The 72,089-nt window shown below is 37.4% G+C and overlaps 1 protein-coding gene across 1 annotated transcript; it reads right to left on the minus strand.

The window, feature by feature from the left end:
- Nucleotides 1–29,954: 29,954 nt before the first annotated feature.
- Nucleotides 29,955–31,464, minus strand: LOC145048136 (mini zinc finger protein 3-like). Its single transcript, XM_078996556.1, has 2 exons — nt 30,947–31,464; nt 29,955–30,150 (listed from the first exon to the last, which is right to left on the minus strand). The coding sequence occupies exons 1-2, from the start codon at nt 31,188–31,190 to the stop codon at nt 30,146–30,148; spliced, it is 249 nt and encodes an 82-aa protein (XP_078852682.1). The 5' UTR covers nt 31,191–31,464; the 3' UTR covers nt 29,955–30,145.
- Between the last annotated feature and the right edge of the window lie 40,625 nt (nt 31,465–72,089).

Raw genomic sequence — 72,089 nt, forward strand, 5'->3', positions numbered from 1 at the left:
GAGACCATCGGAGCTCACACACCCCCACTCGACAGCCTAGACTATGCTCTATTTCTCTTTCTCTCTATATCTTTCGGAATTGCAAATTAAAGGGGAGGGATCTAGTCATATTGGAGAGTAACACTTGATTTAAATGGCCAACATGGAACATGTAAAGGAATGGGACTAGCTCCCTTCAATGGCATCGATAATTTCAGGACCACAAGAGGGAAAGCGACAAGCTGCCACTGATGAATAATGAAGAGTGAAACATGGTTTTGAAGTTGCTATGTTTGGTCCCTGGGGTTCGTGAAGCTTGACGATTAAAAACCCTAAATTTGATTGTCTTACAAGTTCATTTCCGAAAATTACTATTTGGCCCTTGGACTAACACATTCAAATTATTATTATTAACCTTCATAATGAGCTTAATCAATAATTCACTTAAAACTCTCATTTAAATCAATCTAATTCGTCCACTTCACCCGTAAATGCGTTTTATTTGATAACTCAACTATCTCACCCCATAAATTATCCTTGAATGAAATCATTATCCGGATTATTTTATTACCTTAATTTGTAATAGCTAGTTGGAAACGGGATGAAACAACTCTCCCCCACTTATAAGAATTTCATCCCCGAAATTCAAACCATGATTAACTGATTAGCTTAATGTCTCGCCACTAAACGAGGTTCATAATACAACCACTAATGATCCCAACAAGATCTTACTGTCCAGATGATCCTATCTAGATGATCACAGAGTCTCCCAAACCTCATAAATGTACTAACACTCAACCATGCTTGTAAAACTAACGATCCATGACCTTAGAGTCTCAATCAAATGACTATCGGGTTTCACCGAACTGACGAATGGAATAGGCATTTATACGCTTGCTACCACTCAAAGGATACAACCAATCGGAAACCGCACCAATGAATTCGAACTAGGTGTTCTCAAGCTATCTCACTCCAACCATATACACCTCCTCATGACCATATTTGATGAGCTACTACCATATACATCCCAAAGGGAACACATAACCATCTCTAGATCTACTAAAATCGTTCTTCCTCACAACCTCACCCAAATGGTAAGGTGACAGTAGGTTGAATGGAATGATGATCCTTTACCATTTTTAGAAACATCTTTGAGAACGACATAAACTAGATCCCACCAATACGTAAGTCACTCGAGAAAACTTCCAAGGTGATCAAGAAATGTTGCCAAAACTCTAGTCAGATCATTCCCACTACAAATTATACGGACACAACCTGCTAGAATTAGACCCTACGTAGATCAAGGTCACACCTGGAAACTAAATGATGTTGTCCCATCATTCTCACTTCCATCAACCAAGGATAACGGCCAATGTTGAGCCTCTAATGAACTAAAATTCCACACCACCAATGAGGGTGGACATACTCATAGACCAAAGAGAACACAAAACATATAGAACTTGATGACAGGTTGACGTATCTATTGAACTTCAACTGACACAACTCGAAGCTTTATGAAGAACCTCTACTTTTGACGGTGAACGAAATAGCTGACGATCGAGGATGCATTGACTACTAACCCAATGACCCAATATTCTATTGAAAAAAACCCACATATAGCTAAACACACCAAACTCTGAAGCTGATTTATCGATCAATAACCGCCCACCCTAGAACTGGGACAACAATCTATGCAATGAGTTAAGGAATCCCTCAACACTTAATAATCATCCAGAGTATCCCAAAAGCTTCTTGACCTATTCGGTGATGTTCCGATAGGAACCACTAGCTACAACAAGCTCCTTCTCCAACATCTTTTTGTCGCGAAGACGAATCTTTCATTCCCGAGCGCATACACTATGACAACTTGCTATGCACCTCCTTTCTTACCAAGTCCTAATATAAAGTTTCACGTACCATAACTGCAATCCCTATTCCCTTAGACCCATGGTCTCTACCATGTCCCACCCGTATTGTCAAACTCACATGGGCCTCGCTCACGGACCTTACCCAAAATAGGGCTTCACAGGCCTAGATCCACCTTAGGCCCCAATGGTCCTCCATCAAAAATTGGGAAATTTCCCCTTTACACTCATGACAATCGCTAATGTCCATCTACTTCAGTCTGGTGAATGCTACAATCCCATCGCAGTCTTACGCAACTTCAAATCGACCATGTTTAACATCCATAGACTTACCACACCTTAACCATCACAACCCCACGCACCTGAGTGGAACCCACTTCTAACCACGTGTTTGGCTCATACTTCAATTCTGGAACCCTCGTCAGATAAGAAGACAGTGAGGTTTCAACAACTCCCTTGATCTGGATCTATCCACAAACTTGCTATGCATAACAAGAAGATGTCGACCAACTGTTGGGATTTCCCTGACCTCCGACTTACAAAACCTCAATATAAATGGCCATTTGGATCGTCTCTAGTCCTAACCACGATGCGAAGCTTGCCGTAGTTCCACTCTCGATCCATCTACCAGATATTCTGATTGATTCTCCCCCACTTGGATTTGACGAAGCTCTCATGCCCCATAAGTCTGATAGGTTCCCAATCCATCGAACCTCATATAACATGAACTGTCTATGATCTGTGCTTCCCAAAACTAGTGTTCCGTTACTACCTAATCTCAATAGTTGCTCAACTCCTGGAATCCAGAAGAATACTCTTGACGCCTTAACTATTATGATGATACAAATCACCTCCCATGATACCCTACCGATTCCTTGAGTTCTTATGTTGACGACTAAGAATCATAACCCTTGCCATGCACCGACAAATATCCACCCTAATTTCTGTCCTCAAGGAATCACTGAACTTTAACTGACTTCCGCCCATGCGAAGGTACAATTCCCTTGACATGTTTCATGATCAAACAGTTCGCACGATTGACACCACCATCTTTCTGCTACCCTTCATTTCCTAGCAATGTTAGTGCCTTCAACTCCAAAGTTCTTCCATAGGAAAATGTCGTTCGTACCTGAACAGATGATGGAGCCACTAAACCCTGGCTTCACTGGAGAACTACCCCACTAATTCCTGACCGAAGTTCCTTCAAGCAATACTCTTGAATGGATCCAAACAAAGACCGGGAACGATAACGGTACATGTGGAACCCACTCCACAAGATACGTCCATCTGTAGGTTCATCAAAGGACTTCTCGACATGCAGAATGGCATATAACAATCCTTGATAACCCAGGCAATAGTACAGAACCGACCCGAGATCTAACTTGTTCAAAATCAATCAAAATTACCAAGTGATACAATTTCCCGATACCCACCTTGAAGTGGCAGAAGATAACATACCCGCAAACATCTGAAGGAATCCAGATCACCTCCTTCTGAGATACCTCGACCGTCCTGAGGACATTTTGCAAAAATCCCTTCCGATCCCGATGATAGGAACTTACAATATGATCCTCCTTCCTGGAGGATTCTAAGGATCCATAAGCTTTGGGCTCCATATGAGCCCCTAACTGTGTGCGACGATTTCAGCCCAAAAGGCCCTGAGATGACTATCGAGAGCTCTAAGACCCCTTCCTAGGCTGAACAAAAGACCACTGAGGTCCATTCCAAAACTTTGCGAGTAATCTTCGATGAGATGAACTCCCGCCATCACACATCGATCGGCCCAGGTCCTGCTCCTAAGCCAGAACCTGAATCTGAATCACATTCCTGAGTTCTCAACACCATATAGAAATGACATCCAAGAGATTCGAATATACCCAAGAATCCTCATCTAACAGGCTTCCTAGATTCTCCAAGACTCTTCCCGATTCGAGTATGGATCCTATGCTTTCAATAGTACGAGTCCAATACTACCTTCCACACCTATCCATACATTCCTCCAGATTCATCCCGAATACTCTAAGTCACCCTCTCAAACTAATACTCTAAATGCTCGTTAACAATGCAACCAGATCCACTAAAGCATTTCCTAGGTTCCCAACCCCGCCCTACCCTTAGCTGCTGAAAGATTCTCACTAATATCGACCATTTATCTCATGAATATAGTCGCATACAACAGAGATAAGATAATCTTTTGAGAAAAAGACTCAACCCTAGAACGGTTGGACTTACACGAGAGCTGTGTAATAGGGTTAAATCCCTCACGCTTAGATTATTTAACCTGTACTACATGTAAATTAACATATTTACTAAATAGTTGATCGATATCACTAGGAATCCCGCAAAGTACAACGCAAGCAGCATTCAGGCATCGGAAAATCTAACCAACATACACTAATCAAGCAATTCTATCCACACATACAATTCGCAATCAGGTAACTCATGTCACTTATCTCTTCTTAGGCTTACCCTAGGGTGATCTCTGATCCACTCTACGTCGTCAACTGCATCGGTACTAGCATGTAGTTCAATAAGCACATACAGTTGGCATACAAGGTATCCTTCCTAGATCCTTAGCCCTAATATAGCAAGCAGTTCACATATTCACACTTCATATCATTGTATAACATGTATGAGTAAATTGGGGAAAACTTACTTGAGCCCGGCCGCTTGCACACATCACACTCCTTGTTGTTTATAAAAACCCTTAATTTTAATTTATGAAAAAATATTTTTTCTTTTAAAAATATCTCAAACCCGAGAGTGTGTCCGAATCCCTCAGACCAGGGCTCTGATACCAACTTGTAACATCCCAACAATTTATAACCAAAAATTTCATTTTTAATTAAGTAATTTAGAGAGAAGTTAGTCTGAAAACATCAATAGTGTCATCAAAATCATAATCAAACCCAAGTGTTGAAAACCACATGTCATAGGAAAATAATATTAGAATACAATCCCCAAGAATCTCATAATGCAGAAAAATCATAGTGTGATGCACTGTGATCATGCCAACTCCTTTCCTTTTGAAGAAGAAGTACCTAAAACCAAAACTAAAAACCGTAAACATGAAGCTTAGTGAGTTCCCCCATTATACCACATACCATATGATAAACATATTATCTGGCATATCTAGGTGCCCGACGTACCCTGCTGAGCATACCAGGGTGCTAAACATACCCATGTCAGGCATACCGGGGTGCCCGACCTACCCCTATCAGACATACCTGGGTGTCCGACGTACCCATGTCAGGCATATCTGGGTGCCCGACGTACCCTCAATATTTGCCAATGTAACTTAAATTCCGAGTCCAATACTAGATAGCCTCATTTTTCAATCCAATAGATTTATCAGCCCAAAATGATTTGCTGGCCCACTAGAGATTAAACTTTACATCCAAACATAACAGAGTTAAAGGAGTTGGTACCTTCATCGCTTCCAGCTTTGATGCCAAACAGTCACCCTCCTCCTTGATCGATTCCACACTCCCACTCTAGTGATTGCATCACTTCCAGCGAAGCTCCCATCTCCGGTACATAATAATCGTTTTTCTGAAGCACTCAGCAGCCTCCCTCATCATCTTCGGAGAGAACCAGGGCTATCTAATCTTTCTCTTATTTCTGGTTCCATCCTATTTGATTTTTCGGCTTTACAAGCTCTCCCATCTACTGCCGAAGAACCTTGTCTACACTCGTCGTAAGGGACCACGAACATCAGCAGAGCTCTAGAGACCATTGGATCTCACACACCCACACTCGATAACCCACACTATGCTCTATTTCTCTTTGTCTCTTTATCTTTCGAAATTACAGATTGAAGGGGAGGGCTGTAGTCATAGATTTAAATGTCCAACATGGAATGTGTAAAGGAATGGGACCAGCTCCCTTAAATGGCATCGATAATTGCAGGACCACAATAGGGAAAGCGACAAGATACCATCGATGAATCTGGAAGAGTGAAACACGGTTTTGAAGTTGATAGGTTTGCCTCCTGGGGTTCGTGAAGCTTGAGGACTAAAAACCCTAAATCTGATTGTCATACAAATTCATTTCCGAAAATTACTATTTGACCCTTGGACTAACACATTCCAGTAATTATTATTATTATTATTATTATTATTATTATTATTATTATTATTATTATTATTATTATTATTATTATTAACCTTCGCAATGAGCTTAATCAATAATTCACTTAAAACTCTCATTTAAATCAATCTAATTCGTCCACTCCATTCGTGAATGCGTTTTATTGAATAACTCGACTATCTCAACCCATAAATTATCCTTGAATGAAATCATTATCCAGATTATTTTATAACCTTAATTTGCAATAGCTAGCTGGAAACGGGGCGTCACACTTGAATTCTTGAAAAGTCATGACTAACTAACTGTTACCAAAAGCGTAACCATGGTCTATACAAAATCTCGTGTGACACTCAAACTTCAACAACAGCTCAGGTATACAACCATCTGCCAAAACATCCAAGAAACTTATAACCCCCCGCATCACTAATCACCTGACATTCCAACAAGCATTCCCTTACCCCTATGTCAATACAAACAACTATGGGCTATCAGCAACCGTAGGATTATCAGCAGTCCCAAGGACTCTCTATAGTCCTAAAGTTACTAACAACTCAAAAAATACTCATAACAACCATCAGCCACCAAGACTTAACTAGTCTAGCATGCACACCACCATGATAATGGCAGTATAGGGATGGGTCTCACATGAAACCTCGTAATGAAATGAACATGAGTCCATTAGAAAGAATCCCAGTTATGAGCTACCAAAATAGTAGCATGACATCCCTAGTAAGTTAAAACCATACAGCTTCCTGACTTAACCTGCTGGCCACTAAGATGATGGGTTATGAGCATAACTACATCCTATGTTTTTATGCAACCCTAATTGCGTTGGAACTAAGTTTTTCACTAGTTGAACACACAGTTGAATACCAAAGTAATAAACACTAGATCTAGCATACAATTTTGAAAATCATATAACAAAAGGGTTTTGATGATTACCTTGCTTGTTATGTAGCAATAACAAGAACTCCTTGTAGATCCTTGACTATTGAAAGCTTAGTGCCCAAAATGTTGCTCCTCTAATGGTTCATATACACCATTAGCAACAAGATAAGAGGAGAGAGGAGGAATTCCCTAAGAATTTCGGCTAGGTTTCTCTAGACACAAGCATTAGCCAAAAGTCATAGGTAGTAGGGTTCTTTATATAACCATGGAACATGAGCCAATTCTAGAACACTTGAAGAGGATGTTAGCTTCGTATGTTTATGAGGTTGCGGGTATGGATCAGGAGATTACGAAGGTGATGAAGAAGAAGGTGACTGTTAAGTCGACACCGAAACCAGGAGATGTGAATAAGATGAAAATTGGCCAAATTGATTCAAAACATGTTACTGTGATGTTCACTAAGGGAGAAGGGCATAAATTTTTGTTCGCTCTTGTGGATAAACATATCTTCTCAACGGACTGCTTAGAGCACATTATCAACATAATTCATCGGTGCAAGCAAAACTCCGAGGCAGATAAGAAGAAATTCACCGACATGCTTCGGTGGTATATCACTTTTCGTCATCATCTTTTGGCCATTGTACCGAAGCTGTTTAAAACGATCAAGAAGTCTTCTATTGCTCAACCGATGTAGCCTTTCGGTCCCATTGACGCAAAGGGGAAGATTTTAGAGTCTATTTGTGTTGCGTCATGGGCTTTTTGTTTTGTATTTGGATTGGGCATGTCCATCCGTGATTACCTTGTAGGGTTATACTAAATATATATGCATGCATGTATGCATTATATTGTTACGTCTTTTGTTATGCTTAAGTTTTTGTAACCCTAAACGCCTCTACAGTCGAAGTTCTTAGTCGAGCTCTTCTGAGGTGTTGAAGTATTAATCATATGACATATTCAAGTCATATTCGTGTTTATATTTTCATTCTTAATTTTTTGCATGCATAGAATCAATCGATCCTGAAAGAACTCTATTCTAACACCTTACTCTCCCACTCCCGATACCCTCTCTAATCCCTATTCTAACCCCCCTGGAGCCCCAGTATCATCCCGAGACCCGAAGCGAGTCCCGAAACCCAAAGATACCGAGAAGAAAAGAGTTTTTGAGCCAAAGTTATGCCTACGAGAAGCCCGGTGTGTGAAGATCTTCCAGATCTACCGAAGAATAATACTTCTACAAGTCGTAGTGCTGTCTGGTCATCTTCTGATCAAGTGAGTGTATATTCCTTTTCTTTTAACACATAGATATACAATATCTACAAGTGAATACGTTCTATGTGTATATAGATATATATTATTTGTTACTTGGAATGAATGTGTATATTTGGAACGAGTATTAAATGAATATCTTATCAGTTTTTAAGTTGCATATGTATATTTTTATCTACAAAATGTTGGGTAGAACTTGGGTAGATAGTTGATGTGTGATAAACTGAGGAGAGGCCTCGATGTTGCTGTTGTTGACCTAGTCATCTAGTGGAGTATGGATGACGACCACTGACTCTTTCTAGATAGCCATGTGGAACGCTAGCAGGTTCATAACCTGTAGGTGTTGTGAACGATGTGTTCACCGGTGTATTCTATTGTAACACCTGTGTTTCCAAGCTTGCCATTTTTAGCAATGTAATGGTCTAGGTTAACCTTTGTAACCCGTTTTGAAATAATAAGATTGTATTATTTGAGTATTATGTGTTTTGTGCTTAATTGCTTAATTATGTGATTTAATTAATTAAGAATAAAAATAAGCATCAAAATTTAAGTGTAAAATAAACTTGATATCTTTAGATAATGTTGTAGTAGTTGAAATAAGGTTTCCGAAGATATAAAGAATGCCGAAATCCGAATTATAACGAGGAAGTTATCACCTGTCGAAGTTTCGCGACAGAACCGGCACCGCTGATTAACGTAAAAAGTGAAATTTACATTAGAGCGATATTTAGCTTTAGTGATCTAAACGAGAATCGAAGATCTCGTTGTTAGTATCAAAGCGATAAAAAGTTAGGTGAGAACAGACGTCAAACGAAGAAGTTATGAATTTATAACGAAATTTTCTGTCCCGGCCTATTAAAAATAAATAATAAAAAATAAAGTCAAAATTAGCCGACAGAGTCTAAACAAAAGTTGTAGAGCGTAGTCTCACCTTCACGTGAATATAAAGAACGTCGAAAACGGAGCTCGTATGCAAAAGTTACGCAAGTTTGAAGTTGGCTTAATAGCGTACACCCCGCGTAATTTGGAGTACGCCCAGCGTACCCGTGAACCGCCTCAGCTACGCATGCAATGACGTCAATCGAACACATACGCATGCAATGACGTTGCGTACGCCCCGCGTACGTGAATTACGCCCCGCGTAACTCGGGCTTCCAGCCTCTATAAAAAGGATCCGAAGGCAGCCGAAGGTTTTGTTCATTTCTTCTCTTCTCTCTCCCGTTTTGCATCGTTTTGTGTGCCAGAAATACCCCGAAGCCCCGGTAATATTCCCGAGTCCCGAAGCGAGTCCCGAGATCCCGAGAAGTGCAGTTTCCGAGCCGAAGCGAGTCCCGAGATCCCGAGAAGTGAAGTTTCCGAGCCGAAGCTCTGCCTGCGAGAAGTTCGATTTTCGTAGAGATCTTCCAGATCTGCGGAGGATTACTACTTCTGCAAGCCGTAATGCTCTTCGATCATCTTCTGATCAAGTGAGTGTATACTACCTTTCATAAACGCAATAATAATACAAGTATGGTTCGAGGGTATTAAGTTTATTGTCGTTTATACGTGTGAATGCGTTGTTACTTTCTCCTAACGTATAACTATGAAGTATTTTATACGAGATACGTGTTATGTGTATATTTTGTTGTTATGTGTGTGAATGTATATTCACTTTCTTCTATCTTACAGATCTGATTATTTCTATACGAAATACGTGTTATGTGTGTGTGCCTCATCTGTTATATGGAAAATGTATTGATCAAGCATGCTATACAAGTTTTGAAAATATGTATAAAAATGTATGCTTTTATCTACTAATATGTTGGGTAGAACATGGGTAGATAGTTGGTGTGTAATAAACAGATGAGAGGCCTCGTTGTTGTTTTGATCCAGTCATCTAGCGGAATTTAGATGACGACCACGGACTTTTCTAGATAGTCCAGTGGAACGCTAGCAGGCTCATAACCTGTAGGTGTTAATGAACTTGGGTGTTCATTCGCTGTATTCCATCCCCCTCATGGTTGCCTTATTTGACTTATATTGCTGAGGAAACCCCGTAGCATGTGTTGTCACCCCGATGAAAATATTCTTAGATTAGGTCCCTTGTGTTAGTTATTTTAGGGACATAAAGTGAGAATAACGGGAATGGGTAACTGGGTTATTGTTGGTTGATAATAATTAATTTAATTATTTATTGTGGGTTGAAAACCCTATATGCTCACCAGGCTCCCAAGCCTGACCCACTCAGTTTTATTTGTATTACAGGAAGTGGCACAAGGGCGTAAGATGGATGAACCATCAAGTTGTTTTGTTTACAAGTCTGCATATGTTTATATTTGTTATATGACTTGTAATGTATTCATTTATGCTTGTTGGTCTATATCGAAACATGACACCCCGAGTTTTGATTATATAATGAAAAATACATTTCTTTTATGAAATGCTTTGGTAAACATTGTTTTATCATGTTTTGTTTTTGGGAACAAATTCCGCAATTCTTTCAAATCAAATGGATTTACTCTGAAATCATTTTAAAAGCATAAATGAAAATCGGTCTTTTCTGGCCGAGATTTTGGGGATGTCACAGTTGGTATCAGAGCATTATTTTAAGCGAACTAGGAATTTTTAGGATTTCTAGACTTAAGCTTAGAATGCTAAGTGGAATTTTGAGATGTGTGTCTGTTATGTTTTAGACACGAGCACTAGTTTATTTTAGGAATGTTGCCTAAAATGCTTTATGTGCTAAATGTTGTATGTTGCCATATATGATATTATTTGTTCGAATCTATGGTCTGTTTCCGACCGGATCTAGAAACTTTATGTGTGTAGGATTCTAAGCGTACGTCTACGACATTAGAACTACCATGTAAATGTTTCGGAGTGATAAGGATGATTTGAATATCTATCGTGAATGAGGATCTAATTTCACCTTATGCGGTGTGTAGATCAAAAATGGTGAGAACAAGAAGTGGAGTTGGAAATGCTGATGAAAACATGAATCAACCACCAGTGATTGAACAAAAACCTGTTGTAGCAGCAGCACCTGAGCCAATAACCATGGCTGGTGCGCAATTAATGATTCAGACGATGTTGGATCGTCAGATGGATGAAACTAGACGGTTGCTTCAACAAAATCGTGAAGAACTGTCGATTCGTGTGGAAGAGCCTGAACTGAATGAAGGGCACTCGGAAGGTGGAAACTTTAGTGGGTCTGTTGGTCAAGCCAACCCACCGATAGTTAGGCAAGACAACCGTGATGGAAGGAATGATGGAATGGGATGCAAGTACAAGGACTTTTTGACTTGCAAACCATCGACCTTCAATGGAAAGGAGGATCCGATTGGGGTTATGGATTGGATCTCCGAAATGGAGCTAGCCTTCATGACGTGTGGCTGCAGAAGTAAGTTGCAAACTATATATGCCGTGCGTCAAGTCCGAGGTGGAGCCGTTCGTTGGTGGAACACTCTAGGAAAAACTTTGAGCCCAAATGAGCCACTGCAATTGTCATGGGCAGAATTCTTGGTGCAGTTCAAGCGCAAGTTCTGTTCGGCTCAAAATCTATTGGAGCTAGGGAACAAGTTTCTGACTCTAACGAAAGGCAGTATGTCAGTTGATGAATACACCAATAACTTCACCGATAAGATGGAGTTTGCCTTGCGTATCGTTCCAGACGAGCTGACGAAGGTGGACCGGTATGCGAAGGGACTCCCATGGGAGTATGAGGTGCCAGTACGTCAGGCACATACTTTAGAGGCAGCTATCTGGGCTGCCAAGTCTGTTGAGAACATGATAAAGGGGAGAACCACCAACAAGGTTGAGGTTGGTGAGAAGAGGAAGTTTGAGGGAACATCTGGTTCCGGTAAGAAAAGCAAATTTTCGAAATCTGATTCGAAAAGGTTTGGTGGGGGTAAAGGAGGGGAAGCGAAGTGGTGTGAAAAGTGTAAGAAAAAGCACTTCGGGAAATGTAGCGAGGATGTAACTTGCTATAAGTGTGGAAAGGTTGGACATTTTGCGAATGAATGTCCGAACAACAAAAGGATGTGTTTTGGTTGTAATGAAGAGGGGCATATTTTGAAAGACTGTCCGAAGAAGAAGGAGGCAGCTAAGCCCAACATTCCACCAAAGCCGAAGGCGAGAGCATTCCAGATGACACTGGAAGCTGCTAAGGATGAAGCTGATGTCGCTTCAGGTACCTTTCTCGTTAACAATTTGCCTGCCCAAATTTTATTTGATTCTGGAGCCAACTACTCCTTTATATCGCATGAATTTGGTAGAAAACTAGCTTTGCCTATTAATAGACTAGATAATGCTTTATTAGTCGAAGTTGCTAGTGGCAAGTTTGTACCTGTTAGCCATCGTATGAAAAACATCTTAATTGACTTGAATGGGAATAAGTTCTGCGAGGAATTATTGCCAATCGAACTTAACGGTTTCGACATCGTGTTGGGAATGGATTGGCTCAGCGCCAATGATGCCGAAATTTTATGCAAGAAGAAGATTGTTAAAGTAAACCTGCCTGGAAAAGATTCGTTTATGGTGTATGGGGACAAACGCAGAGTAAATTCTGGAATCATTTCCCTAATGAAAGCCAGAAAGTGTTTGACCAAGGGATGTACATCATATTTAGCATTCGTGATTGATGCTAAGAAGGAAAAGAAGGTGATGCAGAGTATTCCTATGGTGTGTGATTATCCGGAAGTATTTCCCGAAGATCTTCCTGGATTACCACCTGATAGACAAGTAGAGTTCAGAATAGACTTGTTACCAGGAACAATGCCAATAGCAAAAGCACCTTATCGATTAGCACCGATGGAGATGAAGGAGCTGATGATGCAACTTCAGGAGTTATTGGACAAAGGTTTCATTAGACGTAGTTCATCACCTTGGGGAGCTCCGGTGTTATTCATGAAGAAGAAAGATGGAAGTATGAGAATGTGCATTGATTACAGAGAGCTGAACGAGGCAACAATAAAGAATAGATATCCGTTGCCAAGGATTGATGACCTATTTGATCAATTGCAAGGTTCGAGCTATTTCTCGAAGATCGATCTAAGGTCAGGATATTATCAGCTAAAAGTAAGAGAGTAAGATATCGAGAAGACTGCATTCAGAACTAGATATGGACACTACGAGTTCTTGGTTATGTCGTTTGGACTAACCAATGCTCCGGCAGCATTCATGGATTTAATGAATAGGGTTTGTAATCCGTTCCTTGATAAATCCGTGATAGTGTTCATAGACGACATTCTGATTTACTCAAAAATCCAGGAGGAGCATGGCAGACACTTGCAAGAAGTGTTAGAAGTTTTGAAGAAGGAGAAGCTGTATGCTAAGTTCTCTAAATGTGATTTTTGGATTCGTGAAGTCCAATTCTTGGGTCACGTGGTCAACCAAGAAGGGATAATGGTTGATCCAGCGAAGATTGAAGCTGTGATGAAGTGGGAACAACCGAAAAGTCCCACGGAGATTCGAAGCTTTTTAGGATTAGCCGGATATTACCGAAGGTTTATCCGAGGCTTTTCTTCGATTGCTACTCCATTGACAGCTTTGACCCACAAAGGAGCTGCTTATGCTTGGAGTGAGAAGCATAAAGAAGCATTCGAGAAGCTAAAGAAGAAACTATGCGAGGCACCGATACTTTCTCTACCCGATGGAGTTGAAGACTTCGCTGTTTATAGCGATGCGTCTGGGGTTGGATTGGGTTGTGTTTTAACCCAAAGAGAAAAGGTGATAGCATATGCGTCTCGACAACTGAAAGAGCATGAAAAGAACTACCTGACTCATGATTTGGAGTTGGCAGCGGTAGTTTTCGCTCTGAAAATATGGAGGCATTACCTCTATGGCACTAAGTTTAAACTTTTCACTGATCATAAGAGTCTCCAATATCTCTTTAATCAGAAGGAACTGAATATGAGGCAACGACGCTGTCTAGAATTACTCAAGGACTACGACTGCGAGATACTTTACCATCCCGGTAAGGCTAATGTTGTTGCTGATGCTCTCAGTCGGAAAGTCAGTCTTGAAAGGAAAAGGCTAAGAGCGTTGAGAATTGAAGTTGTCTCGACCATTGTGGAAAGTATAAAGAAAGCTCAAGAGGAAGCTTCTGAAAAGAATGACCTAAAGGAGGAACGTTTGGGCAAAACGTTGGTGTTCGGTGTAAATAGTCATGGACTGAAGGTGTTCCAAGATCGCATTTGGATACGTAAGACAGGAGGAATCAGAGATCTTCTGATGGAAGAAGCTCACAAGACCATGTACTCGATTCATCCCGGTAGCACTAAAATGTATAGGGACCTGAAACCCTACTACTGGTGGCCGACGATGAAGCTTGATGTTTCAAAGTATGTGGCCGAGTGTGTGACTTGTGCGAGAGTCAAGACACAACATCAGAAACCGTATGGGAGTTTAGAACCTTTACCTGTGCCTATGGGTAAGTGGGAAGACATTGCTATGGATTTTGTCACTAAACTACCCAGAACAAAGAATGGTCACGACATGATTTGGGTGGTCGTTGATCGATTCACTAAGAGTGCGCATTTCATAGCAGCCAGGGAGAAATGGTCTATGGAAAAGCTTACGAATTCTTATGTGAAGGAAATTGTGAGACTTCACGGTGTTCCGCTAACAATTGTGTCGGATCGTGATAGTCGTTTCACCTCAAGGTTTTGGAAATGTATACAAGAGGAAATGGGTACCAAGTTATGTTTAAGTACAGCTTACCATCCGCAGACTAATGGTCAGAGTGAAAGAACGATACTAACACTTGAAGATATGCTGAGAGCATGTACCTTGGAGTTCCTAGGTAATTGGGATGAACATTTACCTTTGGTAGAATTTTCCTATAACAATAGTTTTCACTTGAGCATTAAGATGGAACCTTACCAAGCTTTGTATGGACAAAAGTGTCGTACGCCGTCTTGTTGGCTTGAGGCTGGGGAAAAGCAGTTTATGGGACCGGAGATGGTTCATCAAACTGCTGAAAAGTTGAAAATAATTAGGGAAAGAATGTTAGCGGCTCAGGATCGTCAAAAGAGCTATGCTGACAAGAAGCGAAGACCGATGACTTTTGAAGTTGGGGATTCGGTTTTGCTTAAAGTCTCGTCGTGAAAGGGACTTATAAGATTTGGTAAAAGGGGAAAGTTGAGTCCAAGGTTTATTGGACCATTTAAAGTTCTTCAGAGGATTGGGAACCAAGCTTACAAGCTCGAATTACCCGAAGAACTTAATGGAATTCACAACACTTTCCATGTGTGTTATTTGAGGAAGTTCACGGGAGAAGTTCCCGATATAATTCCAATTTCCGAATTGAGAATTGATGAGAACAAAAGGTTGATTGAAGAACCAGAGGCAATTGTTGACTGAAAGACTAAGAAGTTGCGACGCAAGATGGTCGAGTTAGTGCTTGTCCGATGGAAACACACGAATGGGCCGAATCTCACCTGGGAGATGGAGAGTGACATGAGTAGTCGCTATCCGCATTTGTTTGTTGATGTGTGATTCCGGGGACGGAATCATTCTAAGGTGGAGAGAATTGTAACGCCTGTATTTCCAGGCTTGCCATTTTTAGCAATGTAATGGTCTAGGTTAACCTTTGTAACCCGTTTTGAAATAATAAGATTGTATTATTTGAGTATTATGTGTTTTGTGCTTAATTGCTTAATTATGTGATTTAATTAATTAAGAATAAAAATAAGCATCAAAATTTAAGTGTAAAATAAACTTGATATCTTTAGATAATGTTGTAGTAGTTGAAACAAGGTTTCCGAAGATATAAAGAATGCCGAAATCCGAGTTATAACAAGGAAGTTATGACCTGTCGAAGTTTCGCGACAGAACCGGCACCGCTGATTAACGTAAAAAGTGAAATTTACGTTAGAGCGATATTTAGCTTTAGTGATCTAAACGAGAATCGAAGATCTCGTTGTTAGTATCAAAGCGATAAAAAGTTAGGCGAGAACGGACGTCAAACGAAGAAGTTATGAATTTATAACGAAATTTTCTGTCCCGGCCTATTAAAAATAAATAATAACAAAAAAAATCAAAATCAGCCGACGGAGTCTAAACGAAAGTTGTAGAGCGTAGTCTCACCTTCGCGTGGATATAAAGAACGTCAAAAACGGAGCTCGTATGCAAAAGTTACGAAAGTTTGAAGTTGGCTTAATAACGTACGCCCCGCATAATTTGGAGTACGCCCAGCGTACCCGTGAACCGCCTCAGCTACGCATGCAATGACGTCACTCGAACACATACGCATGCAATGACGTTGCGTACGCCCCGCGTAACTCGGGCTTCCAGCCTCTATAAAAAGGATCCGAAGGCAGCCGAAAGTTTTGTTCATTTCTTCTCTTCTCTCTCCCGTTTTGCATCGTTTTGCGTGCCAGAAATACCCCGAAGCCCTGGTAATATTCCCGAGTCCCGAAGCGAGTCCCGAGATCCCGAAGATCCCGAGAAGTGCGGTTTCCGAGCTGAAGCTCTGCCCGCGAGAAGTTCGATTTTCGTAGAGATCTTCCAGATCTGCGGAGGATTACTACTTCTGCAAGCCGTAGTGCTGTCCGATCATCTTCTGATCAAGTGAGTGTATACTACCTTTCATAAACGAAATAATAATACAAGTATGGTTCGAGGGTATTAAGTTTATTGTCGTTTATACGTGTGAATGCGTTGTTACTTTCTCCTAACGTATAACTATGAAGTATTTTATACGAGATACGTGTTATGTGTATATTTTGTTGTTATGTGTGTGAATGTATATTCACTTTCTTCTATCTTACAGATCTGATTATTTCTATACGAAATACGTGTTATGTGTGTGTGCCTCATCTGTTATATGGAAAATGTATTGATCAAGCATGCTATACAAGTTTTGAAAATATGTATAAAAATGTATGCTTTTATCTACTAATATGTTGGGTAGAACATGGGTAGATAGTTGGTGTGTAATAAACAGATGAGAGGCCTCGTTGTTGTTTTGATCCAGTCATCTAGCGGAATTTAGATGACGACCACGGACTTTTCTAGATAGTCCAGTGGAACGCTAGCAGGCTCATAACCTGTAGGTGTTAATGAACTTGGGTGTTCATTCGCTGTATTCCATCCCCCTCATGGTTGCCTTATTTGACTTATATTGCTGAGGAAACCCCGTAGCATGTGTTGTCACCCCGATGAAAATATTCTTAGATTAGGTCCCTTGTGTTAGTTATTTTAGGGACATAAAGTAAGAATAACGGGAATGGGTAACTGGGTTATTGTTGGTTGATAATAATTAATTTAATTATTTATTGTGGGTTGAAAACCCTATATGCTCACCAGGCTCCCAAGCCTGACCCACTCAGTTTTATTTGTATTACAGGAAGTGGCACAAGGGCGTAAGATGGATGAACCATCAAGTTGTTTTGTTTGCAAGTCTGCATATGTTTATATTTGTTATATGACTTGTAATGTATTCGTTTATGCTTGTTGGTCTATATCGGAACATGACACCTCGAGTTTTGATTATATAATGAAAAATACATTTCTTTTATTAAATGCTTTGGTAAACATTGTTTTATCATGTTTTGTTTTTTGGGAACAAATTCTGCAATTCTTTCAAATCAAATGGATTACTCTGAAATCATTTTAAAAGCATAAATGAAAATCGGTCTTTTCTGGCCGAGATTTTGGGGATGTCACATCTATCCCCATTATGGTTGCCTTTAGGACACCTATTGCTGACGAAACCCCTTGCCGTAATGTTCGTCCCGACGAAAATCCTAGATTAGGTCCCTTGTAATCGATGTTGTTTTAGGGACGTAAAGTGAGGATAACAGGAATGGATAATCGGGTTATTGTTGGTTGATGAAATTAAATATAATTATTTATTGTGGGTTGAAAACCCTATATGCTCACCAGGCTCCCAAGCCTGACCAACTCAGTTTTGTTGTATTACAAGTAGTGGCGTGAGAGCATAAGTTGGATGACTTATCAAGATCTTTTGATATTAGACCAGTTGTTATATGTAAATTTTGTATGGTCTATCTTTTGTTGTTTATGCTTTTGGTCTGTTTATCGGAACATGACATCCTGAATATTGTTATATAATGAAAATGAATCCCCTGATGAAATGCTTTGATAAACTTTATTTTATCATATTTTGTTTTGGTAACAAATTCAACAACTCTTTTAAATCAAAAGGATTTACTCTGAAATTATTTTAAAAGCATAAATGAAACCGGTCTTTTCTGGCCGTGATTTTGGGGATGTCACAGTTGGTATCAGAGTATTAGTTTAAGCGAACTAGGAATTTGTAGGATTTCTAGACTTAAACTTAGAATGCTAAGTGAAGATTGTAAGATGAGTGTTTGTGATATTATAGACACGAGCACTAGTTTATTTTAGGAAATATGCCAAAAATGCCTTTATGTGCTAAGTGTTATATGTTGCCATATATGATATTAGTTGTTCAGATCTACGGTTTTTTGCCAACTGGATCTGGAGACCTTATGTGTTTAGGATTCTAAGTGTATGTCTCCGGTACTAGAACCAGCATGTAAATGTTTTAGAGTGATAAGGATGATTTGAATATCTATCGTGAATGAGGATCTAATTTCACCTTATTCGGTGTATAGATCAAAAATGGTGAGAACAAGGAGTGGAGTTGGAAACGTGGATGAAAATAGGAATTAAATACATGTAATAGAGCAAGTAGTTGTTGCAGCAGCAACACTTGAGCCAATAACAATAGCTGGAGTGCAATTGATGATTCAGACGATGCTGGATCGTCAGATGGAGGAAACCAGACGTCTGCTTAGGCAGAATCGCGAAGAACTATCAATTCAAGATGAAGAGCCTGAAGTAAATGGAGGGTAGTCTGAAGGAGGAAACTTTAGTAGGATCATTGGTCAAGACGACCCACCGATTGTTAGGTAGAATAACCAGGATAGAGGAAATGATGTGCGTGGGTGCAAGTATAAGGATTTCATGGCATCCAAACCACCATGTCTATTCGGAAACCCGACGCTAGTGGAAGTGATTAATTGAATCTTAGAAATGGAGACTATGTTTGCAAGTTGTGAGTGCAGCAAGCAACAGATGACCACTCTTCCAATCCCCCTGTTAAAATCTGGGGTACTAAGTTGGTGGAAGTAACTAGCTGACTCGATGCCCAAGGGAGAAGCTGGAAGATGTCTTGGGAAGACTTTGTGGAACAGCTAAAATTACAATACTGCTCAGAGCAGGACCTTCTGGAAATCAATAACGAGTTTCAGAAATTGAAGAAGGGAAAGATGAGCGTTACTGAATACACTGCAAGTTTCCCAGAGAAGATGAAACTTGTTCCATACCTAGTTCCAACTGAACTAGCAAAGGTCAACAAATTTGCTCGTGGTTTGCCAACAGACTTTGGTCCAATGGTTAAGCAAAAAACGACCTTGAAAGTTGCCATTTGGGCTGCTAAGAATGTTGAGACACATATCAGGGAGAAAGGTCTGGAGAGGTTAGAGGTTGGTAAAAAGAAGAAGTTTGATGGACCTTCAGGGTCCAACAAGAAAAATAAGTTCTCGAATTCTAGTTCGAGAGGAGGAGGAGGAGGCGAAGCGAAATGGTGCGACAAATGTAAGAAGAAGCATCATGGAAAATGTGAGGTAGTGGCCACATGTTTTAAATGTAGAAAGCCCGGGCACTATGCCAATGAATGCACCCTCACTAAGAAAGTTTGATATGGTTGCAGTGAGGAGGGTCACATCTCGAGGGATTGTCCGAAAAAGAAGGAGGCAACAAGACCCAACATTCTTCCAAAGCCGAAGGCGAGAGCATTCCAGATGACATTGGAAGCTGCTAAAGATGAAGCTGATGTCACTTCAGGTACCTTTCTCGTAAACGAATTGTCTACCTAAATTTTATTTGATTCTGGAGTCAACTACTCCTTGATTTTGCATGAATTTGGTAGAAAACTAGCTTTGCATGTTGATAGACTATATAATACTTTATTAGTCGAAGTTGCTAGTGGCAGGTTTGTACTTGTTAGCCATCGCATGAAAAACATTTTCATTGACTTGAATGGGAATAAGTTCCACAAGGAATTATTACCTATAGAACTTAATGGTTTCAACATCGTGTTGGGAATGGATTGGCTTAGCACCAATGATGCCGAAATATTGTGCAGAAAGAAGATAGTAAAAGTAAACTTGTCAGGGAAAGAGTCATTTATGGTGTATAGGGACAAAGTGTTTGGCCAAAGGGTGTACATCGTATCTAGCATTTGTAATTGATGCTAAGAAAGAGAAGAAGGAGGTTTAGAGGATTTCGGTGGTGTGTGATTATCCGGAAGTATTTCCCGAAGATCTTCCCGGATTACCGCCTGATAAACAGATGGAGTTTAGAATAGACTTGTTACCATGGACGACACCAATAGCAAAAACACCTTACCGATTAGCACCGATGGAGATGAAGGAGCTGATGATGAAACTTCAGGAGTTATTGGACATAGGTTTCATTAGACCTAGTTCATCGCCCTGGGGAGCTTTGGTTTTATTCGTGAAGAAAAAAGATGGAAATATGAGAATGTGCATCGATTACAGAGAGTTGAACAAGGCAACAATAAAGAATAGATATCTGTTGTCGAGGATTGATGACCTGTACGATCAACTACAAGGTTTAAGTTATTTTTCAAAGATCGACCTAAGGTTAGGATATCATCAGCTGAAGGTGAAAGAGTAGGATATAAAGAAGACTGCATTCAAAACGCGATATGGACACTACAAGTTTTTGGTTATGTCGTTTGGACTAACCAATGCTCCAGCATCATTCATGTATTTAATGAATCGGGTTTGTAATCCGATCCTAGATAAATTTGTGATAGTGTGCATAGATGACATTCTGATTTAATCAAAAAGCTAAGAGGAGCATGGTAGACACTTGCGAGAAGTGTTAGAAGTATTGAAGAAGGAGAAGCTGTATGCTAAGTTCTCAAAATGCGACTTTTGGATTCGAGAAGTCCAATTCTTGGGTCATGTGGTCAACCAAGAAGGGATAATGGTTGATCCAGCAAATATTGAAGCTGTAATGAAGTGGGAACAACCGAAAAGTCCCACGGAGATCCGAAGCTTTCTGGGATTAGCTAGATATTACCGAAGGTTTATCCAAGGCTTTTCTTCGATCGCTACTCCATTGACAACTTTGACCCACAAAGGAGCTGCTTACGCTTAGAGTGATAAGCATAAAGAAGCGTTCGAGTTGTTAAAGAAGAAGCTATGTGAGGCACCGATCTTTCTCTACCCGATGGAGTTGAAGACTTCGTTGTTTATAGCGATGTGCCTGGGGTTGTATTGGGTTGTGTTTTGACCCAAAGAGATAAGGTGATCGCATATGCGTCTTGACAGTTGAAAGACCATGAAAAGAACTACCAGACTCATGATTTGGAGCTGGCAGCAGTAGTTTTCGCTCTGAAGATATGGAGGCATTACCTCTATAGCACGAAGTGCAAACTTTTCATTGATCATAAGAGTCTTCAATATCTCTTTAATTAGAAAGAATTGAATATGAGGAAATGACACTGGCTATAGTTACTTAAGGACTACGACTGTGAGATACTTTACCACCGGGGTAAAGCAAATGTTGCCGCTGATGCTCTTAGTCGGAAAGTTACTCTTGAAAGAAAAAGGCCAAGAGCCTTGAGAATAGAAGTTGTCTCGACAATTGTGGAGAGTATAAAGAAAGCTCAAGAAGAAGCTTCTGAGAAGAATGACCGAAAGGAGGAACGTTTGGGCAAAACGTTGGTGTTTGGTACAAACGGTCATGGATTGAAGGTATTCCAAGATCGTATTTGGGTACCTAAGTCAGGAGGAATAAGAGATCTTCTGATGGAAGAAGCTCACAAAACCATATACTCAATTCATCCTGGCAACACTAAAATGTATAGGGACCTGAAAACCTATTACTGGTGGCCGATGATGAAGCTTGATATTGCAAAGTACATGGCGGAGTGTGTGACATGTGCGCGGGTCAAGGCACAACTTCAAAAGCCATACGGGAGCTTAGAACCTTTACCTATGCCTATAGGTAAATGGGATGACATTGCTGTGGATTTTGTCACTAAACTTTCCTGAACAAAGAATGGTCACGACATGATTTGGGTAGTCGTTGATCGCTTCACTAAGAGTGCGCATTTCGTAGCAGCCAATGAGAAATGGTCTATGGATAAGCTTGCGAATTCTTACGTGAAGTCTACAAACTGATGGTCAGAGCGAACGAACGATATAAAAGCTTAAAGATATGTTGAGAGCATGTACCCTGGAATTCCAAGGCAACTGGGATGAACATTTTCCTTTGGTATAATTTTCATACAATAATAGTTTCCACTCGAGCATTAAGATGACACCTTATCAAGCTATGTGCGGACAAAAGTTCCGTACGCCATCTTGTTGGCTTAAGGCTTGGGAAAAACAATTTATGGGACAAAAGTTCCGTACGCCATCTTGTTGGCTTCAGTATTGACGCCTTCTGGAGCCTTCCAAAGCAAGTGAACTGATGAAAAACGCAATGACGAATGCCTGACTGAACTCACGCCGTGAATTTTGAGATTTCACGATGTGAATTCAGTATTTCAGCCCTATAAATAGAAATCAAAGTGCAGCCGATTTTGGTTGTTATTCCCTTACTCTCCTGGTCCCGATACCCTCTCTAAGCCCTATTCTAACACCCCGAAGCCCCGGAATCATCCTGAGACCCGAAGCAAGTCCCGAAGCCCGAAGATCCTGAGAAGAAAAGAGTTTCTAAGCTGAAGTTCTGCCTGCGAGAAGCCCGGTGTGTGAAGATCTTCCAGATCTACCGAAGAATATTACTTCTGAAAGCTGTAGTGCTGTCTGATCATCTTCTGATCAAGTGAGTGTACATTCCTTTTCTTCTAACACATAGATATAAAGTATCTCCGAGTGAATACGTGCTATGTGTATATAGATATATATTATTTGTTACTTGGAATGAATCTGTATATTTGGAACGAGTATTAAATGAATATCTTATCAGTTTTTAAGTTGCATATGTATGCATATGTGAATTGTTATCTACAAATTGTTGGGTAGACCTTGGGTAGATAGTTGATGTGTGATAAACTGATGAGATGCCTCGATGTTGCTGTTGTTGACCTAGTCATCTAGCCGAGTATGGATGACGACCACGGACTCTTCCTAAAAAATCCTGTGGAACGGTAGCAGGTTCATAACCTGTAGGTGTTGTGAACGATGTGTTCATCGGTGTACTTTATCCCCCTCATGGTTTCCTTTAGGACACCTATTGCTGAGGAAACCCCTTGCAGTAATGTTTGTCCCGATGAAAATCCTAGATTAGGTCCCTTGTAATAGATATTGTTTTAGGGACGTAAAGTGAGGATAACGGGAATGAGTAATCGGGTTATTGTTGGTTGATGAAATTAAATATAATTATTTATTGTGGGTTGAAAACCCCATATGCTCACCAAGCTCCCAAGCCTAACCCACTCAGTTTTGTTGTATTACAGGTAGTGGCGCGAGAGCATAAGTTGGATGACTTATCAAGATCTTTTGATATTAGACCAATTATTATATGTAACTGTTGTATGGTTTATCTTTTGTTGTTTGTGCTTTTTGGTTTGTTTATCGGAACATGACATCCCGAATATTGTTATATAATGAAAATGCATCTCTTGATGAAATGCTATGATAAACTTTAATTTATCATATTTTGTTTTGAAAACAAATTCCACAACTCTTTTAAATCAAAAGGATTTACTCTGAAATTATTTTAAAAGTATAAATGAAACCAATCTTTTCTGACCGTGATTTTAGGGATGTCACACAAGGCCCAATCCAAGGCCTAAAAGTCCAACTATGGCTCAAAGCCCAACATATGGCCTAATTTTCCAAATTGGGCCTTCACCTATACATGGTCTTACTCTAAGGCCCAACATTATATAATCATTAAGGTCCAAACTTTGGCCCATATATAGTCTAATTTTCCAATTTGGGCTCAAACCCCTTACATGGACCTTACCCCAAAGCCCATTAATTATTCTAGTCCATTTGCTTGATCTTGGATGGCCCATTTAATAACCCACTCATTAGGCCCAATAATAAACCCAAGAGAAATTAGGGCTTCACATAAACTAATGATTAGGGTTAAGTTTCCTACTTAACTCATTAAGGACTTAATCCATTAAGTCCCACATGGCCTTAGCTTAATTTGCAATGATTAATAATTAATATTTTAAGTTCATTAAATTATTCCGATGCGGTCCTGCTAAGTCACAATTTAGGGTTTCATGGCATTAGGGTTTTCCAAACCCTAATTAGGATTTTCAACCCATCTTAGCTTAATAGGCCCGTTAGCTAAGTCCTTAGATCTATTAGGGTCCTTTAAGCCCATTAGGCACATATTTGGGCTTTAATGTCAATTAGAGATTCATTGGGCCCATTAGGGCTTACAAGGCCCATTAAGGTTTTAGTCCCTTATCCAAACATCCCAACTGAATCACAACACAACTAAGCACACCGCCACCCGACACGGTGACCGGTGGCGGCAACCACCACCCTACGGTGGTGGTTTGAGATTTCTATTATTATTATTATTATCCAAATTGTAATTTACACTTTACAATGCCAAATCTCAAAATAAACACACACACAACCACCCTATGGTGCCAGGTGGTGGTAAATGGTGGCAACCACCACCTTACGCTGGTGGTAGTGGCGGTCCTCGGCTTTCCAATCTTGACAAACACACGCACCACACATATTGAGGAGTAGTTCACACACCAGACACCCACCTGGTGGCTCCTGATGGCGGCAACAACAAATCTGAAATGGCAGCCACCACCGTGAGGTGGTGGTAGCGCCAGTTTCCGTTGGTTCCTAGACAAGCAGCAACAAAGGCGGTAGGCGGCGGTTGCAGCAAGGGCGCTTGTCGGTAGGCAGGTCTAGCAAAAAGAATTCAAGACGAAGAGATGGTGGTAGCGGCTCCTCTACAGCCCGTTTTTCCGGCAAGGGAGGTCACAGCGTCCAACGATGGACGCGTCTTCAAGCGACAGCAACCACAATGGCATAGTGGCCGACTCCGCCGGTCTTCATCTCCACCCACAACAAAGTGGCGGCATCGACTCTTGACTCGGTGGCAGCATCGGAAAAATAAGAGAATGGAAGATGGCGGCTGGTGTTGACGTCGGAAGTGAAGAAGGAGGTGGCGGTTAGTGACAACAACGACTTGGTGGTTGGAGGAACAAAGGTGGCCGGTGGGGGCATAAGGGTTGACGGCTGGAGTCTTCCCATGGCGGCTAGAGAGAAATGAGTTAGGGTTAGGGTTTGTTCCCTTTATACCTAACGCCCTTAAACATTTTTCCATAATGCCACAATTAGTACCTCTCTTCCCATATCGTTTCAAACTAAGCCCATTACCTTTTCTACCCCAGCTTCGAAAATCCCCTTCAAATTTGATACCTGATTGACCAAACAACCCCTAGGCTTCCAAAATTTCTTCAATGAAGTCCCAATAATTTCCATTTAGTCCCTACCTTCCATAAAACTTACAAATTAAGTTCGAATTTTACACTTTTAACCCCCAATCTCTTGGAGTGTGACAATTAGCTCTACCAGACCATCGTTTGATATATAATTATTTATTTTAGGGTTTCTATTCGTTCATTAATTTATTTATTTGTCTAATAAATAAATAGGGTGTTACAATATATATTAAGATTAATTACTATATGTATAATATAAAGTCAATTGAATCGCTAGTAAGTCTCATTCGCGAAGCCATGCTATAAAGAGGGTATAAGGAAATAACTTATAAAATGTCCATTGAATAGGTGTCTTTTTCACCCACTGCTCTCCTTTGTGATGGAAGGTAATTAGTTGAACGGGTTTGATATGACATAATAAAATATTAAAAATATAATCTATAAAGTACTAGAACATTATTTTAAAAATCTCAGTCCAGTTACTTTAAGAAAAAATGTGAAAAGTATGTTAATCCTTAAATATTCACATCGTTTCTTTATTAGTGGTTAGTGGAGCGTGCATTGTTAACTGACACACTAATGTTGGACTATAATGTTGAAATGATGACGCAACTCGAAAATTATTATTGTCGATGGAGCGTGTGTAGTTAACTGGCACATCAATGTGAGATCATAAATGACCTCGAGGTTGTCAAGCGGGTTTGCATGGTTATTCATATTTTTTTTTTGTGATTATCGGCATCCTAGTCACAAAAGTGAGAGTATAATCTGATATTAAACATGTCATTGATGAAATTCTTTAAATCTCAAAAGATCTGGGAGTTTCAGAAGATTAAATTGATAAAAGTCTTACTTAGCTAAAGTAGATTCGCAATTTGATTACGACATCTCTTTTCAAAGTTCGAATAAAAAATATGGATCCTAGCCATAATTTAAATTTATGAATTAATAATTAAGGATTAAAATCAATTAACTTGAATTCTCTCTTCTCCCAATTTTAGATGTCAAATCAAAACGATGATGGTTTTCCTCGTTCTTATGGAGATGGTCTTCCACTTTCAAGTCAATGTGAAAATGTCTTCCATTCCTTAAAAACTAGTGGAACTAGACATTGTCTCTCTTCAATTCTTCCACATCCTCCACATGTGACTCTCCCAACATTACGTTTTTATCAAGTTGGAAGATATGAAACTGCTCAAACCCTATTTGCATGTAAAAATGAAAGATGGAAATTTTGTGTGTACGCACGTTCTGAAAATGAAATCGTACATTGTCAAATTTGAAAGGAAGGCTGTCCTATTCCCAAGGAAGCAAGCTATTGATTTGATTCTTCTTTCGCTTCCTAATTCATATGGTCAGTTCGTTGAGAACTTTTATATAAGGAATCTTGATGTGATCCTAATTGATCTAACTAAGATGTTGATAACTAAACATTTTCTTAGATGCTTATATTTATTTATTTTCATAATTTAGTATGATAACAACCAAGTTATTTTGATAAATTGTAGGAATCATATATTATGACGATAGGTAATAAGTATGATACTAACCTTATGATAAATGATGATGATTGTAGGAGCAGTATGCGAGAAAGAATGGTCACTTTTCAGGGTAGGATGACTAAATCTTTGCTTCATGGTGGTTTGGACACCTTACAAGTGTGGACCAACCAAATAGGATTATGCTCTATCTCGCCAACATCCAAGTTATATATATAACCAAATGTGTTTAATAAAAAAGAAAATATGTTGTCTATATTGGTAATATAAATGCAATATTATATTGCTATTATGTAGAAAAATAGAATATACTTCCATTAACGATAAAAACTATAAGTATTATGTTATTAAAGATAAAAAAATATATATATATACTGCAAATACTTGTTGCAAATACTTGTAAAGAGAGAAAAATGTGTTGTTATTATTAATAAAAAAATGTGTTGTTATTATTAATAAAAAAATGTGTTGCTACAAGAGAATTAGAGAATCTCTAATGGGTATTTAATTTAGAGTTTTTTTTCTATTGATTTATCATTTATTTTCATTTAAAACTATTGGAGTGGATTGTTTTTTGCGTATTTATATTGATCACTCAATATATTTATTGAGTGGCCAATATAATATAAAACTTAAAACATCTAGCCGCTTCTACTTTTAATATATTTTGATTTTATCACTTAATTATATTCTAGTTTTAAATATTTTTCATTTATTTAACTATTTAATTATTTCTACTATAAGTTTTCATTTGTGAAATGTTTATATATTAGTTTCTAATGATAACCTTAACTTAAATATTTAATATCAAAATATAAAATGTGTAAAGATGACTAATCAAATGTAAAAGTTTTAGACAAAACTGCACAAATGGTCTTTGTAGTTAGCAGAAAATTGTCACTTTGGTCTAAAAATGTTTGAACTAGCACCAGAGGTCCAAACTTTTCGTTTTGTTGCGAGTTTGGTCCAATTTACTTTAGACTTTTTTATAATGACGATTTTGCCCTTTCTTTTTGCTTTTTCAATTTATTTATTTATTTAGATATTTTCTGATTAAAAGAAAATTTTAAAAAAGACAAAACTCTCTTTCTCTCTCCCCCTAAAACGAACTGCCGACCCCGATTATCTTCTACTCCAACCACTAGTTATTGCAACTTGGATGAATGTGTGGGAAAAATAAAAAAGAAAAGAAATCATACTACAAGTGCCTTGGTTGTAGTCATCGGCATCCATTTTTTGTTGTTGGGGAAAGATTGAGCACTGAATCCATCATCGTTTTTGAACCCTAATGTCTCATTCCTTATGAAATTTCAGAAGGACATCGAAATTCTCCCATATGGAGGCAGGAAGAGAAATCCCAAAATATGGAATAAATTACCATTATCTTCATCTTCAAGGTTAGAAATAATAGTAGGATTTGTGATTTGGGGATGAAAGGTTCGGTCAAAATCCACTAGAAATTACAACCGATAAGATAGATGTAGTAGATAAACAAGAAGCTTAATGTGTTTGATGATTGGAGTGATTTGTGACCTCTGACTGGTCTGACGATGAGCATGAAAGGGATGACCACCATGGAAGGTCGAATGTGGTGAAGATAAATAGATCTACAACGAAAGAGGTGGCTTTACGAATCCTCCGATATAAAAATCTTTTACTTGAAACCCTAGGTCTCCACCCTGCGTCTTCTCTGTTACCTAGGTCTATTTACGAAGCTTCAATGATGACGGAAGATAGAATATGTACGAGAGTGTGTGTGTGTGTGAGAGAGAGAGAGAAAGAAAGAAAGAAAGAAAGAAAAAGAGATAGAGAAAGGAGCCCTTCGTCTTCAGATGAAGGTTTTCCAAAAGGGTTTCCTGTCGGAGGTTGGTGGTGCCGGAGACAATGAGGGCTGACGGTGCGGCTGAGGGATGTTGTGGCTGACGGTAGTGGCGATGACGATCCTACTTCTTTTTGGTGTTTCATTGAGCACCTACATCTTGGTCTAACATCGTTTCCTCCGGCTCCGATGACTATTCCAGCGGGTAAGAGATTGAAAGTGGGTTTCAAATTCAAGAGCACTATGGTGGAATATTTTTCATATAGTAAACATATACTCAAATACGAGAGAGAGAGAGAGAGAGAGAGAGAGAGAGAGAGAGAGAGAGAGAGAGAGAGAGAGAGAGAGAGAGAGAGAGAGAGAGAGAGAGGTTTGTCTTTTTTTAATTTCTTTTTTAATTTTCTTTTAATCAGAAAATATTTAAATAAATAAAAAAAAACTAAATTAGCAAAAAGTAAGGGCAAAATTGTCATCATAAAAAAGTTCAAACTAAACTGGACCAAACTCGGAACAAAACAAAAAATTTAGACCTGTTGTGCTAGTTAAAACATTTTTGAACTAAAATGACAATTTTCAGCTGACTACAGGGACCATTTGTGAAGTTTTGTCAAAGTTTTATAAATATTTTAGGTATATCTATAAGTTAAATTTCTAAAAATGTTATTGAAAAAACTTAATTATTAGAGTACTCATTTAATTAGAGGTTACAAGTACTGGAATAATGAGCTCACAAAAATATTAAATGATAGGATTGATTTTCCATTAGAGATGCTCTTATGGATAGAAATGTAATTATATATATTATGAATAAAAAATATTGGTAGTTTCAGTTATTAATAATATATATATATATATATATATATATATATATATATATATATATATATATATTTTTGCTATTATGTAAAGAAAAAATTAACTATATTGCCTTAAATTCGTAAAAATAGTTAAATACTTTGCTATCATGAATAAAAAAAAGGTATGTCGCTATAATTATGAATGAACTTAGAAAAAACTTGTGTAAAGTTTGTATTCCATTGGAAAAGAACTACTTTAACTACTGACAGATTAACAAGGACCTTGTGTGGTCAAAAAGTCCAGCGGTAATGCGTCGTAAACCCCAAACCATCGTACCCGTTGCAAATCTGTTATTGCATTGTTCCGATGAATATCCGTCGCTTCATGACTGTCGCAATTCGTAGACAAATTCCATCTCCAATCCGTGATAAATTTGTGTAATTTGGTTGTTTATATTATGTCAGATTAACGGCGATAAACGACAAGCTTCTGTCGATTATTAATCTGTCGATAAATACTTCAAACAGTGATTAACGGCGTAGACGTCGGTTTGTGAAAGTAAGATATATTGTAGTGATTATATTCATAATGGCTTTTAATATGTATTGATATTCATGTTTAGCTAACTAAACATTAATGATTTAGTTTTTGAAATTGACAGGAGACGTTAACGACTAACATAACTGCACCTCACATGCGAGCTTGTACAACGTGTTTTAATTAATGCTGTAAAGCGGGTTTTTTCTAGATATAACTACGTATTTAGAAGCCAAATTTGGAACATTTTACCTTACAATTGGTTTACTTAAGTGCCATCAGTTAAATATTTACTTCTATAACAATATTTTACTCATTCTTATCAACTGATTCAACAATGTTTTAAACAAACTATGAAAACTTGCTTCAACCGAAGAAACATGTAACCGGTAAAATTTACAACAAAAGCCATTGCAGTATTAATTCATAAAAATAAAAATATATACCATTATGGCATTTAAAACCCAGTATATATAAATCAAACTCTATGTAAATTTAACAAAGTTTTTTCCGTAAAAAATGCTGACATGATCTACAATATCAAATAATAAAATTTAACAAAGTGTTTTCCGTAAAAAATGCCTGACATGATCTACAATATCAAATAATAGAGAGAAATGAAGAATAAATACTGTAAATTCTAGAAATGGTGTCCTAATACCAATTTAATTAAATATATATTCACAATATCACAGATATATTATATGAATTTGTTGGCGTTTGCAGCCAACGCATTAATCGTCAGAGGTGGAGGAGCACTCACAAGCAATCTCGTCCACATCTCTCCGGTGGAAATTCCGGTGGCAGCCACAGGCGGCGCACGTCAGAGCACCTCGTGTACCGTCATCTCCACTTGCCATGAACTCTCTGCAGCCGTCGACAGCGTACAGACCAATATTAGCCGCGTGGTTCTTCAAGCACTGCCCGTAATGAACAGTTCGAATTACCGACACACTTGGAGCTATACACTTTTTTATCACGAGTTGCCGTTTCTTCGTTGCTCTCATCTTTCTCCCTCCCTCTATCTCTCTCTCTCTGTATCTCTCTCTATAAATAAATCTTGAAAGAGAAGAGATGTATTATTAAAGAAACCCTAGCAAAGGAGGGGTGGAGGTCTGGGAAAAAGACGATGTGAAATGCCATGGAGGACCATCTTATACTGTTTGGACTTTGGAACATGGCTTTATACAACACCCAAAGGGAACAAAAAAAAACTAGAAAAAATCAAAATATGCACGGAATTTTTGATATGAAAAATTCGAAATTTTGTTTTAGTTAGACTTTTGTTTCAAAATAAAAAATAAGATCAAACTTCCAACCAAATGATATCTTAATGGGCAATGTCGGTTTTTTTCTTAATGTGCAATGTTTTATGTATTTTATAAATTATTTTGGATTTTAGATTTTTAAAAAATTTATTGAAGGTCAATTATTTGTTTCGTTATTTGCACGTTAAAATACTTTTATAGCTATTATCCATTACTTTGCATAAAAACGCCTATACTAGCAAGAGGCTAGCAAAGGCAAACAACCACGAGGCTATTACATGAGGTTTACGGTTCACCAAAAAGTAGAGATTATATTATTTAATAGTTTGTCGATTAAGTTAGATCTATTTTAGTCTGACTCAATTTCTTTTACAAGCAACCGTTAAGAGACATTTCAAATGATTATTGAAATTATTAAAAGAGAAAAATTATAAAGTTCTTAATAAAAAAACATAAGAGCTATAAACGAAGAAAAAAAAGGAATAAATACTAGCTAATACCAAACTCTAATGGACTAAAGGTTTGACACATAAACATATAGGCTAACAATATAAGGACTAACATCCCCTTAAAGTTACAATGCCGCACCAATAAACATTGAAAGTTTGTCACACAAATAACGAAACTGGGATGATGATAGAGTCTTCGTAAAAATATCCACAAGCTGCAAGGTTGATAAAACAAATAGAAACGATATGGTTCCGAGCCGTAAGTGATGGCGTGTGAAGTGACAATCAATCTCAATGTGTTTTGTCCACTCATGAAAAACAAAATTCTTCGCAATTTGTATCGCCAAAAGTAGAGTGAATGATCCGTAGTTGACTTGTATTGGATGCTCATCTAAATAGGAGTGAATGTTACAACGAATTAACCAAGGTACTTGCATAGGATTGGACAATAGAAATATTTCTGACATTCTGATTATCTAATAATTAAAAAAGGCTAGGTCCTATGACACGTTACATCAATACAAAGACGAAGTTCATAAATACATAAAGACAAAAACAGGTTAATTCCGGATCCGCACCCATTCCGGACATGAGAGTCATTCCGGAGTGTCTTCACTTAATCTTTTCTTCTTCTTCTCCTCTTATGGTTCGGATAGATTTCGGACCACTCTTCATATCTTCCTCCAGACCATCATTAGTTTCGAAAGATATCCACTTCAGAATTTTGATCTTAGGATTACTAAGGTTCACTTTTAGGTTGCAACAATCTCCCCCTAAGTGAACTCAACATCCATGCAGTTTAAGCAACTTCTTCCTTGATGAAAGTGTGGGCTCTGAACAATCATTCTCTAACTTCAATATCCCAGGATAGATGACTGACAAAATTGGCTTTGATTTGTTCTGGAGCTTTCGATTTCGATGCACATGAAATGAACTTCCTCAGGGCTTTGGTGGGATCCAGGTGTTTGTCAAGGACTCGGAAACAATCCTTCTTGTTTGTTTTCCTGGTAGTGTAGAAAAACCATAGAAGCGGTTCTTATATTCGGCCATCTGCAAGAAGTTTAGCTTGCGGAAGAACATAGTTGATTTTTGCCACAAAGTTTTCAGTTCCATATTGGTGCGCAGGCTCATAGTCATGTCGGCAGAATTTCGCGACATAGTCTTTGAGAAAGTTCATAGTTGTGTGATACGCACCCATACTGATGTCATCTTTTTGATTTACTTTGAAGTAGCTAGCCATAGTGAGAATGTCATTCAGATTCATTGAAGGGAAATCTGCATCAGAATTGGTCAGGGGAGTAGGCTTGTTCCGGAGGACATGTTTGAAGTGTGGGTAGCTCAGATCGAATTTAACCAAAATTTTTCTTCCGAACCCATCAATTTTAGTAATTCTCTTTCTCATCCACACTTCCTTGAGAGGCTGTGTGTTCTTGGAGTAAAATGTTGTAAGCCTCTCTCGCTCAGTCTGGAGGATCACCTCCGGATCATCTGATGGGTGAAGAGGGGCAAACTTGGTGTAGAATATGTTGTGGGGAGAAAGAGGAAGATCCAGTTGTTCGAAATCATTTGTGGGGATATCGTAATACATGAATGGGATAATCTCATGATCATGTAGGATGCCTTCACGACAAAGAGGGAAAATACCACACATCGTATCATGGTTGTCCTTTAGAGCTTGGGTCCTTATGTTGTCCTATAGTGCTCTGTTGATTTCCTCCTGAGACCATCCATATTTTTGCTTTGGAGGAGATCCGTAGTGAGCAGCTTGTATGTCTGATAGAGGCCCTTTGCCTTTTTTTTTGTCTTTCCTCAACGTATCGATTATCAGCTTCATGTTTTCATCAGTGATATGGAGAGGAGAGCCCTGGTCAACTGGAGCAATTTTAGGAGCTGGAATTGGTGGAAGCATAGAAGGCATGGCTTGGGCAGTGAGTAGTGATTTTGCTTTAGCCATTTGAATGCCCATCCGAAGAGTGTCAGGAAGAGAAGATGGCCACGAAGCAGCAGACCAAATTCGTTTTTCTTCCTCAGTCATGACTTTAGGGAACATCTTCTTCGGAGCCTCGAGACCAAGGACAACCTCTGTAACAAATTCTTATTCACTTTCTTCCTCAATCCGTTTGGAGGTGGAAGAGAGGTTTTCTTCATCAGAATCAATTTCATCCCAGAGTGTAAACTCTGAGGCAGGCTTCCAGGTATGACTGGGACCTTTTCACCCTTTTACATCGGTTATCCTCCGGACCAGTGCAAGCGTTAAGGATTCACGTAGGCCTTCAAAAATTTCAAACACCTTTTGAAGTTTGGTGTTTAGTTGCTTTGTGAGGTTATCATAGGCTTCTGCAGTGGGGGCTTGAGCAGAGAGGTGATCAAACAGATGCCCTAGAACGGCTAACATATCATCAAACTTTCGATTCAGAACATCAACAATGTTCCATGTGGATCGAAGGAGTTTGATGAGGACTTGTTGAATACTCAGATTCATTTCATCCTTCTTCTTTATTTCTCTCTCAAGCCTCTGAATTTGCTTTTCGTGACAAACACGTGTCTGCTTGATGAGTTTGTTTGTAGCAGACACCAAGTCATCATGAACTTTGAGCATGATGGTGATTGTATCCAGGTAATGTTCAATGAAGGCATCGTATTTAGCTTCAACTTCCTCCATGGAGTGCTTGATACGTAGAGAAATTAATTGGTCCAGTTGAGCTTCTTTTTCCGTAACAAATGGTCCAGAATGCTGAAATATAGATTGTAGAATGGTATCCAGCTTGGAATCGAGTCCGGAAAGCTTTTGATTCACTTGACCGTTGAGCTCGGTTATGGAGGTTTCAATTGAGGAAACCTTCTTCATGGTATCCGACATGTTAGTTTGCATCTCAATGAGAGCAAAGGGATCAATGTAGTTGCCAATGGAGGATCCCGTATCGGAATTGGAGTTAGGAGATTTTTCTTGATGAGGAGAAGGATCATTGGATGGACCAAGCTTTGTTTCTACATCATCTTCATGAGCTTGAATGTTCGAGTTTGAGCTGCCAATCGGAATGGAGGAGGAGGATGATCCGAAGTCATATGCAAACTTGGATACAGATGCCTTTGATTGAAACCGAACTGAAGTCATGAGATTTGTGTGTGGAATAGCTTTGGCTTCATCATCCAATATGACTTCTTCGGAAAACTCTTCATCCGGATTGGTTTGTAAGACATTCTGATAAGTGGTAACAGGTGGCAGTTCTAAAGCAAGTTCATTATCGGCATTGGCATCAATGGGAGGAACAGAAGGCATGTTGCTTTAAATGGATCGATTCCTCATGGAGATAAGTGTTGACTCCACTTGATCTCTAGTAAGATCCGGACGCCTTGATGCAGCCCTGTTAACAAAATCTTCTCATTTAGGATCATTAGTACCTGGTCTTCCTATACACATGTCGGGTATTAGACCAGTTGAGGCGTCAAAAGTCGGAGGGACAACTCCTACTTCGGAACTCTTAGGGTCTGGAACAGGGATTATGGAGTGTGTGTGTGAAGAAGAAATAATGGGATTAACAAATGAGACTCGTGGGTTTGTTCCAGGGGCAAGGAACTTTTGTCAACACCGGCATCTCCTTTTTGGGAAGGAGATGGTGGATTATAAGCAGACTCCCCGTGATAATGTGCATGTGATTTTGAAACATTGAGGGGTACCTCGGATAAGTGGGCAGGTGGGGTATGCGGACGGCCAGAATCAGCTGGAATGTCATGGGTTCCTTCCTGTTGAGAGGAGGAACTGACTTTGGCTTTCTTTATAGGCTTTGGTTTTGTGTGAGACGTCTTTCGTTTGGCAGACTTTTTCACTTTTGCTTCGGACTTAGATGTATTGGCATCTTCCGGAATGGGTTCAACAGGGACTGGGTCAGGTTGTGTCGAGTGAAACACAATCGAAGTCCCCATGTGAAATTTCAAGTGAGTGGAATCGGAAGGAAGAAGGGACAACATGTGGTCTGGAAGACGTATGATCGGACCGAAAGCAGATAGGTCCAGAATGCGATAAGATTTAAGAGCTTTGAAAGTGACACACACCTCCGGAGGAATGGTGTTGACCGGAAGTTGTTCATGAAGTTCATTGAAGATTTTTTGGTGTTTCAGTGCCCAAAACCTAGGGCTTGAGATCTCGTTCTCCTTTCTTTTAATGGAAAATTTGTAAAAATCTTGCCATAGGACTTCCGGAAGATCCACAATGTTGTCATGTCCCATGTAGATGTTGTAGACGACATTGAGCTGGTCTTTGCTAAGTATGTCGGTTCCTCAATGCTTTCCGGAGAGCCCTCTAATGATAAGATGCATCAATACGGTCCAGAGCCCTGAGACAACAAATTTCTTGAAATCTTTAGACTTGTAATCTTGATTGTAACCAATGTAGATTAAGAAGGTATGAAATTCTTCAGTTGTTGGTTCTTAGACCTTGAATCCTCTTGGGTTTGCTTTCACACCAATCGCCTTAAAGAAGGTCAATTTGTAGATTGGAATTGTTCTGTCACCGATGATTGTTGTTTCAAGTACACCATCTTCAAATGTGATACTAGTTAATGCACGATGAAGATGATGAAGTGGTAGTGGAGGTTCGGGGGTTTTTGTGAGAGGAATGGAGATGGGGTGATTTGCGATAAACTCGATCATAACCCTGATAGGTTCATCGTAATCCATGGGATTCAGGGAGAAAAGTTGAGTGGTGTCTCTTAGAAAAGGTTCTGCAGTGGCAGATGATGATGAACCTTTGGAGCCTTTGGTAGTTTTCTTGCGTGCGATGGATTTCTTTGGTGTTAATGCAGTTTGAGTGGGTTTTTGTGGAGACGCCATTGTTATAGGTAGTGAAAGCTTGAAGAACACGATGAACACAGAAAGATTTAAAGGTTTAGAGGGTTTGAGCACATAAAAGGAATAAGGGAATGTTATTGGGTATTTATAGGTAAGTGAAATGGGTCGGGTTGGTCAAAGTAATGATGAGGATCCGAATGTGATATGGGTCGCATTTAATGAATGGAGCTTTTTGAGGGATGGGTTGACTTGGGAGGGGAAAGGTTTGGGTGAATGTAGCTCAAAATAGTAATCCTTAAACGGCGATTCGACGGTTCCTTTATGGAGGCGTGCAAATATGTACACGAAAATAAAGGATGATAGGATAAGGATCTTTTTCAAAAGTTAGCGTTGAGAGAAAAGTGTTTCATCTTATTATCCTTTGGGCTTTTGGATGAATTGTTCCGGACAGAGTGTGATATGGAGGGTAAAGAGTTGTATTCCGGAATATACTTGTTTTGATAAGAGGTCCAGAGTGAGAAATAATCCGGAGAGAGTTTCAATTATGGAGTAAAAGAATTTAGTGTGCTGAAAAAGTTTTGTGATTCTGGAACAAAAGTTCAGTTTGATTAAAAAAAGGTTGGTGATTTTGGAGCAGAAATTCAGGAATAGAGATTTTGAAAGAATTTCCAGAACATGGTTAAGAAAACATTCCGAAGTGAGATTTTAGGAAAGCTTCCGGAGTGCAAAATGTAATACCTTTCCGTAATGGAATTCCAGGATGCCATTATGAAGTATATTCCGAGATGACAATCAAATACAGTAAGAATGTGGTCTGAGAATAACAACCAACCAAGATGAACTGTACAGGTTAAAACTCAAATGATGGTCAGAAATAAAAACAAGTAAATTGAGCCTATGTATTCTGAGAGAAAGTAGTTCCGAGATGAAATGATTTTGAGATCGGAACTAAGTTTCTTTCAAATACGTCTATCAAAGAGAACAAGTCTCTTGAAAGAACTGAGTATCTAGAATCATCATACCCATATTTTTTAGAAAACCTTTGAATTTGGTTTTGTCTAATGCCTTGGTAAAGACATCAACAATCTCATCGTCAGATGGAACAAAAATTAGTTCAATGTTACCTTATATCAATGTGCTTAGTCATTGAGTGCTGAATTGGATTGTGAGAAATCGCAATGGCACTTTGAGAATCATAATAGATTGGAATTTGTTGAAAGCGGTAACCATAATCCAAGAGTTGAGATTTTATCCACAGAACTTGAGATGTACAGCTGGCAGCAGTAATGTATTCGACTTCAGCTGTAGAAAGTGCAATGTAGTTTTGTTTCTTGGATGGCCAACCGACCAAACGACCACCTGAGAATTAACAGCCACCTGAAGTGATTTTTCTATCAAGTTGAAGACCACCTTAGTCCGAATATGAATATGCTTGAAGAAGGAAGATTTCATTTGCTGGATACTAGATTCCGAGACTCTTTGTGCCTTTCAGATACCGGAAGATTTGTTTTACAGCCAAGAGATGAGACATTTTTGGATTGACTTGAAATCTAGCACATAAACATGTTGAGAACATGATATCCGGACGACTTGCTGTGAGATAGAGTAGGGATCCAATGATTTTGCGATATTTATTTTCGTCAACTGAAACACTTAAAGGGTCGATAAAGATCTTGTATCCGAAGCCATTAGTACCTTGACTGAGGCGCAGGTGTCCATTGAGTATTTCTTGAGGAGTTCTGAAATGTACTTCTCTTATTGAATGAAGATTCCTCTGTTAGTCTGTTTGAATTGAAGGCCAAGAAAGAATCTTAACTCCTGATTCATGCTCATTTGAAATCGATTGATCATCAGTTTAGCGAAGTCAGCAACCATAGATGAATCCGTAGATCCAAAAATGATGTCGTCCACATAAATTTGTACCAGCATGAGATGTTTTCCATTTGATCTTCGAAACAGAGTAGGATCTAGAAATCCTCTTTGGAAACCGGAGCGCTTTGTGAGGGTCTCGTACCGTGCGTGAGGAGCCTGTTTGAGTCCGTAGATAGCCTTTCGAAGTTTGTAACAGTAATTGGGAAAGGAGAGATTCACAAAACTGGGAGGATGTTGAAGGTATACTTCAGTGTCAAGTTCACCATTTAGGAAAGCACTTTTGATGTCCATTTGGTAAAATTTGAAGCCTTTATGAGCAGCATAGGCAAAGAAGATTCTGATAGCATCAAGTCTTGAAACAGGAGCAAAGGTCTCATCATAGTCGAGCCCTTCAATCTGAGTAAAACATTTGGCCACCAGTCTTGCTTTATTTCGGATAATGACTCATGCATCATCTAGCATGTTGCAAAACACCCATCTTCTGCCAGTTCTTCTTGCATGGCTATAATCCAATCAGCATGCTCTAATACTTCCTTGATGGATTTCGGTTCAACCATGGATTTGAATGCTGAGAAATGACATTCATTTTGGATACTTGTAGCAGAATGAGTCTATACACCGGCATTGAGGTTTCCAATCACTTGGTTCGGAGGATGATCTTTGGTCCAAACATGCAATCTTGGAAGTTCTTGTGCAGCAGACGATCCAATGTCAATAATAGAATTTAGTTGGCCCCTTGAATGGTCTAAATTTGAGGATGATGCTCCCCCTGAACTTAACTGGAGAGGTTGAAATCATCATCAGAAGAGAACTCAAAGAAATTTTCATTGTCATCGATGTTGATTGGATTTGAGTCATCAAAATTAGCAACAGCATCTTGGAAGCCATCCACATTTGATTCAAGAGATGGATGATTCTCCCCTCAACCTGAGAAGGTTGAAATGGTTCGAAATCAAATGGAGGGAGACTCAGAATCGAACCAGAGATGTTGTGCCAGACAAGAGCTTCCGAAGGAGATTTTGTATTTGGAGTAGGCTTCGTTTGAGATTCCGAATCAAGGGAAGTTTCGGAAGGACCAAAGAGAGTTTCAAAGTCTACTTCATGAATTACTTGAATGTTTAGATATTCCAGAGGAGGAGTATCAGATTCCATGATGTGAGTGGAACCGGAACTTTGAACAAGGTAGTCATCAAAGGTAACATCAAGACTTTCTTCAATAACTCGAGTACGTCGATTGAGGACTCGATAAGCCTTTGATTTTGAGGAATAACGAAGGAAAATAGCTTCGTTGGCCTTGGGTTGGAACTTGGTAAGATGATCATGATTATTTTTTATGAAGCATCTGCATCCGAACACATGAAGAAATGAGATTGTTGGTTGTTGTCCATTCATGGCTTCGTACGTAGTTTTGTTGAGGCGTTGATTGATGATACTCCTATTCTGAGTGAAGCATGCAGTAGAAACGGCTTCAGCCCAAAAATAGAGTGGAGTATTTTCAAAATTGAGCATTGATTGAGCAGCTTCAACTAAGGTTCTATTCCTTCGTTCAACTACACCATTGTTGTTGAGGAATGTAAGGAGCAGAAAAGTTGTGGTCAATTCCCTTCTCAATAAGAAAGTTCTCAATGGTGGAGTTTGTGAATTTCGAACCATTATCACTTCGGATTCTCCTAACTGGGAGTTTGATAAAAACTTATATTCCTTTGAGAAAATTGATGAGTTCAGAGGTTGTTCGGATTTTAGCCTTAGGAAGAAGACCCAAGTGAACCGTGTAAAATCATTAACAATCACATGAATGTATTTCTTATGATGAAGACTTTCTACCATGGATGGTCCACAAAGATCGATGTATAGAAGCTCCAATGGTTCCGAAATGTAGTTTTCAATAATAACAGGATGACCCTTCTTCGATTGCTTACCACACTCACAAGCAGCACACAAATGATCATTTTCGAATTTGAGAGAGGTAAACCTCTCACCATTTCACTAGATACGAGATCATTCATGTACCAGAAATTTAGATGAGCGAGCCTTTGGTGCCATAACCAACTGACGTTAGGAACAACTTTGGTGAGAAGTCAGAGTTGCGGTTTGCCAATAATTATGTTGATGTCAAGAGGATACATGTTTTTGTTGCGGTAAGACTAGATCAAGCATTCTTTTCTATCTTCAGTCATGATGTAGCTATGTTTTTTTGGAGAATTCAACTCGATGATTTGCATCAGTGAGTTGAGCAACACTTATCAAGTTATGTTTTAGATCAGCTACATAAGCCACGTTTGAAATCGAGAAATTTCCATTTGTAAGAATGTCATAACCACAGATTTGTGAATTTAAGTTGTTGCCATAAGTTACATATACAACATTTGGTGCAAGTTTCAAATCTCGCATAAAGTCCTTCTGCCCAGTCATATGCATGGAGTAAGCACTCTCAATATACCATATTGTCTCATGCTCCGAAGCGTAGAGTGCCTGCAAAATTAGTGAATAGTGGAGTTTTTAGGCTCCGAGTTAGATTTAGGGATAGGGTCACGAGTCTTGGGCTTGTGAGATGACTTAGGAGCAACTAAGGGTTTTAAGGGCTTATTCCAGGATTCCTTGGGAAACAAAGAGAATGATAGAGTTATTTCATCTATCCAGTAATCATACTCAATAACTCTGATTTTCGGAATGGTGGTTTGCTTCGGATCATGAACTTTTGTAGTGGATGATTCAACTGACACTTTTGGAACTACAACTTTATCAACATGAATTTTAATCTTCCACACAAGATTTTGCTTTGAAGATTTTGAAGAAAATGTTTTTTGTGATTCTTTTTGTTTTCTTGATGACATAGAGGTTTTTGAAGACTTTGGTTTGAAAATTATGCCATCAGATTTAGCAATGAAAACATATGAGGTGGTTTGAGGAGAGGCCTTTTGGAACGAAGTGGTGTCCAAACGATTTTTTAACTTTGTGGAATTGACTACATCCTTCGGTTCTACAGGACCAGTGGAAGGTCTCTTTAGGATCTTAGTAGGAGTGAAGTGGTTTTGACTACAGACAGAGGATTGATAATTCCAAGGTTCACTCTTTTTGGAGTTATCAAGGAACCTAGCATTTTGTATAGACTTAACCTCTGTTTTGTAAACATTTCGAGCTTCCACTTTGGAATCTACTATATATCCTTCCTATTGAGCATTGGTTTTTTCTTGGGTTGAAATGCAGATTTTGAGGTTTGTCCTGTAGACGGATTACTAAACTTCAGATCAATGAGAACCAACTTTGTTTTTGAAGAAACTAAGGATTCTTATTCACACGAATCAGATGAGACACAACTTGAAGTTTCAATTTTTTCATCTAAGGATGCCTATACAACCTTAGAGGTAGCAGTTTCAGTTGTCATTTGAATGATTTCCTCAACAATATAGTTGTGAGGAGGATTATGTCTTGGAACATAATCTACAAAATTTGAAAGACTGTGATGAAATTCCATGGTCCGATTCAGGTCCAAGTGTGTTAGAGGCGGAGGTGGCATGGAATCAGGACACTTGACAACAATTGGTTTGAACTCAGGAATTAAGGACTCAAAATGGTCTGTTGTCCCCAAAAGTGGTGACAAGGGAGAAACAGGGGTGTCCGAATGTTTAATGTTCGGAACCTCTCCCATGAATTTATATGTTTAATACAAACAATCCTATGTGTGCATGCAACCCTAGTTGGATCTATGTTTTCACTATAAGACATACAACTTTATGAACACAAAATAAACCCTGGCATGCTTCTATAATTTTTGAAAATTACATAGAAGTGTAGTAGACATACCTTTGTTGTTATATAGCAATAACAACTAGTTTCCTTGATCTCTTGAACTCTCTTGAACTCTTGAAAGCAAGCACCACAATTGTAGTGCCTCTAATGGCTCACAAACACCTTGAAGCAAGAAGGCAACTAAGAGAGAGAAGGGAATGATGCTAATTTCGTCCCTAGGGTTCCCTTGGAATCAAGTGGCCTCAAATTGATGCATAGGGCATGTATTTATACTATAGGGTGCTAGGGTTTTAGTCTAAACCCTAATGGACAGCTTAGCCACCAAGCAACCCAAGAAACCTTATGGAATGAGGCCTTGGACGAAAATATGATGATCCTTCATAATAATTTCGTTCCCCCTTAGTCCATTAGGTTTCCTAGCCCAAAACTCAACTATCACACATTTGACAGTTTATACCCCTTTATTTAATTAATCTCTTTTAGTCACCAAATTAATTCCTAATTAATTTATGACTAATACTAATTAAATAAATATGATTTCTCCTTTAATATATTATTCTTATAATATATTAATAAATCATAATATCTCCTCTCTCATATCAAATTACCTTGTCAAGTTGCTTTGGTGAAGGCAACCCAAAAGGACCATGCACACTCGGGTCAAGTATATACCAAATATGATTACTGACTTAGACATTAATCCAACAGTCTCCTACTTGGATAAGTCTAGTAACTATATCTCACGTATTACTTCCGTACCCGATAGCAATCATAGCTTTCAATAGCCGCTGTCAACTCTGACCAATAACCTGTCCTTTAGATAAGGGATCGTATAATCCTCTGTTCTAGATATCATGCTAACAATACTTATCGTATAGCATTTTGTTTCTTGATCTCTGATTTTTTCGACATAGAACTCAGTTGAACACATCAACTTTATCTTGACCAGGCCCGGCACATAAGTTAAAACAAATCATCAAGTGGCCAAGATATCTCTTTTATTCACAGAATAAAAGGAACAGAAAAACGTCGACTAATATGCCTTTATCATTTACTAGTTAAGCCACACACAATAATATGTTTTATAACATCAAGTTACTGATGCGTTTTCGCATTATCAATGTATAATCAACTAGCAAACAATAACCATATCTCTAGGTTTAAAGATTATATGATATTATCATCTTGCGATCACTTGTGATGACATTCATGAAGTAATACCAACAAGTGTGGGTCTGTTCCAATGCTCAATACTAATTTCATAAGCACTCATAAACTTTGCAGCAAACCTTTGCTATGTCTAAAACTTTTCAGACAATCTACAAACAAATTTATGACAATCTTTCTTCATATCTACTTCCAACATATGAGCGATTTTGGACTGTTCGAATAATCTCATTATGCAGGAAGTCAAAACATGCAAAAATCGGAAAAATAGATAAATAATCAACACAAGATAGAAACTTTCTTATAAATAACACACTTTTATTTAATCATCAATTGTTGAATATGACATTATCTATTACAAGTTTCCTACCTATCTAATCTAAACTAATATCGTCCTTCAGCCCTACGCTCCTAGCGTGCTGAAAATGCTTGACCCTACTCAGTCCCTTCGTAAGGGGATCTGTTGGGTTATCTTCTGACGATACCCTCTTCACAATGAGGAGTCCCTCTTCTACCCGATGTCTAATAAAGTGGTATTTCCTGTCGATATGTCGAGATCTTCCATGATCCCTTGGTTCCTTGGTTAAGGCAACCGCTCCTTCATTATCACAGAAAATTTCCACGGGTTCCTTTATGGATGGCACAACTCCAAGGTCTCCAATGAAGTTCTTCAACCATATAGCCTCCTTTGATGCTTCGCTCGCCGCAATATACTCTGATTCGCACGTTGAATCAGCTACGGTCTCTTGCTTGGAACTTTTCCAAGTCACTGCTCCTCCATTTAGGGTAAAGACCCAGCCCGACTGCGATCGGAAGTTATCCCGATCCGTCTGAAAACTAGGATCACTGTACCCTCGTACCCTTAAGTCATCACTCCCACCGAGGACTAGAAACCATTCCTTGGTCCTCCGAAGGTACTTAAGAATATTCTTAACTGCAATCCAATGTGCTCTACCAGGATTCCCCTGATATCTGCTGACCATGCTTAAAGCGAAGGCCACATCAGGGCGAGTACAAGTCATAGCGTACATGATAGAGCCTACAGCGGAAGCGTAAGGTACTCGGCTCATATCAGCTATCTCTGTCTCTGTACTCGGGCTCTGAGTCTTACTCAGCTTGGTATTGCTTTGGATTGGCAACTCCCCTTTCTTGGAATTTTCCATACTAAAACGCTTTAGCACATTTTCCAAGTATGTATCCTGACTGAGTCCTATCAGTCTCTTTTCCCTGTTTCTTACTATTCTTATTCCCAGAATATAAGCAGCTTCTCCGAGGTCCTTCATAGCGAAACATTTCCCAAGCCAGGACTTAACCTCCTGCAAGGTTGGGACATCGTTTCCTATGAGTAATATGTCGTCGACATACAATACGAGGAAGCTTATTATACTCCCACTGGCTTTGACATACACACAAGATTCATCTTCGCTTCGCAGAAAGCCAAACTCTTTAACCTTCTCATCAAAACAAAGATTCCATCTGCGAGATGCTTGTTTCAATCCATAAATAGATTTCTCAAGCTTGCATACTCTATTCGGATGCTTCACATCGACAAAACCCTCTGGCTGATTCATGTAGACATCCTCAGCCAACTTTCCATTAAGGAAAGCGGTCTTCACGTCCATCTGCCATATTTCATAATCATGAAACGCAGCTATGGCAAGCATCACCCTAATAGACTTTATCTTCGCAACTGGTGAGAAGGTCTCATCATAGTCAACTCCGAGAGTTTGAGTAAAACCCTTCGCAACCAATCGCGCTTTATAAGTATGCACTTTCCCATCCATGTCTGTCTTCTTCTTGAAGATCCACTTGCATCCGACTGTCTTACGACCCGGTATATTATCAACCAAATTCCAAACTTGGTTGTCGTACATGGACTGAATCTCGCTGTCCATAGCCTCTTTCCCTTTTGCAGACTCTGGGCCTGCCATGGCTTCCTTATAGCTGCTAGGTTCATCCAAACTTACTAGTGTACTATCACTAATAAATGTATCCCCTTCAGTAGTAATATGAAAACCATAAAACTGGGGTGGAGCACTAGCCCTAGAGGAACGTCGAAGAGGTAAGGACACATCAACAGGTTCAACAGGAGTTTCCTCCTCAAGTTGAGTGCCAGTGTCAGAGGTTCCTTCATCGCTTTGATCTTGAATTTCTTCAAGTTCAATTTGCCTCCCACTATCTTCTTGGCCTATCAATTCCTTTTCTCAGAAAACTCCTCTTCTAGCAACGAAGACAACATTGTCACTCGGTCTATAGAAATGGTATCCAAAAGACTTCTGTGGATAGCCGTTGAAATAACACTTCTCACTACGAGGTTCTAGTTTATCGTGAGTCTCTCGTCTTACGAAAGCCTCACAACCCCAAACCTTGATATGTGCCAACGAGGGAGCCTTCCCTGTCCACATATCGTGAGGAGTCTTGGAAACCTTCTTAGTGGGAACTAAGTTAAGTATATGGGCGGCAGTCTCTAAGGCATACCCCCAGAAAGCTATTGGTAACGAAGTCCGACTCATCATAGAACGAACCATGTCCAACAAGGTTCGATTACGTCTCTCAGCTACACCATTCAATTGTGGCGTTCTCGGAGGCGTCAATTGTGAAACGATTCCACATTCTTTTAGATAGTCGTGAAACTCAAGACTTAGGTACTCTCCTCCTCGGTCTGACCGAAGCATCTTGATTTTCCTACCCAGCTGATTCTCCACTTCATTCTTAAACTCTTTGAACTTTTCAAAGGTTTCCGACTTTTTCTTGATCAAGTAGATATATCCATATATGCTATAATCATCTGTAAAAGTCACGTAGAAGCGACAAGCATCCCTTGTGGTGGATCTAAAGGGCCCACACACATCGGTGTGTATGAGATCCAATAAACCCTCACCCCTTTCACAAGTGCCAGTAAAGGGTGACTTGGTCATCTTCCCAAGTAAACAAGATTCACACGTATCATCGTCCCTAAGGTCGAATGACTCCAACACTCCATCCTTTTGGAGTTGGGCTATGCGTTTCTTGTTGACATGGCCAAGGCGACAATGCCAAAAGCATGCTTTGTCTAGACTAGTAGACGAATCAATATTCAAAACATTATTTCCGAAATTATCAACAATCATCACAGATTCATAAATCCCATTACAAGGTAATGCATTGAAATAAAAAACACAATTCAAATAAACATTAATAGAACCATTACTATTATTAAAAGAATATCTGAAACCTTGTCTAAACAACCCGTGAAAAGAAATAATGTTTCTTGCCATATCTGGCGAATAACAGCAATTCTCTAAATCTATTCCTAACCCATTACTTAACACTAAAGAATAAACACCGACTTTGGTCACAGGCGACGATCTTCTGTTTCCCATAATCAGGTTCATCTTCCCATGCTCCATCTCCCTACTTCTTTTTAGGCCCTGCAATTCAGAACAAATGTGGTAACCACATCCTGTATCAAGCAAATGATGAGTTATTAGATTTAATAGAATACATACCTGCAAATGTGAGCTTGATCTTCCCATCTCTTATGTCCTGCAGATATTGTGGGCAGCTTCGCTTCCAGTGGCCCTTTTGGTGGCAATAGAAGCACTCTGCTTCTTTAGGATCGGAAGAGGGTTTAACGGGGCCTGTTTTGGTCCCACTTGATGACGAACCATCACAGGGTTTCCCCTTATGGTGGCTCTTACATGGAGTCTTCCTCTTTTTACCCTTTCCTTGACCTATCGCCATCACAGGAGCGGCCACAGCAGGTGACGGTGCAACGGATTTGTCTTTGAGGTTGCTCTCAGCAGTCCTCAAGAGTCCTTGGAGCTTGCTCAATGAGACCTCCTCTTTGTTCATATGGTAGGTCATCCTAAACTGATTGTAGCAGGAGGGCAAGGAGTGGAGGATTATGTCGATAGCCAAATCCTCATCAAACTTAACATTAAGTTTGAGAAGACGATCAACATACCTCTGCATTTTCTGCAAATAAGAGGTTAGGGATTCTCCACTCCCCATCTTAGCGGTGATCATGCTAGTAATGATCTCATAGCGCTCTTGCCTCGCGCTCTGGTGATACCTGTCCATCAAATCCTGATGCATTTCAGATGGATACATGTCCTCATAGGACTTTTGGAGTTCGAGGTTCATGGTGGCCAGCATGATGCAGTGAACTTTCGTGGCATCACGCTCGTGGGCCTCAAAGGCGGCCAATTCCTCAGGAGTAGCAACATCTAGGATGATCTTCTCAAGCTTTTCATCGAGGACATATTTGTTGTCCTCGTAGCGTGTGATCATGCGGATATACCTCATCCACTCGTTGAAGTTTGAACCATCAAATGTCACTTTCTGACACAAGTTCATCAACGAGAATGACCCAGAAGCGTTGTTGTTGTTGTTTGTAGACATCTGAAAAGGAACAAAGTTTGATTAGAAATGAATCCCTAATTAAACACCCAAATGAGTAATTAGGGCTAGGATCCAACAACATTATTTACAACTTAGAAAGGGATGCCGTACTCTAAAAGTAAATAATTTGAAGGTAAGTGAATGACGATTCACTAATTCTCATCATGAAAAACGAAACGGCAATTTAGGTTTTAAATGTATTGAAAACTCCTAGATCTTTGAGATTCATTGAACTTTTCAATGGCATGTTTAAATCTCGATATGCATTTCAAATTTGCGACTGGGATGCCGAGGATCGCAAACAAATCTGTGAATAACCATGCGAATCAACGCGGTGCACTCAATGTCTTTATCACCTAATCAATGTGCCGGTGAACCACACACGCTCCATTGATCTATGACAACCATCGAGTCACCCTTCGCTACCAATGTCATCCCCAAATTGATGTGCCGGTTAACCACACGCGCTCCATCAATGTTTGACAATGGTACGAAGTGTAATTCCATGGATTAGCATCATTTTCACATTTTACCCTAAAGTAACTAAGAGTGGGAATTTGTAAAACAATGTAGTTACTTTAATATTTCCATTATACTTTTAATGAGGAATTAAGTGCCCTATCCTATCCGTTCGGCTAACGACCCTCCACCAGTCAAGCAAGCGGTAGATGTGAGTGTACATCCATTAAGCGCCATTTTATAGGCAGCAACCTTATACCCACCTTATAGACCGGCTTCGTGAATGAGGCATACTAGCGATAAGACTAGCTTATTCTTATACATATATAATAATTAATCTTATAATATCATAATTGTATAAGGGTGTATTTTAAAGCATTTCAAAATACTAGTATCTTAATGTGTATTAAAATTTTCGAAAATTAAGGCTATTTAATTTAAAATTTTAAACACCAAAAATACTTTGATTTAATAATTATCAAAATCAAGCAATTAATTTGAACTATTAAATCTTTAAGGTTTATCATAAAATCAAACTATTAATTTATTTAATCCTTTTATCCCCTAGATTTTTAAATATATGGAAAGGATAATACAAGATCTTCAATTATCTAGTTTAAACAATTAAACTGATAATCACAAAGATAGCAATATCCAAATCCCTAAAATCTTGGGATCTTATCTTGGGGGCAAGGGATTTTCGAAATCCCTAGGGTTTCTTAACCCTAATTTCGAAATTTGGAGGCTAGGCAAAAAGGTTTTAAGAACCCTATCAAAAAATCGCCAACTAGGGTTTTGCAACCCTAATTTGCAAAAATCACCAAGCCTTAGGGTTTACTTGCCATAAACCCTAATTTTTCAAATTCATAATATGTATCAAATCCAATTGAAAACAAAAAACCAATGTCTCTGATACCACTGATAGGTTTAATACAAACAATCCTATGTGTGCATGCAACCCTAGTTGGATCTATGTTTTCACTATAAGACATACAACTTTATGAACACAAAATAAACCCTGGCATGCTTCTATAATTTTCGAAAATTACATAGAAGTGTAGTAGACATACCTTTGTTGTTATATAGCAATAACAACTAGTTTCCTTAATCTCTTGAACTCTCTTGAACTCTTGAAAGCAAGCACCACAATTGTAGTGCCTCTAATGGCTCACAAACACCTTGAAGCAAGAAGGCAACTAAGAGAGAGAAGGGAATGATGCTAATTTCGGCCCTAGGGTTCCCTTGGAATCAAGTGGCCTCAAATTGATGCATAGGGCATGTATTTATACTATAGGGTGCTAGGGTTTTAGTCTAAACCCTAATGGACAGCTTAGCCACCAAGCAGCCCAAGAAACCTTATGGAATGAGGCCTTGGACGAAAATATGATGATCCTTCATCATAATTTCGTTCCCCCTTAGTCCATTAGGTTTCCTAGCCCAAAACTCAACTATCACACATTTGACAGTTTATACCCCTTTATTTAATTAATCTCTTTTAGTCACCAAATTAATTCCTAATTAATTTATGACTAATACTAATTAAATAAATATGATTTCTCCTTTAATATATTATTCTTATAATATATTAATAAATCATAATATCTCCTCTCTCATATCAAATTACCTTGTCAAGTTGCTTTGGTGAAGGCAACCCAAAAGGACCATGCACACTCGGGTCAAGTATATACCAAATATGGTTACTGACTTAGACATTAATCCAACATGAATGTCAAAATTTACAATTCCTTTAGGGGACTAGCAATTGGTTTCAAAAACTCGCTTCCGAGACCAGGTGCTTTAGACCATGGATGATGAAAATTATGAGTCATCCGAATATCTGCTTCAAGCATGTCTAAGGAATTATGTAATGCATCCATCTTAGCATTAAGATGTTTGTTATCAGAGATCAAAACATTTCATTCAGAATAGGTGATTTCACATTTATCTTTCAAAATGATACATTCATCGTTTGACATTACAAGTTCATGCTCTAAAGACTCGATTTTCAACTTTTTATCCTCGAAACGTAACCTAAGACGATTTAACTCGATTTCCTTCTTCTCACTGGCTTCTATTGCTGACTCATAGGCTTTGAAAATGATGTTGATGTCCGATTGGATCTGAGTTAGATATGGTTCACAAACAGAGAAATCAAAATTATTATCAGAGATCATAGATTTTACCTGCTGAATGATGCTTCAACCTGGTGGATCGTTGGTCGCCATGTAGCAATAGTGAGGTTCAGCAACATCATCTTATTCTTCCAACCCTGAAGACCAATACCCTTCATCACATTCAACCGTTTTTCTTTCCATTAGACACATATTTCTTCCGGTTACCATGTCATCATCATGTCCGGAAGACCAATACACATCTCTTGAAACTGTTGTTACAAAAGCTTTTTCACTTTCAACCATCTCTTGTGCATTTCGGATGTAGTAGGTAGAATCCTTGATTTTTTGTTTTTGCGGAGCATCAGTCTGACAATATTTAGCAAAATGGTTTGCATGTCCACACTTATTACACACAATTTTTGGTTTGTCTGATTTAGAACTCAGAGAGGGTTTGGAAGTAGAGATTGGCTTAGAAAGGTTTTTTTTGTATGTAGGAGGATTTTAAGAAGAGGGTTTAGGACTTTAGGTTCCGGAGCTGAGTATGGTTGAGGATTATTCTGGTGAGGAGCATGGAATCGGTTTTGGTATGGTTTGTAAGAGGAATTGAAAGGACGTTTGTAATTCATTGAGAGTAAGCAAACTCCTGTTGGAAATGGAGTTCAAAGTCCATGGCTTCGGAATCATCAATAGGATAGATTTGTGTGGGTATGGTAGATGCAGATGTTTGAACTGACTGAACAGTGGGTGTTGAAAGGATCCTAAGTAGATGAGTTCGGAATGATTGATTCAAAAGAACTGAAAAGGGCAAGAGGACCTCCGGAGAGTTCCCTTATGGTTTAATCAACATTAGATTCATGCCATTGAATTACATCAAAGAGTTGATAGAGTTTCAACTTTTTAAAGGAGCCATTGCTTTGCGGACAGGATTTCACATTTCCCCATCCTTTACCCAAACTGTTTATAAATTTGAGATTGTACTCCAATGGAGTTCTGACAATCCCATGAGCAGTCATGTTGTTGACCACGATTCAGTTATGGTTGGAGATTGAGGCCACTAATTTGCCAGGAGTGGTTACGAAGGTGTCAGAGTCATTAACGACTGAGGTAAGGCACTTATCTTTCATATTTTCTGAACCTTCAGTTAGGTCCTGAAGAGTGTCCCATATCTCTTTGGCTGATTTGCATAGCTTGATGTGCTCAAAAAGTGAAGGAGGAACACCAAACATCATTTCTGAGAAAGCAACTTGATTAGCATGCAGCTTTTCAATATCATCTGCAGTTAGAGGAGCTGGACGAATTTCATCTTGACCCATAAGCTGAGCAACAACATCTCTTATAGTGGTTCTTACAGGAAGATGAGGACCTTCTTTGAAGGATCTCCATATTTCTCCACCTTTATCTTTGGCTAATAGAAATCTTTCCATTTTAACTTTCTAGTGATCATATTCTTCCACAACTAGTAATGGGGCACGTGTAGGACCACCCACACTATTTGCGATTTGCATGGAGATCATTTGCTGAGGATTAGAAGCAGCCATTAAAGTTAAGATATCTTGAGCAAAAGTGGTATATAGAAGAGCTTTTATCCTGAACACATAAATGATAGAAATACCAAGGTAATTTCAAATCAATGATAATCTGATCTTATGGATTCAGAGGAAAACCACTTACGCTCTGATACCAATTGACACTACAAGAACAATCTAATTCGCAAGGACAAGGTTTGAGAATTCAAACCTTGCGTGAATGCTTAAGATCAATGTCTACTTGATAATAAATGTTCAAGTCAAGCCTGGAGAGACCAGTCAAGTCTTAGATAATGTGTTCATCAAATGATCAAGTCATTAAATGAAGAATGAGAATAAATGATCAAACTAAGATAATAAATGAAGAACAAGAAGAATGTTTGAGATAAGTTTTAAAAGAAACTTAGTAAAGGCCAAAAGTAGAGTGAATGATCCGTAGTTGACTTGTATTGAATGCTCCTTTAAATAGGAGTGAATTAACCAAGGTACTTGCATAGGACTGGACAATAGAAATGTTTCTGACATTATGATTGTCTAATTTTACAAAAAAGTTGGGTCCTATGAAACGTTACATCAATACAAAGACAAAGTTCCTAGATACATAAAGACAAAAACAGGTTAATTCCGTATCATCACCCATTCCGGATCATCACCCATTCCGGACATGAGAGTCATTCCAGAATGTATTCACTTAATCTTTTCTTCTTCTTCTCCTCTTATGGTCCCGATAGATTCCGGACCACTCTTCATATCTTCCTCCGGACCATCATTAGTTTCAGAAGATATCCACTTCGGAATTTTGATCTTAGGATTACTAAGGTTCAGTTTTAGGTTCCAACATACACACATCTTGGATCGGGGTACTCACTGCTCTGCGGCTCAAGGCATCAGCTACCATCTTAGCCTTGCCTGGATGATACATGATCTCACAGTCATAGTCTTTTACCACATCTAACCATATCCTCTGTTGCATATTTAGGTTAGGCTGGTCCATGAGATACTTCATGCTATTGTGGTCCGTGTAGATGGTACACCGAACCCCGTACAAATAATGGCTTCGGATCTTGAGGGAGAACACCACCGCCCTAGCTCTAGATCATGGGTGGGATATCTCGTCTCATGAGGCTTCAACTTCCTCGATGTGTATACTATCACGTGCCCTTTCTGCTGCTCGGGACCCCAAGTAAAAGTAACGCCCTTCCGAGTCAACCTGGTGAGGGGGACGAAAATCTCGGATAAATCTCCGACAGTAGCCGACCAATCCTAGAAAACTCCAAATTTCGGTGGGAGATCTCGGCACCTCCCATCTCTTGACTACCTTAATATTGGCCGGATCGACCAAAATCCCATTTTGATTAACGAGGTGCCCCAGGAACTGGACCTCTCGTAACCAGAAATCACACTTAGAGAATACGGGATAAAGACTCTCCGATCTCAATACTCCAAAAATCTCTCTCAAATGCTCCTCATGCTGCTCTCTGGATCTCGAATACACCAAAATATTGTCGATGAACACGATCACCGATCGATCCAACATAGGCCTTCACACCTGGTTCATTAGATCCATGAATGTTGTCGGTGCGTTGGTGAGTCTAAAAGGCATCACCACGAACTCGTAATGCCCATAACGAGTCCTAAAGGACATCTTCTGAATATCCTCCTCACAGACTCTCATCTGATGATATACAGACCTCAAATCGATCTAATTTAATTAAAAAGGTGGTGAAAGGTTCGTGAGTACAGTGGGCATACATTAGGTATGCACAACCTACTCCTTGCATGCGCATCATCGGAGTGATCCCAGTGTACGTTGGACGTATCTATGCGTACAGTGGGCATACATTAGGTATGCACCACTAGATGATAGAAAACTCAAATGTGATATAGAAACATGCCCCAAATGAGAATGCTAACGATTAAACTCAAACGAAAAAGGACTCAAACGAAAAAAGAAGAAAAATCAATGATGGAGGCAGCAACAACAGACACTTTGAGAACCTCCAAGACATACAATTCCCCCACCCTACGACCAATCCAAATAACCTTCTGACTATGTTGATCCTATATAATGCAGACAAAATTAGAAAATAGCACCCAGTTACCAAACGTACACAACTAACTACTGAAGCAAGATTCAAAGTAAGTTTGGAAATGTAATAAACATCAGGGAGAGTGATATGAGAAACAAAAACAGACCCAACACCCTCGAATAGCATATCTGTATCACTAGAAGACATAATAGAGATAAATGACACATGTGATAAAGAAGTAAATGACGAAAAATGAAGAGTTGTGTGATGGGTTGCATCATAATCTAAAATCCACAAAGATAAGTGAATACCTGAGGTACCATATGAAGTATGACCAGAATGAGACATAGATGTAGACATGGAAGTGGGGTTAAAGGCCTATTATTGTATGAAACTCTCAAAAACCTTAGGATCCAATGCAGATGGTGGCATGTTTCCAACAGATTCTATGTAAACAGGTGGTGTAGCAGCAACAACAAACTGTGGAGGATGATGTGTCCATGTTTGAGTACTAGAGGAACGTGGCTAAAACTTCCGCTGACCAGACCTATTTTGTTGTCTCGACTACGGATGAGCAGGTTTACTGTTTTGACAAACAATGTACACTGAGCTGTCCAATGATTTTTCTATTTGTAGAATACACACTCATCATAAGCAACCCCTGGAATTTGTCGAGACTTATTAGAGGAAATAACATGCACAACAGGAGTAGAAGAAACAATAGAGGTTGCTTTAAACCCTTTATCCACTTGAGACTTGATATGATTCTCTTCAATAATCAACTCATGAGAAACATAATCCACTAAGGGAAGGGGTGAGCGATGAAGAATCATTCCACGTAGGCCCTCAAAATCAGAACGTAACAAAATCAAAAACTACACCAAATGTTGTTCTTCCCTCCTAGAAATATATGGCTCAAAATCTTTTAGCTCTTTAGATTTAGTAAGAACCAACTGATCCCACAAATCAGACATAACAACATAGAAATCTTGAATACTCTGGTCATTTTTTTGAAGGGCGCAAATATCATATTCTAACTAATACCGTTTAGCAAAGTTGGACTGAATATATAGTCTCTCTAAGTGATTCCAAGCTTCCTTTGTTGTGTCATATTTAGCCAACTACATACTAATAGACCGTGTAACAAATTTCTCAATGCAAGTAATGACCTTGGAATTATCAGTCTCCTAAGCATCAACTAACAAATCGAAATTCTTAATATATGGCAGTGAAGGTTTGGCTTTAGTGCCAATGACATATCCCTACATATTGTTCCCACGAAGGAAGTTCTTCATAACATAACTCCAATAGATATAATTCTTTCCATATAGTCGAGTACTGATTAACTAAAGGAAATCATCCTTTCCAGTCATGTTGGAAATGGATAAATAACCACAACAATAGATAAGTGATTAGAGAATGAGAAGAGCATCCAACCAACGGAAGCAACCCAAGAGATCGAACAACAACAACACAAAATGAATACCAACAAGAAAACAAACATTAGCTACGAAGGAGCATCAAACAAATTGGAAACGAAACAACTACATTAACCCTGGATGATTGTTACAAAACCTTCTAACAATGTATCAAACCTCCACTCTGATACCATGATAATATTACCATATGATTATTGAAAGAGAGAAATTACCAGGTTTTCAATGAAAAACATACGAGCTACAAAAAAGAAAATGAGAATAAATACTAGCTAAGACCAAACCCCAATGGGCTCATGGTTAAAAGGGTCATAAACTTGTGGGCTAACAACAAATGGGTTAACATCAGAAATTATATGATCGAATAAGAGTCGAATTGGTGTATCAAACGGTCTCATATGATCGAATTAGAAACAACCTTTTACCGGATACGATAATATACATTAGGGAAAACGAATTACGAGTCCAACGAAGTTTCTAAACCGTTCAAAAAACCCCAATCATGTTTTGTTTGTTCAAGAAAACCCAACGAACTTAATTTTTTGACTAAAAAAGCTTAACTAAGTTACACTTTTTTTCAATTCTATGGAAGTCAAAGAAGAAACAGATGACATGGCTTATTACCATATCGGGAAAATGACTTGTCAGACTAACGAAGCTTCGAAACCGTTTGAAAAACCTCAATCATGTTTTGTCTGTTAAAAAAAACCCAACGAACTTAATCTTTTGAACTGACAAAACATGATTGGGGTTTTGAAAATGTCGTTGGTTCTTTTTAGATAAAATGTTAAGTTTCTTGGATTTTCTTGAACAAACAAAACATGGTTGAGATTTTTTAAATAACTTGAAAACTTCGTTGGATTAGCAAGTCATTTTCTGTATGCATTACAACCCAGGATTCTTGTTTATAGTCGAGTTGTAAGAATTAAAAATCACACAATCGAAAATCTCACCTACCTTTGGCTCCGAAGATTAGATTTAGTACAATTATAGATTAATGATAAATTAAAATATAACTATACATTTTATGAGTTTTGACTTTAACAAATTTATGCATTCTATTGATATTTTAGATGTTTTACGTAATTAAAAAAACAACATCAAAACTGGAAAAAGGAACTTCGGGACCACGTTGGGAAATTGCAGTGACTATTTATTCATAATGATCTTCGAATATTAGGTTTTGGGTGTAAGCTAGCTACCTAAATAAGCATTTATGGATGACGGGCTTCGACGAAAACTTTAAATTGTAACATACTGCATCAAACATGCGATTGAAATCATTTTAATAAATTGTACTTTAATCAATGGAATTTATCATATTTAGCAATTCAAAATAATTATAGATATACTTTTGTGAGTCTTCTATTTCATTTTTGAAGAAAGCAAAAAGTGGTTTAGACGCATCTTGTTGAGCAGCCAATCACGGTTTGAAACGTTTGAAAACCACGAACACACATCGGTGTCAAGAAGTCATGCACTGTGTAACATGCATGTCCCTATATTTGGTGCCATAAAAACTTGATTGGAACCTCTCTCTCTATATATATATATATATATATATATATATATATATATATATATATATATATATATATATATATATATATATATATATATATATATATATATATATATATATATAACTTATAATTATTGTGTGAATGTGTGATCAAATATTGTGTGAATGTGTGATCAAATATGATCGAATCATTTGATAAGGGATTTATAGTAATTAATCTTTAAATACACTTAATTTTGGAAACTTGATTAATAACGTTGATTTAAAATCGATAACTTTAAGAATTAATCTTTATCAATCTGCGTGCCATCACAATCATCGGCTGCGGCTTTCGTTTTCATCACTAGAAACGCAAAATCATACTCGAGGGGGGAAGAGTTTGTTCTCGTTTCTTCGTCTTCATCATATCGATGCTCTCATTTATTCATCTATTGGGTGGAATTAAAAAATTAATGTTGTTATATTATAATAAAAAATCTAGTTTCTGGTATTTTATGTTTATATTCAATTTACATTTTTGATAATAGGTTCTTGATTTCATAGGTTTTTGATTTCATGTGTTAGTCTAAAATTATTGTTTTTTATTAATTTTTTGTCATGATAATAAAATCTTCAAATTTATTTTGTAGTTGTTTGAAGCTGAACCGAAGTACCTATAATTCATTGATTAAAAGGAAGGGCTATTATTATATTCTTTTAGAATACATACTTTGATATTCTTTAAGAATGGGTACTGTATTTTTGCGATAAATAATAAAGTGATGTGGCTACCGATGAATAATGAAATTTTTTATTTCTGAACATTCTTGGAGAGTTTTGTTTTTCTTCCAAAGTAACCATGAATCTTAAAGAATATATAAAATTGATAAGATTCTTAAACAATGCAATAATATGTGCATTGAACATATATTTTCATATTCTTTACAAATGAATGACTAAAACCAATGTATTATGTATGAAAAGAGTATTATTTAATAATGAAAAACTAAAACCTCGGTATATTCTTAAGAATGAAAGGCTTCAACAAAAAACGACCAATTTTCAAGAATGTTGCAAGTATTAAAATAGAGTCAGAGAAAAATCATTGAAGGAAAGGCATTGAAAACAAATATAAAGGCGTGGAAAAACCATAAAAAAAACAAAGATAACTTCTTCACGGATGATAACAGATTCTTTAAAAATATATTATATTATAATTTTTTGTATGTTTTTCAAAAAAGATGATATATTCTTAAAGAATGTAGAGTTGGAAGTTTGTATATTCTTTAAAATGTTGTATATATTATTTTTTTATGTTACAAAAATAGTTCTTATTTTTAAAATATATATTATTGGTTGTATCTTAATATATACTATTAAAGAATGATATTTTATTGTTTTATAAATAAGATGTATTATTTAAGAATGTTACTTTTCAAAAAAATTTATTTTTTAAGATGGAAAGAATAAAAACACCACTAAATAAAAACATATTCTATAAGAATGAAAGAATCAAAAAAAATGTGTTCATATGTTTTGAATAAACACGTATTTTCAAAAAATCTGATTTAGTTTAAATGTATTGAATAAAATATGATATTTGTTTTGATTTTTATTAATTAATTTTAAATAGTTACCTAAAATATAGATAATTCTTATTTCTCTCTATTTATAAAATGTCATATTTCATCTTATAATTAATAATTGTAATTATATAATACATGCTACTCCATGTTAATAGCATGTATTCTAAGATTACTTCCCTTTATTATTTTGAATCTAATGGTCAGAATTTGTGACACACGTTCACACAATACTTATGATTCACATCTGATCCTAACTATATATATATATATATATATATATATATATATATATATATATATATATATATATATATATATATAATTCTTTTGCCATTTGTCACCATATTATACGTCTTAATTAATGTGTTGTTACTTGTCAATTTATTAGTTCTCCATTTTAAACTTATTAGACATTTCATTAATGTGATGTTATTTGTCAATTTATTTATTCTCTATTTTAAATTTAAATTTTAAATTTGATATTATTGTTTTCATTAATTCACAAATAAAAAATATCTAATATATATTAAAAATTAATTTTAAATATTTATTTGAATCAACGATTATAATTTCACATAACTAATAAAAATGTTTCTTAATTAGTAATTTATTTAAAATAGTTGATTAATAATTTTGAGGTTCTAGTATAAAAGGTTAATTAATTTTATAACTGTGGTTCCTATGGGTTATAAAGTTGTGTGTGTGTGTGTACACACACACACACACACACACATATATATATATATATATATATATATATATATATTATTAATTTATTAAAAAAAATGTTTAACAAAATACTTCCCTTACTACCCCTCAAGGTTATTGTCTATATACAACACCACCCATACCATTAACACCGTCACTTCCGACCATCACCACGAGTCACTCCTAGACATTCATCACTGGTGACCACCGACGTTCCATATAATCTCCTTTGCTTTCACATAAATTAATCTAGAACCCAATGAAATCGAAAATTCAATCCTCTAACCCATTACTAAAACCAAAACCCATAAATCAATCAAAATGCGATCATGTTTCCTCTCCCAAAAATCAATCTAAACTCAAATCTATTCGATCAAATTGTATATCATAACTTGTTCTCATAAAAACAAAATCGAGGGGTGTTGGGATACAATATCGATAAAACCAAATCACATTTAGGTACAAGATATGATCTATATACAGGGGACGAAATCCTAGATCCATCCAAACTCGTTGAATATATAAAAAAAGTGTACGCACACAAGGGATCCAAGTTACAAACGAAAAACTACTATGATAAGATACCTATCATTCGATGAATTAGATACCTAGATCACTAGCTCAACGGGATGAATATGAAAATTGATTTCTCACCTTCAAAATTGATGGGTGTTGGGCATAAATCGATCTATATGTCAATATCAGAGGAGATGGAGGGAATTACAAGTAATGGAAGAAAATCAGTGACGATGGAATGGGGCGGTTCTTGAATCACAAAGGAGGAACTTCGGTGCTTGATTTTGAAGACTGAAGTCGTTTAGGGTTCGAATTTTGTAGGGGGGGGATAGAGGAGGGCGAGGGGTAATAGTAACGGACGTCAATGAACAGAGTGGGCAACAAATGCCGGAGGTGACAGAGGGGATGACGAATAGAAAAGCTTTGGCTGATGAAATGCTCATCTGTGGCTTTTGATGGGTTTTAGAAAAGAGAAACTTAGAGAGGGAAAGGATAAAAGGGTGGGTATACACACACATACACACACAAACATATATATATATATATATATATATATATATATATATATAAGGCTAAAATAACTAAAATAGATTTGGGAGATTGAGAAAAATAGTTAATTGATTTATTATATGTTAATACATCAACTATAAACTAAAATTTATTAATAATTAATTAGAATTAACTTATAATTAATTAGAATTAATGAAAGGTACATGGGACTAAATGTTAATTATTCAAAAGTTAAACACGAGAAGCATTCTAGAAACCCCTATAGAGGTTGGACGGTTTTAAAGCTTTTAGGAGGTTTCTAGAATCATTCCTAGTAACATATTAAGAAAGGATTTGAATATGGGTTAAATCTAATTATTTAGTTGATTCAAATCTATTTTTCCAGCAAGTTACCTCAACTATATAGAGCCTTATGCCTTTATAATTTTCGTTCCTCACATTCCCCATACTTAGAGAATGTAATTTCTCTAGTATCCTATCTCTCCTGAATATTAGGATTTTAGTATTTTGGGTGTGAGCCAATAGATGCATTCTACTTTTGGTGTTAGTTATTCCAAGCGGTTGCATGGAGTTCAAGATCTTCATTTGGAACAAATATATATGATTATACTTAAAAGGTTAGTAATCATATTGATGGAGATTAGTGCCAATAGTCATAACAAGGCCGATAATATTGCTATAAATAACAATATCCTTATGGGTTACACACAATAACAAAATAAATCAAATTTGAAAAATATTTTTTTTAGGGACTTATTATGTTAATTAATTAATAGTTTAATTAATTAATACTAAAAAGGGAATATGGAATATTCCCTAATGATCTGAATTCCTTATATAATTATAATTAAGTTTGATAATTATCTCTAGGGTTCCAAATCACCTCCCTATAGATATAGGGTCCAAATCTAGTTTTAAAGCATGAGAAAAATACCCCTTAGTCTCAAAAATTCAGAATTCTCAAAAACCCTAAGCAATCCTGAAGTGCAGATTCCAAGTCGTGGCAAGTTGTTCTCCACATTGAGGTCAACCACAAAATTGAGATTTCAGTTTTGTTTGAAGCTTATAGTTTGAGGGTTGCTTAGATATGCTTTTATCTTTTGTCTTGGGTGCAATTTCAGAAGAGGAACACCGTGTTGGGTTCTCTAGTCCATTCAACTGGCAGTCAAAAGAAGAAACCTACAAAGAACGCAAAGATGTGATTTTATTCTATTGTGTTCTATAAGTTGCATGGATAGTTGAGTTAGATCTAGATGTTTTGAGTCTTAGATCAGAATTGTTTATTGTTTATGATGCCCAATGGTTGACTCGAATTTATTGAACTTAGACTTCGTCTTGACAGTATGTTAGGGTTTGTATGTGTGGTGTTTCTGTTTTAAATCGTTTGAAATGAGTAGAAATTTGCCTTGATAAAAATTAAAATTGTTTGTGATTAAAAAAACAATGTTTTGGTCATTCTTCCTCTTCACCACGACATGGCTGGTCCTCCACCATGTGGTGGGGTCATTTGATATTGAACATGGATCACGACTGCCTTCGTCACCTCTTTGTGGCCTCTTCTTGGCCATGTTGTGGCTAGTTGTTCGGAAGTAAAATAATAATTTAATAAAATCGCGTGTTTTTTGTGCCACGAGGTGCTTGTTCCTTCCCCACATCGTGGAACCTGAAGTTCTAGAATTGTCTAAATTCGTTTCTTATTTTGGTTACTCATCTTTTTCGATTTTAAACACATACAAACTAGTTTTTATACTAAAATATACTGTCAGTTTGATTTAATTATAATATTAATTAAAACACAAATGATTATAATTTAATTGTTGAACTTTAGTCAATTGAATTTAAAGATATATATATATATATATATATATATATATATATATATATATATATATATATATATATATAATTGTATTTAAATGTATCACAACAGCAATAACGATTGCATCCTCATGTGTTTCTTAAATGTGCATTGTTAGTCTTACCACGACTAGGCTCATCCACTTTGATTGATAGAGAATGTTCAATATGTCTCTTTGATTCCTAATGAGGTCACCTTTTAAGCGACATTTATTGCTCGCAACCCTCATTGCCTTCTTGTGTTTTGAAGTGATGTTACCAAAAGTGTTTGATAGGACAATTGTACAAAGTTCAAAGCATTAACTTAAACAGTAGTAAAAAAAATTATGTTTTATATTAACAATGTGAATGTTATGCTTCCCATGGAAATTATGCCTTCTGGTATATTCTTTTTGATGTAAGAGTGTGTGGTTTGCCAGCTCGTTAAGAGAAGAATATATTCAAAGAAAGGTATATGTTGATCGTGATTCTCAAGCATTACTTGAGTCAAATCTCATTGTAACTTTGTATCATCGATTCACCATTTGGATTCATGATCCTCGGCTAATCCAGCCATGATTATCAAATGAGCATTAATAAAGATTAACATGCTATTGACAAAAGTCAATAAATATCCCTTCTAGAAATCTCACAGAGCTTGAGATCGACAATAAGGTGTCCACCAAAATAACTTCATTTTGTAATTTTTTTAGGTAATCCAATTTACATTGTGAAGCCAAATATGGATCCTAGTCTTTTGTTTAATATATGGATTCTGGTGCTACTACTCGTCATCTACCTACACCAACTTCATCAAACTTCTAACTACTATATCCCCTCTTGCGAGATAAGCTCACTAGTACAAACTACCTATATTGGATTCATAACCCAAGGATTACTTTGAGGTATGAAAAGAAGGAGTATTTTTTGGAAGAGTATCTTGAAGAGGAACTTCCTGATGATTCTACTAAATAAGAAGCAGCTAAACATGAAAAAGATTTCTATCACAATATCGAGGTCTTATGTTTAATGTTGGTGGCTATATCTTCTGAACTTGAAAAGAATTAGGAGAACCTTGGGGCATAGGACATTAATGAGCGGCTCAAAGACACATTCCAAGAACAAGCTTGAACTGAGAGATTCAAGGTGATGCAATCAATTCTAGGTTGCAAGCAATATGATAGTGGGTATGTGAGTACCGACATTCTAAATCTAAAAAGGTACTATAACATACTTGAACGTATTGGCTTACCATTTAGTTAAGAGTTGGCTATTGATTTTGTTCTCAACTCTTTGACCAGTGCTTGCAAGTAGTTCACTATGAACTACTATATGAATGGTTTAATGAATAGTATCATGGAGCTACATGGGATGCTTAGGACAGCTGAAGAAAGCATTGTTATACCTATAAACACAAGTTCACCCACTCATGTGTTACATATTAGGGAAGGTGGTGTCAATAGAAAGAGGCCCTCTCACCCTAATGTCAAAGGAAAAGGGAAAGGAAAATTGGGTGCTCCCAATTTCAACCCTAAGGACATTTCTGACATACCACCAATGAGTGTTATTAAGGAAGCAATTTTCAAATAATTCCAAGAGACGGGCCATTAGAAAAGTAGTTGCCTTAAATATCTAGAAGGTCTTAAAAAGAAGAAGGCCAAGGGTGTTGGCACTTCAGGTATGTTTATAATTTAATTACATTTAGCCTCTACTTCTAATAATTGGATATTTGACATAGGATGTTGAACCAACATTTTTCTGATGTGCAGGAACTAAGACGAAGTAGGAAGCTAAAAAATGTAGAGCTTGATTTGAGCATGGGGAACAAGAGTAGAGTAGATGTTACCAAGATTGTAGATTACGAGCTTTCTTTACCTTCAAGTTTTCAATTGTTTTAAAAGATTGTTGTTATTTGCATTACATGCCAAGAAACATTATTTTTTATGCATTATGGTGTGATGATTTTACATTTGGATTTGATAATAATAATGCTAGTATTTTGGTTTATAAGATAATACTCTTTATTTAAAAGCAAATCTTCGGCATGACATATATGAATCTGTGATCGGTGTAAGTATAAATGGTGGTTGTCGAGGCCAACACAAATAATAACCCTAATTATTACACACTAAAATAGTGTATAGTGGTAAAGGGATCGAATCCACGGAGACTGGTTCAATTTGATAACTCTATGAAAAATCTCTTTGTAAAATACTTGGAATATGACAATAAATTAAAAATGGGGGTTTTGATGTTTTGAAATACTTGAACCAAACTAGAATTAACTATGATTTTAATAGACAATTGCAACAAAAATAAGAATTTGATGTAAAATCAATAAGGGAAAGATGGTTGACTTAAAGTTTTCTCACTTTGACTTTTGATGAACATATCATTAGAATTCAATGGTGCAGTACTTGTTTTAAATCCTCAATTTGGCTATAGTAATCCAAGGAGCTTGAGATTACCTAGACTTTTCTTAATTGTTGAAATGGCTAGAGAAGCTCATAACAATTTCCTTAGTCAAAGTCACTAATTCCAAATAGCATGTAATTAGTGAAAGTCAACTAGCATTAAGAACCAAAAAGTCACCAAATCCAAGAGGGGTCAAATGCTTTCACCACCATGTTGGAGGAAATGTTTTTATGATTGTGTGAAGCGAAAACAACACAAAAATCATTTGTTGCTTGCTAATTTGAGGATCCTTTACTTAATCAAGAAATTAGCCAACTAATCACCACAAACACATTTAAACTCATGAACTAAAACATACAAGTAATGATAAGATGTTAAAACACAAAACATTTCCATAAAGATTCAAGAACATGTTCATGGATTCTTCAACATTCAACAAAAGTTCAAAGGATTAACCAAAAGTCAACCAAGATTAGTTTAGCCAAGCATGGCTAAACACAAAGAAACAAAGTTAGAGAAATTTGTACCAAACATTAAGCAAGAATCAAGAGGTAAAAATATGATGTTCTTCAAGGATTCTTGGCCTTCAAAAATCTTCAAAACTCCAGAGAGAATCTCCAAAAATCGGATGTGCAAGTGTATGCAAAAGATGGGCACCAACCTTCCTCAAATAGCTCAAAAGAAGAATTTCCGAAATTGCCCCTGCAGGAGGTTGCGCGACCCGCGTGCTGCTGCGCGGGTGGTGCCTGACATGGGCTTCTTTGAGATTTTGGGCCTCTAAAGCATATCCCACTAGCCCAGATCGAATCCAATCACCTCCTAGCCCATTTTCTTCAAGTTTTTCTTCATTTAAAGCCCAATTTGACCTCTCCAAATCCTCCAAAGCTCGTGAACTCGCCCGATTAATAATTTTCATACGCTTGAATGTTCCCCCGCATCTTTCAAATTTAAAGCTCAATTCTTCCAAGCCTTCAAGCAATTGACAAGTCCACCCCATGAATCACCTTCATAGCCATCAAGCATGAAATCTCCAATTCCCTTCAAGCCCAATCGCCTCGCAAGAGTGTCGCCCCGCTAGTTTCCAAGAAAATCTGCAATAATGCTCAAAAACTAGAAAGTACCCCGAAATGATCATAAAAATAACAAAAGGGAAAATATGCATGAAAGTTAACTAAAATGCGAATGAAATGTACTAAAATAAACTATAAAAATAAGTAAATAAAATGAAGCTATCAATAAACAACAACTTAATCTTAAATGTTGGCTCATCTACTTTGCATAAATCATGTCTATATCATAGTCATCTCGACCATATAAACATGAAGAGAATTGCCAAGTTTCAATCAGATAGAATCTTGGAAGAATTTAACTTAGAGTTTAATGGAGATTGTGAATCTTGTTTACTTGGAAAGATGACTAAGTCTCCTTTCACATGCAACTTTGAGAAAGGGAAAAAGATGATGGCCATCATCCAGTCGGATGTATGTGGTCTATCCAGACACATTACCAGACATAGTGAAAGATACCTTGTCAAATTTACTGATGATTTCAGTCGATATGGATATGTTTATCCGATTAAACATAAGTTTGAGACATTAAATGTATTCAAGAAATTCCAGAGAGAAGTAGAGAACCAATTGGGAAAGAAAATAAAGATACTTCGTTCGTGGAGAGTATCTTAGTGATGAATTCTACAATCATCTTAGAAATTGTGGCATAGTCTCGCAATTAGCTCCTCCAAGAACACCACAACACAATGGTGTGAAAAGAAATCAAACCTTGGTAGACATGATTCATTCTATGATGACTCGTGCTACACTTCCAATACGTTGATGGGGTTATGCTCTAGAAACTACCACTTATATTCTAAACCTTGTACCATCTAAGAAGGTTGAGAAAACACCATTTGAAATGTGGAAAGGTACACGTACCTCTTTTCCATGAATCAATGTTTGGGTTTGTGAGTCTTTCGTTCATCAAGGAATGCTCGACAAACTTGAATCCATATTGAAAGGTGTTACTTCATTGTGTAACATCCCAAAAATTCAGATACAATTTCCATTTTTCAATTTAGTAAAAATCGTTGTTTTAATCAAAAGCCATTTCATAAAAACCAAATATCCAATTACAAATATCCTATAATCAAAGTATCAAAAAATTGATGGGTTTTGGTCATAAGACATCCTATATGCTCATACAAACCCTAATGCTTGGATCTAGGTTTCTCTATTGTACATGCTTTGAATCCAAGACTATAAACCCTAATTCTAGCATACATATAATCATATTATCATGAGAATAAGTTTATAGTGTTACTTTGATTGTTATGTAGCAATAACAATCCCAAATCTCCTTGTATTGACTTTGGAATGCTTAGAGTCACAAGTGTCACTCCTCTAATGGCTCACAAACACCATAAGCAAGAGGATGAAGAGGAGAGAGGTTGGAGGCTGCCAAAAACGTGTTCTAACCCTAGAAAAGAAGTTCACCACGTTTTTGAGCCTTAAGGGTTCTATATATAGTGAGCCTATTAGGGTTATCTAACAAGGAAACCCTAATTTGGATGCTTAAGCCCTAAGCAACCCATAGACTCCTTTAATTAAGGCCTTGGACGATTTCCTTATGGGCTTCCCCATAGAATTCGTCCACTCCTTAATTTAAGACAATCCATAGCCCAAATTGCAATTATCTTTTAATTACAATTTCAGTCCCTTAAGTTTAATTAATCTCTTTTAGTCACAAAACTAATTACCAATTAATTCTTGACTAATAATAATTAAACAATATGATTTCTCCTTTAATATATTATTTCCATAATATATTAATAAATCATATTTAATCCTTTCTCTCCATAATTCATCCTAACAAGTTGCTTTGGTGAAGGCAACCCAAAAGGACCATGCACCATCGGGTCAAGTACATACCAAAATAGTTATGGACTTGGACACTAATCCAACAGTCTCCCACTTGGATAAGTCTAACAACTATTCCGCGTATGACTTCAGATCCTGATCTGCAATCGTAGCTTTCCAAAGCCGCTGTCAACTCTAATCATATCAGATACGCGTGTCCTTAGATAAGGGATCATATATTCCTCCATTCTAGATATCGTCTGAGATATGATTTCTAATCATTCTCTTTGTACTACTTCTCGATTTCTGATTTATGACGACAGACTAATTGAACAAATCAAATTAGCCCTAGCCCGGCCGAGCATTTACGTATGTCATCACTAAACCATCGAGGGGCCCAAAGATATCGCTTTTATCCTACTTTGGATAAAAGGAACGGATAAACTTTGATACAATGCTCGCTTGCACTCACTCACCGAATTACACACAACAATATGTTTTATAACACCAAGTTACTAGTGCGTTTACATATTATCAATGTGCAACCGATTCGCAAGATACAACTCACACATCTCGGTTTCAAGAATATAAGATGTTATCGTCTCACTAATCACTCGAGATACAATTCATGGAGTGATCCAAGTGAGCGTGGGTTTAATCCAATGCTCAAATCATATTCATAAGCACTCATGAACGTTGCAGCAAACATTTGCTTATGTCTAATACTTTTCTAGACAATCCACACACCAATTCATGACAGTCTTCATTCATATCTACTTCCCACATATGAACGACTGTGGCCCGTTTGAATAATTCGATTATTCTTAATAAACTCAATTATTCTGGAAGTCAAAACATGCAAGGTGAAACACAAAAATAATACTAATCCCATATGGCCTCAAACCTTTGAGTATAAACAAAACACGTTTTATTTATCACCATATCGATTACTCATTATTTGTCGTTTCGGGTAATCAACTTCTTACTTGAATTATTACACTTGTCCCATGCTCCTAGCATGCACACAATGTTTACCTATGGTTCTTACTTTTGTGAAATAGACAAATTGAACACATTTCCAATCATTCTCATTTTACAACTCCAAATCCATTTTCTTAAGTGTAAGAATATCAAATTCTCGCTACTTATAGAATATGCTAGATTCTAACACTTTATTCAACGATCCTTTCGTAATGTCACTGTACCAAGGTCACAAAGACTATTGCCAATGATATTACAAAGTCCTCTATCGGAGATTGTTACAAGACAATTCCTATGATGTCTCTCACTCAAAGTACATTCCTTTGAACATCCTTTTGCATAAAAGCTTCTAATCTAGACATAGATTTTCAATATTTACTTCCTAATATGGAAACGCTTCCATATTTTCCATATGACAACTCATTTCTTAATAGAATCTTTTCTATTCATCATAATGTCAATATGGTCCATTAATACCATGCTTCCAACTACTCACAAGCAACCAATCCTCGTCGAACTTTGGATTGTTCTTTGACAGTTGTTTAATTATTTTAGTCAAAACCGATTCTAGTCCCTTTTCCCTCTAAATGCGCTAGACATTTGGAAAATTTTAGAATGGTCAAACATTAAAGCATTTGCAATCGATCCTATACTCGAAGCGTATGGGACACGACGCACAATGTTTTATTTTCTATGTTCTCAAAATTCGAATTGTGAAGAGGAATGCCGTAATCATAATCGAAACTTTAAGAACACACTATGTACCCTTGACTAAATTTATTAACATTTCACAACCTAATCCTTTAGATTTGAAATGAAGCATAATATTCTCTCCCTTAATTATAGCAAAACAACCTTTCAACTCTTACAACTTTGCAAAGTATGACTCTTGTTTTCTATAATTAATATTGCCAACTATGCAATACTTGCCTTAATAATCATACAATCATAACATTTATGCTCCCACTATCATGATAATTATTATAAAACATAACACTTATGCTCCCACTAGCTTCGACATGTATTCATAAACATCTTAACTTTCAGAAAAAACAATACTTATTGAATTTCTTAAGTTCATGTTTCTAATACTTGGTGCTTTGATAATCTTTTATCAAGGCTTCTTGAACATATACACTTTTGCCTTAGATAGTTCATATGTGTGTCTTAACAATTAAGACTAATTGCCAAACCTCACAATTCAAATTATGGAAAGGGATGCCGTAACCATGATCGAATTCGAGAATGCAATTTTACAATCACTATCTTTAAAATCTTTCTTAGTGAAAGCATTTTCTCACAATCATTTTCATGAAGGAGGAAATCTTATGACACTTAGATTTAAACGGTGTATATGTTCCTATCCATGTGAATTTGTTAAAACCAAAGTTTACGACAAATTCAAACTCATATGGATCGAACTTCCTTAATCTTGATTTCTTGCCTTATGGTAGCACAGCTGCCCACCACGTCTTCCAAGTAGTTAAGCAGCTCACCTTTTCCTATCAATGTACTTTCCATTGATCAAGGTCCTTGTCTTTTATGCATTCAAATGAGAACTCATAGGACTCACATGCATAATTAACTCGATTGGATTGGCACAGAAACAAAATAATGTCTTCACGATAGGTTGTAAACCTCAACTCGTGTGCTAGTGATGATCAATAAGGCTTATTTGATTTGTTCTTGAAACTTTTCAAGACTATTAAGACTCCCACTGACTCCTTGACATATACGATTCTCTTATCAAAACATTTTTTTTGATAAACAAATATTCAAGAGTTAGTGCAACTTATATCAAAACAAAACACTTCATAATTTTGGTCTTAGTTGGTCTTTGTCTTATCCAAGACATCACAACTTTCCACAATTGATGAATGTTATAAACCTTCTTAATACTATTCACTCAATGTCACAATCTTGACTTTAAGACTTGTTTTTGGAACGAAGTATGGTTGACTTCTTGATTTGACCATTTCTTCAATCTTTGATTCCTCTTCTTGGACATACAATTGTACCAAGACTCATTAGAGGATCAATTGAGATATGGTTCTTAATCATTAAGACCTATCATAAAGCATAAAAGCTACTCTCCCTTCTTCTTAGAATGGAGAAACTCTTATCTTTCTGCCTACTTGATTCTTCTTATTCGTTTTGCTATTGATCTAAACCCTTTAATCAATTCAAAATTACACTTAATCTTGTAAGTGTAATCATATTTACTAAGCCTTTAGTAAATCATGACGAATATCTTTGTTACTCTTATGGTGAACTTGATCAACACACAACTTTGTGTACTCGATCTCCTAGTCCTTCACTTGACACTTTGTCAATGAATTAGTCCAATTTCCAAATACAAAATTTCTCATTCATCGTGCATCCACGTTGCATGATTCCAAGTTTCTGTCCAATTGAAACTTGGGCGATGAGAAACTCTCCCTATTTGGTAAATTCTTGACATTTCCATAAATAACATAACTAAGAATCATATCCATTCGTTGTAGAAATATGCAAACATCAATTTTCACATAACGATTTCATTGCAAGGAAGTAAACAAATAAATAAATAAGTCAAACAAAATTTATTTTATTTATAAAAACAGCGGAAAAACATTTGTCCTTACAATGCAAAATCTATTGAAAACTATGTAAAAAGAAAATTTCTAACAACTCTATCATCACCATCTAAGCTCAAAATCCAATCTTCAAGTCCATGAGATCGAGATCCATCTCTTGTGATTAGATTCATCTTGCTCTCTTATCAAGCTTCCTTTCTTTTCACCGATCCTTCAAAACATTTAAATGCAATCTTATCACATCATGTATTAAGAATCAATGAATAGGAACTTAATGGAGTTAGATAATGGATTCTTACCTAAAGCGTAGTCATACTTTTGACTCTCCCATCTCTTAGATCTCTTAGGTAAATAGGGCAACTTCGTCTCTAATGCCCCCTCTCTTGGCAATAAAAGCAAATTGACTCCTTTGGAACAACACATGGAACTACTTCAGACATCGCCTTTCTCTTATGATCAAACTTTTCGATCATTGCATGTCTTTCATTGCCATTGTCTATATCCATAGAGGTCTTGAAGGCAGATTCACCAATCAACTTTGCTTTTCTATTGCGCCAAACCATTGTTGATTCAGCAGCAATAAGCATGTAGGTGAGATCTATAAGTGTCACGTCGTGGTTCATCATATAGTACTCTCTTACGAACTCACTATACGAGTTAGGAAGTGACTGAAGAACCCAATCAACAGCCATCTCTTCACCGACAACGGATCCCATCATTCTTAATCTATCAATGTGTGACTTCATCCCTAGGACGTGTGCACACACAGACTTTCCTTTTTACGTTTACTTGCCAAAAGGGCTTGAGTGATATTGAACCTTTCAATTTTACAATCTTGTGGGTTAGGGAGAATAATTGGAGGTGGAGGAGGAAGTGAAGCATGATTTCTTGTTCCTCGATCGAATCGTGGAATATCATCTTCATGTGGAATACTTGTTCCACGGGATTTGAGAAGACCATAGTTGTCGAACTTTGACATCGGGAGAAAAACGAATTCAAGTTAGTTGATTCATTGAGTCCTTGGTAAATCACCCAAATGAAATTCCAAGGCTAGGACCCAACACAATATTCTACAACTCGGGAGAGGGATGCCGTAACCCAAATTGCAGAACATTTGAAGGTAAGTGAATGACGATTCACTAATTTCCACCATGAAAAACAAAAAAAAAAATTAAGTTTTAAA

Source organism: Lactuca saligna, chromosome 1, assembly GCF_052625555.1.
Source record: "Lactuca saligna cultivar CGN05327 chromosome 1, ASM5262555v1, whole genome shotgun sequence".
NCBI lineage: Eukaryota > Viridiplantae > Streptophyta > Magnoliopsida > Asterales > Asteraceae > Lactuca > Lactuca saligna.

Coding starts and splice junctions, on each gene's coding strand:
- LOC145048136 (XM_078996556.1), bottom strand. CDS start 31,190: ATGAGAGCAACGAAGAAACGGCAACTCGTGATAAAAAAGTGTATAGCT.